A 72,089-nucleotide genomic window follows, 5' to 3' on the forward strand; every position below is an offset into this window, starting at 1 on the left:
TGGATGATTTGTCCGCTATTCCAAATCGTTGAAACATGAACATCTCATGTGACAATGTGGGTGTAACACTAGTGCACACCAATCTATTGTAAAGAGTCACAATGAGCTAAGAACTTCCTAATGACTTCACAATGTCCATAATTAAGTAGAGAGAGATCACTTACTCATTTTGAGATCATAAAGCCAATAGCAATTCTCCTTCTTGCTTCTTGTCCACAACCAAAAATTGACATTTGACCCAGACATGGCGTGAGGGGCTATGAGACCAAGCTAGAGAATATAAAATAAAGATATTACAATATATTACTTTTAATGTTGCATAAAAGAATGCTAGGGAAGCATTTTGACCATCTTGTGAATGAGGTCGTGGAGACATAAGTGATAAAGTTGCAATAGCTGACGGAGAGTCAACAGAGGACGTCTCGCGTAGCAAGGTCTGCCGAGGTCTTAACCAGCCTCGATTTGATTTAAATGGTGAGATTCCGGTACGGTGGATGAGAGACCAAGGAAGTAGCCTATGAGTGAAGCGCTAGGTGACCTGTGAAGGAGCCTAGAGGTACTGACCGTACGGTGCTCAGGCTCCGGGTCACCGAAGATACCCACATGTGTGTCGAGGAAGAAAATGGAACAAGGAGTTAGAGTTGTTTTCTGAACTCGGGCATGGATCTGGCTGATTGTCCTTGTTGGTCCTCAACGGATAAGTCCACGGCTCTTTTATATGGATCTATTGGTTGATCTTACTGATCTTCAATGGAGAGTCCATCTGGATTTTTATAAGTGAATATATTTCCAGGTACTATGAGCTAGGAACTATTGAAAAGGCCCCTGAGTGAACAGGTGGTGAGCATTCTGGTTGCCAACAATGATGCCATGGGTACACCGATATCACACACCCCACAGTTAAGGGAAGCCCACACCACGTTCTAGGCTAAAGAAGAAGGGTAAACTTAGTAGATCCTAAAGCTTAAGGAAACACTTGTTGCTTTGTAGGAAAAGGTGGCTAGCTTACAGGCAGAAAAAGAACAGATGAATAAAGCACACACAGAGAAGCTCGGGGACCTTAATGAGGTTATCAGCACCAAGACACAAGACATCGATCAAATGTTGGTAAGCCACCAACAAGCGCTTGCACATGTGAACCAACAACTCCACAGCACCCAAGTCTTGGCACACAAGAGTGCCTGCAGTAGGTCAGCAAGGCTCAAGCTTAATCCACAACCCATAGCATAGCCAAAGATGAAGCCGAAAGATGATACACGGAGCTAGCGCGATAACTCGGGAGTTCCATGAGGTATCTATCTCAACAACGACAACTACTCTAGGATCCAAGAACTGGAGCGAAGGCTTTCAGTGCAGCAACAACCTCAAAGGGATGATCAACCCAATGAATTGCGCAACAACTTATCAAGCGAGCTTTGGAGATAGGTTTGTTTGGCAAGTGACTCCTAGGGCACCTCCTCAGACTCTCACTTTATTTTTATCTACACTAACCCTCTCTCTTCTTCAATACAAAATTAACCTAACTGATGACCTCAGTTTAGGAGACCTAACACTTATCCATCAGAATACGGAAAGAGATGCAGATACCACCTTAGTAATGGGAATCCTTAGAGGGAATCTAGTACTTACTAACCCAACTGACATTTCTTCCCATTACACCTAATAGTGCTTAACCTTCGTACTTGGTGTCGGGTATCGGCCATCCTAGCTGACAGCGTCGATAAACTTAACCTGTTTCGACCAGATGACATACCATTAACATCGGCCAACTACAAAGTTGTTGCATGTAGCTACCAATGGGTAATAAGATAAGGGTGGATTGAAGTTTATAACACTCATCAACATCTAAATATCTCTGAATCAACATTATATCATCCATATGGTATTATAAAATCGTATAGAAACAACCATAAACACACCTAGAGGCAATGCTCGCCACTGTGGTTAATAATTTAAACTAACAAGCCCACCCAACCACCACCTAATTCAGGACAAGGACAAGAAGAAACACTCCGATCCTCAATGTATCTTACTTACCTTGTGTTTTCTTCCATCTCCACTAAGCTACTAAATCCCTTTCCTAATGTATCTCCTGCTAATAAAACTGAGGCTGATTGTATCTTCTCATGCTACCTTTTACTCTAGTTCTTATTCCCACTAACCATCTAGCCCCCGAGGAGTTTTCAATAACAACTATATCTCCACCACGGCAGCTCGATGAGGTACATGATCTTCCCCCTCAAGATGACATACAAGCTTTTTCTGATACAAATTTAAGTCTTTGTCAGCTGCCTGCAGAGTACGAGAGCTTCATTCAGGCAGGCAATCCCCTCTTGAAGCCTAAACTCATCTTTAAGAGCATGCGGTAGTAAGTTAGGATGAAGTCCTAAGTGATGTACTTCATGGATATATTATGAGAGTAGTCATTCTAATAGCATTAGTCCTCTTATGAGCCTAAAGTGCCTGGCCGACCACAATTTAAGTGAGTGTGAATACTTATGGCCATGCATATAAGTGAATTTCTCTCATAACACAACGGACTCTCCTATTGTGCAATAGAGTCTTACTCATGCTAATCTCTCTCTCTAATGCATGCTAGTGAGTATGTGTGAGTGCTAGGAGGTGAAAGGAGGGACAAGTACCCGTATTACTGCAACGCCATGGTGTGACAATGCTCGTGGGAGGCACGATGGAATTGCTTCTCAAGGAGTTGTAGAGCTTGGAGACCTCGAGGGTTACGAGCTCGGCCATTGGAAATATCCTCATGACAATTGCGGTTCACCAGGTAATCTCTTGTTTTGGATGTGTTTCAAGGGGGGTTAGGGTGAGCCATAACATTTTTTGCACCGCTACCAGGGAACCATCCCTTGGCTTTTTCCATTGTTTTTCTCTAATCTACACATTACCCATTGCCCATTCTCTTGATTCATGGTTTCCCATGAAAAAGATGTGGATTTGATGGTGATTTGGTGTAGAATAGCTCTTTTTTTGGAGTTTTATAAAGAATGTTTTTGTTTAATTTTTAGCTTAATTTATTGTTAATAATGTGGTTTTTAATGTTCCTAGGACTTGCACATAGAGTGTATTAGGTTTATTTTACATCCATTGCATCAAACAATGCAATAGAATGTAGTTTTTAGTGGTTGTTATCTCTCTTTAGAGTTAAACATAGAGTTAAAATCATTAATTTTAGCTTAAATAGTGTGTTTTTTGTTGGAATTGTATGCATTAGAGTGTTATCAAGCATTAGGAGTAGCTTAATCCTTGAAAAAAATTCTCAAAACCCTAAAAAAAATCTTGAAATTGACCAATCTCTCTTAATGGATTGGTCTTTGTCATTAAGGATGATTAATCCACTTCTTGAGCTGAAAATTTGAGAAAGTGTATTTTTGGGGGTCTAATTTGGACATGTAAGTAGTTGAAATTAGTGTTTTTGAGTGTTTTGAGAGCATCTAGATGCATCAAAACACCTAATTACATCAATTTCTTCATCAAATTGAAGAATTTAACTCTCTTTTGCTTAATTTTACCTTAAAAGAAGAGACCAAAATTAAGAGCCTAATTAATCTCTAATTATATACTAATTTACACATTAGTTGATACACATAGCTTAGTAATTCCTTACTCTATCCCATGATGTGCTCAATTGTGTGAATTAATTAAGGATTAGTGGTTAATTAGAGTCTTTGATTAGTGTAAAAGAGGGAAAGATTAGTGGGAGGCTATGTATCCCTAAGGATCCTGCTTTAAAGAAACTAAACCTCCATGAAGCTCATGATAGTCCTACTCTGCAGGACACCCAGGCTATGCAAAAACATTAAATGCCGTAAGAAGGAGCTTTCATTGGGCAAGCTTGAAAAATGATGTCCTTCGGTACTTGAAGCAATGTCTCTCATGCCAAAGGATCAAAGCTGAAAGGGTCAAGATGCCTAGGAAACTTCAACCTTTCGATATTCCCCAAATGAAGTGGGAGTGCATTAGTATGGATTTTGTCACAAGTCTCCCAACTATTCAATGAGGATATGACTCCATTTTGGTAGTAGTGGACTTACTTACCAAAGTAGCTCACCTTATACCAGCAAAGAAGACCTTCAAGGCTTCTGATGTTGCTTTCATCAAGGAAGTCCTTAAACTTCATGGTCTCCCAAAAAGGATAGTAATCGAGATTCTGACTTCACTTCAAAGTTCTGGCAGTCCTTATTTCAAGCCCTGGGAACTTAACTTTGCTTTAGCACAGCTTATCATCCAGAGATTGATGGCCAGACTGAGAGAGTCAATCAAGTAATTGAAGACATTCTCAGAGCATATTGTGGACGGGAACCAAGAAGGTGGATTCAATACCTTCCTGTGGTAGAATTTGCCTACAATGCATCTTATCATCAGAGCATAGGAATGTCACCATTCAAAGCACTCTATGGGCAAGAATGCTTGTCTCCTCTAAATTTCTCTGATCCGACCGTACGAGTTGAGGCATCTAGGAAAATGCTCGAAGAGATGGAAGAACAAACCAAGGCAATCCAAAAGGATATTAAAGTTGCCCAAGATCGACAAAAGCATTATGCTGACACCAAGAGGTCTGAAAGGATCTTCAAGGAAGGAGACAAAGTTCTTCTACGAGTGCGACCCAAACGAAGTTCTCTGTCACTTGGGAAATATAAGAAGCTCAACCCTAGGTATTGTGGTCCCTATACAGTTATCAAGTGTCTAGGTAAAAGTGCCTATAAACTCCAACTCCGAGCCCATATCAAAGTCCACAATGTATTTCATGTAAGTTTGTTAAAACCTTATGTACCCAGTCTCGATCATATTCTTGATGATGGACAAGTTGTAATCCCTACTCACAAGGAGTCCTTGAATTACAGCCCAGTAGCATCATAGATTCTAGGGAAAGGCAACTCCGAAATAGAGCTCTTGTAGAACATCTAGTACAGTGGAAAGATTACCCTGAAGAGGATGCAACTTGGGAAGATGAAGCTACACTCCTAAAGGATTATCCCCAATTCATGATGACGAGATGAGGACATCTCGATTTCTTTAAGCGGGGAAGGATGTAACATACCCATCTTCACTAATAAAGAAATGTCCATGTAATAGATAAATTTATGAGTCTTTAAGGAGGGAAGGATGTAACATACCCATCTTCACTAATAAAGAAATGTCCATGTAATAGATAAATTTATGAGTTTTTATGGTATAAAAATCAATGAGTTTATTAAATGAGTCATTTCTACCTAGAATCTTCAAATTTTGAGCCCAAATTTGGAATTTGCATGAGATTTTACCCTAATATAGTATTTTATAGCATCCAAAATGGACACCGGATCAAGCTTATATGCAAATTTCAGTCATTTTTAGTTAAAAAGCGATGACCTTTAAACCTTAATAAATGCACGACCGGGCGTTCGATTGACGAACGGTTTACACCTCAACGACCAGGAGAACCTCTCAGACAAAAAAAAAGCCCCCCGGGGCGGTCTAATTTTGGTCTTGGTGCTCAAAGAGGGTACGATACATACGGTTGCTTCATTGGTGTGACATCTAAGTAAGCTTCGGGTAGAATCCGCCGAGTAGGTTCAAAGGGTGTTACTTGCATTAACACCTTGAACATGAGCTTTGGTTTGAGTAGCGGATTCTCGGCTCTTATTAAACCTTCGTACTCTTCAGCAAACAAGGACTCAAGAATAGAATCATCAATAAATGGCTCAATTGTATCTTGTGGTAGAGTGTAACTAACCTTTTGAGTTGGCCGTGGTGGAGATGGGTTAGGTGCTGGCAACTCCTCAGGGGCGAGAGTATTAGTGGGAAATTCTAAGAGTTGAGAAAGAAGAGTAGAAAATAGACAGTCGACTTGAGATTTGTCAGTAGTAGACGGAGCACTTGGATATGGATTAAGTAATTTACTTGCAACATTTAAATATACAAGGTAAGTAGGATTTAGTGATGAACCTAATGCTTCTTCTTTACCTTCTCCTGAACATAAAGTCTTGTAGCTTAGTGATATATCCTCCAGAGATATGTTAGGATACTCAATATGTGTTTTATCAAAATTATAAAGTACAGTGGTTAACATGGCTTCTAGATGTTTGTGGATATTTTGATATAGTTTGAGAATACCAAAAGGATGATATAATGAGGACTCACATAGATTTAAATGCTGGTGAGTATTATATACCTCTAACCACCCATGGCTTATGATCCATTGATAACTTTGAGCTACAACCTTGTAGTTGGCCGGTGTTTCAGGAATATTATCAGGAACAAGCAGGTCTAATTTATCAACACTGTTGTCCCAGGATGTCGGAGTTTTGTAGCACCCGACAGCAACTACTAAGGTTGGGCAAAATGGGGTGCAAAGGATAAAAGTAAATATCTTCAAGATCAGTTAGTATTAAGTCCCCCTAAAAATTTCCCATGATGATGGTATGATCAGCATCACGTTTTGTGTTTTGTTTAATAAGTGTTAGTTCTCCTAGGCTCAGGTCATTAGACAGGTTTATATCATATTGAAGTAAAGAGAGGGTTAGTGTAGACAAAAAGAGAGTCAGAGTTTAAGGAGGGGCCCGAGGAATTACTAGCAATGAACCTATCTCCGAGGCTCGCTCAAGGAGTAGTCGCATCTCGTCACAGTTGGTTCTTATCGTTGGTTGCATTCTTGGATGGCTAGCTGGCATTCCAACTCTTGTATTTGCGAGTCCTTGGTGGTGAGAAGGTCAAAAATAGCAGTTTATCTTAGCATCCGTGCAGCATCTAGCTCTTCAAAACACCTTGTTGCTTCTTCTTGTGCTCGTTTGGCTACAACCTCCCTTTCCTGAGCCTCTGTAGTCTTGTAAAGGCTTTCTGCAATCAAATTTTGACTTTCTTGGAGCTGCTGTGTTATTTGCATCATAGCTTCTTGGTGTGAAGCCATCATTTTTTGCATTTCGGACTTATTGGTGTGCTGATGGTCTCATTGAGTGCTCTAATTTTTTTTTGCATTTGCTTTGTTGCTCTGTTACCTTTCTTTTTTGTAGTTGGAGCCCTTTTTGTTCTGCTTCCTTCAGAGTTAAAGATAGTGAATGTAGTTATCCTTGTAGCTCTTCTTCCTTGGCTTGGGATGTGTGCTTTAGCTCCTGTAGTTGTTGAGCATGGATAGCTGCTTGTTCCTTGTTATGTGTAACTTCCTTTTGAAGTTGCTCCTTGGCTTTTTCTAGCCACACTTTCAAATTTGTATTCTCTTTGATCTTTTTCACAATGGTTTGGCTCAGAACAAGATTGTTGTTTTCTAGTGCTTGGTATCTGGCTTCTTGCTCCTCGGCCGCCGTTAAGCTTTTTAGGACAACATCCTTGTGGATTGCTTCTATTGGTGTTAGGTGCTCTTGCAATGTCTGAACTTGATTGGTAGCCTCTTGAACCTGTTTTCATAACATTGCATTTCGGTCATGAAGCATGTGGGTTGTAAGGAGATGGCATCGCCATACATGTTTCTCTTTCCCAAAGGGAAGCACTTGTTGTTGCGGCCCCTTCTAGTTCAATGTGTGGCAAGAGCAAGAGTTCTTCCAGTCCTTCCACAGTCTCTTTAAAGAATCTGTCATAATCCAAATTATGGACGAAGGATGTCTTTGGTATCTCCTCCTCATCCTCCAGACATTGCCTTTTATTGGGACTTGGTGTATCTTCAACCCTTGGTCGTTTTCTTGTATCCAGTGGCTCTTCTGTGAGTCGCAATAGGAGTGATGTGGCTTCTTCGTGTCCTTGGGGCTCTGCTTTTGGCAACACTTCCGGTTCAGACTCTTTCTGCAGCCAAGCAGGTGTATCTGACATTGTTGAATTGTTGAGGGAAAACCATTATCTTTAGGGATGATTTTAGGTTGTCTTAATGACACCAAAGTGTCTATTGTCATGATGTTATGACTAGCTTGAGGGCTGTTCAATGTGTGTTTGCACTTAACATCATTGTCCCCATAGGGAAATCTAACCATACCATGATAGAATCCTCAAGTGGAACCATGGAAGTTTCAGTTTTTGTTTCAGCTTTAGTTTTAGTTTCAGTTTCATATTCCCATTCACTTTCATTCTCTTCTTGGCGCTCAGCTTTTTCAAGAGTGCCCAATGTGTACAATGGCACACTTGATCCTTTGACAACTTTAATGGAGGTCTGTTTGGAAACCTGTGAATCCTTACAGTCCTGTTCTATGTAGCTCTTGATATTTTGGTATAAGTCATGGTGGCTAGCCGCCGTTAAAGGTGCAAGGGCTAAAGCGATGCTAGTCTCACTACAGAGAAGAGCACTCCTCCAATTGAGGATTGGAGAGACTGCTTTAATTTTGTAAGGGATTCTACAAATTTCTCACATGCGTTTTCAACTGCATCATTCATGTAATCTTCCCCCTGATGACTCTTCTTGGCTTGATGGGTTCATTTCTGTAGAGAGTACATGTCTTCCTCTTGAAAGGGGGGGGTGCAAAACCCGATGACACGCTTGTTGTCGACATGGCAAATGGTATTGGGAGTTGCATTTGGGCCATGGATCTCAACGGCTTGAAGATTTCAACCATTAGGTTCAGTTTGAGTGTGGGCCCACATAATCCCTCTATCGCGTTGCCATATGTTAATGTTTCCAATTACTCCTTAGTGAGCAAGTGCACGTGTTTTTTTTTTAACTTTTTAGGTTTTCTTACAATTCGTTTACAACCCCAGGAGGCCTGGCACACTCTTCTCTAGGTCAAACAAGGGTTTGTTTGCCTTAATTTTCTTAGACACTAAGCGCATATGTGAAAAAAGTGCGTGCCATTGGTGTCCCAGATGGAAGCCGAGGTCTCAAAAGTGCATGTGAACGCCCTTAGGATGAACTTTCTTAGAAAAAGTACATGCTATTAGCATCCCAGATAGAAGAGGAGGTCTCAAAACCTATTTTCCATCACTATCTCAAGATGAGATTGTTTTTCGGAAAGATTTTTCATGTTTCGCAACCCGTTTTTAAATGTGTTTTAAAAGGAATTTGGAAAAACTCTGTATGAGAGTGTTGTAGTATTTTTGGAGTACATCAACTTTGTCTCTCTGATTTTTTGTGTGTGATTGTAGCCTAATACAGTACGCAAACATTTTTGGGATGTTTTGAGCAATTTTTATTGCTTTAACGTCCGTTTTTTCCTCGATTTCTAGGTTAAATTTTGAGGCTGTTGGTCAGAGGCCAAAACAAAGGATTTTTTCCTCAAACACACGAGACTAATTTCAAAGAGCTTGATGTAGGCTTTCTGTTGATGAGCACTAGAATGCGTTAAGCCTCACAGTTTAGGAGATATGAGTCTCCAAACATGGCTATTTTTGGCTATTTTTTAGACCTTTTTTTAGATATGAGTCTCCAAACATGGCTATTTTTTAAGACCTTTTTTTTGGCCCATGGACCCTTTTCACACAAACGTGAAAGTGCAAAGATATTTCACGCCATGAAACGCATCTCACGGACTAAATTAAACTCATGCGCAAGCTTGTTTCACGCCGTGAAACATAGGGTTTCACAACAAAAAAGTGAATGGGTGTTTCATGATTTATTTATTTTTTACCCACGAACCCTTTTCACGGATGTGAAAGTGCAAAGAACTTTCACGTTGTGAAACGCATCTCATGGTTTTAATTAAATTTAATTAATTAATTTGTTTTCACGCGCATGCATGTTTCACGCTAAGAAACACAAGGTTTCGCAAAAACGTGAAATGGGTGTTTCACGAAAAAAAAATTCGCGCGCAAGTCTGTTTCACGAATGCAAAACAGGTGTTTCACGAAAACGTGAAATGGATGTTTCACGGATTTTTTTTTAAACGCAGGCTTGTCTCACGCCGTGCAACAGGGGTTTCACGGTACGCGGGGAACTTTCACAATGTGAAAGTCAAGAGTCTCACATCATTAAATAGGGGTGAAATAGGTGTTTCACGAAAACATGAAATGGGTGTTTCACGGATTTTTTTTTTTTTTGCGCAAACCTGTTTCACAACATTGTAAAATAGGGGTTTCACGGATTTTGTTTTTGTGCGGATCTGTTTCATGACGTGAAATATGTTTTTCACGAAAACATGAAATGGGTGTTTCACGAAATTTTTTTTTGAGTCTAGAGGAAAATTTGAGTTTCCTTGTGTGTAGGGAATATTTTTTAAATTTTAAATTAGGGAGATATGGGCATTTTCCTAAAAAGGTAAGTGGGAATAAAAAAAGGTCAACACTTTTATGATGCCCCCTTACACCCTTCAACATAAATGGCTCCCAAAATAGACAAGTTGACAACTCATTGGCATCTTTTCATTCAATGCTCATTAGCCTTAATGAGTTATGGAAAAATTAATCAAAGATTAATCCTTTCACTAATTTTTTTTCTTTTGGACTAATCAAGGGTTCTAATTAACCACTAATCTCACTAACTAATTCACACCATTGAGCACATCATTGGATAGAGCATGAAATTTCTAAGCTATGTGTATCAACTAATGTTTAAATTAATCCATAATTAAATATTAATTAAACTCTTAATTTTAGTCTCTTCTCCTTATACAAAATTAAGCAAAAGAGAGCGAAATTCCTCCAGTTTATGAAGAAATTGATGCAATGAGGTGTTTTGATGCATCTAGATGCTCTCAAAACACTAATTTTGATCTCTTATATGATCGATTTTGATCTCGAAAAACACATCTAGTTTTTCTTGCCTCTTGAACTAGATTAATCACTCCTTAATGACAAAAACAAGTCAATTAAAGAAGATTAGTCGATTTCAAGAGTTTTTTAATGTTTTTGAGAAATTTTTTAAATGATTAAGCTACCCCTAATACTTGCTAACACTCTAATGCATACAAATCAAACAAAAAACACATAAATCAGCAAAAGTTAATGATTCTAACTCTATGTTTAACTCTAAAGAGCGCTAAAAATCACTAAAAATTGCATTCTATTACATTTTTTGATGCAATGGAAGTAAACAAAGCCTAATACACTCTATGTGCAAGCCCCAGGACATTAAAAACCAAATTAACAACAAGAAGAATAATGATTTAAGATAAAAATTAAGCAAAAAACATTCTAAACCCTAAAGAAAAAAGAGAGCTATTCTTCACTAAATCACACACAAATCTCCATAAAAACTACATATTTTTCATGAGAAACCATTAATCAAGACAATGGGCACTAGGTATGCGTAGATTAGAGAGCAAACAGTGGAAAAAGTCAAGGGATGGCTCCCCGACAATGGTGTCAAAATGTTATGGCCCACCCGACCCCTTCGAAACACATCTAACAAGAAGATTACTTGGTGAACCGCAACTGTTGTGAAGATCTTTCCATTGGCTGAGCTCGTAACCCTTGAGGTCTCTAAGCTCCACAACTCCTTTAGAAGTAATCTCACCACGCCTCCCGTGAGCATTGTCACACACCACTGTGTTGCACTACATGTACTCATCCCTCCTCTCACCTCACTTCACTCATACACACTCACTAGCATGGATTAGAGAGAGATTAGCAAGAAGGTTAGGAAGAGCAAGACTCTATTGTGCAATGGGAGAGTCCTTTGTATTATGAGAGATATTCACTTATATACATGGCCCATAAGTGTTCACACTCACTTAAACTATGGCCAACCAGGAACTTTAGGCTCATAAGAGGCCTAATGCTATTACAATGACTACTCTCATAATATATCCATGAAGTACATCACTTGAGACTTCATCCTAACTTGCTACCACATGCTCTTGAAGTGGAAATCACCATACATATACCGTCGGACCATTATGAGCACCCGTCCAACTTGTAGATTTGGACACCATTGCTTCATATCGTGAATATATGACTTTTTGGTGTATCTACCTTGACTCCTTGATGTAAGAAAATGGCAGTATCTCCTATCAACCCTAGAAATGGGTTAACAATGTTTGATGAAAAACTCAAAGAAACACAGAAGTGGGCTCACCTTGCTATGAAAAATTTAGTTGTTTGGGATGGAAACCATAGACTTGTGTCATGGCTTCAATGCATACAAACACGTAAGTTAAATTTACACTTCTTTCTTTGAAATGTTTTCTAATTTGCTTGAAAGCTCTAATATAACTTTCTTCATTTTTTAGGATACATAGAGTGGTTACATTCAAAGGATATGTATCATCAAGTTCAGTGTCGCATCATTTCCTTCACAAAGAAAGAAGAGGCAAAGTTATTAATGAACCTTGCAAATCTCAACATGTATATAAATATTTCGCAAGTTAGACAAGAGGTTCAATTTCTTGTATGTAAGTATTCTCTTTGAAGCTATTAATTGGTTTTTTTTTCATCAGGGTAACTCATGTGCATGTTCCACACACACACACCAGGGCATATTATTTTTCTTATGCAATGTTTCAGCCTTGCAAATCCAGACACTCTGCTACAGAAGCTAACAGAGGATAGTTGCTCGCAATAATAAAAAAGTGGGCAAACTAAATAATTAAAAAATGGTCAAACCAAGTTGGTATAGTGTCCCAATGGCATTATTGTCCCAATTTATTTTTCAGGTAATATTTGTGTGTACCTCTAATATTTGTATCAAAGATATTACCCTTTAGCTCGAATTTTGTTAAAATTTTCCGTCTTAATTTGTAATTACAGGATGACTTCAAGAAGAAGATTCAAACAAAAACAAGAGGATTTCCTAAGGAGGGGAATGCACATAAGATAATGAGGAAGTGTACCAGAATTACTAGAAGAAAATAGAGCTAATTTTCAGGAAAAAGGGGTACACATTCGTAGCCCATCACAAATCCTGCAAATGGAAAATATTTCTTTGATGCTGTATTTAAGTACCAGGATTGGCATGAGAAGCAGTAACAATTCACAATAGAGAAGCTACAACTCATTTCCTGCTCTAGCTTGCCTCCAATGAATAAGTCTAGTCTACTGTGTAAAAAGCACAAGTTGGTTCAAATAAAGTATGAGGGTGTAATGTATAGCTACTTTGTTTGTGTAGAAAGGGCAAGTTGGTTCAAATAATCGCTCAAGGAGAGAATGCCATGAAGTTTGCACGTGTACAATGGGGAGAACTTGCATTCCGTATGTTCTTCAACAAGCATGTGTATTAGCATCACTTAATAACCACATCATTTGATAAAATGGAAGAAGAGAAGCCAATCTTGCAGGAGGTTCACCAGGAAGGAGAATAGTCAGTGCAGAGAACCTTCCACCACACAACCCAACCACAGCAAAAATGGAGTTAGGCATGCCTTCCGTATAATTTTGAACCTAAGGATGGATAAAAGTAATGCCTTCCAAGAAACCATCTAGGAAGCTCGCGAGAACGACTGGTAGTGTCTCACACCATTCCAATCAAGAAGATAGTGCGAAAACTTCTGCAACCCCACACAAGCAAGAGGGAGCGTCAGATTTCAAGCACAATTTGGACCAAGAAAAGGAGTGCCAAGAGCTAGAAGTTGTGCATAGTCCAGGTCCAGAAGCCCAAGATGGTTGGAGAAACAAAACCAAGAAGAACAACCACAACAACAAAACCCCTGGAAAAGGTTCAAGGGAGCCATGGCATCATTAGCCAAAAATTTCCAAGTGTTCTCAAGCGAGAAAGGGGAAGATGCAGATCTGCATGTAAGGGAAAAATGTCCTTGAAAGATTACTTGAGTATATGCAAAGTAAAACATTTCAACACCGCATTTGTGTCTTGTGGCAAAAAGTGATGCGGTCTTCGGTCATAGCATCGGCTCAGCCACACCTCATGTGTACAGCAAGACAAACCATTATAGGTATGCATAGAACATAATACTTCATTCCACGAGCCTGTGCACCAGGTATAGGTATGCTAATAAGACTACTTTGAATTGTCCTATTTTTTACGAGGTGGTGGGTTTTGATGGACATAGTTTCTTTCCCTGAGCTTCGTCATCCTGCATATAAGTGGGTGTTGAGAGTGAGGTCAAGGATAATGGCATATATCCCAAAATCTGAATAGAAGAACTTACCGAAAAAGAGGTATGGAGTTTGTGCCCATGGTGGTTAGATTATGCCAATGAGACGACATACCCCCTCACGAGAAGGCCTTATGGAAAGGTATAGTTCCATGCCTTGCTCCATGTTAATCATTTTTTTGATGTAGTTAGCAAATCTACATCAACCTAAGCAATCTGGAGCTAAGGGATCCAAGCAACCTATAGGCCATGGCAAGAAAGGTGTAACAAGAGCAGGCAGTGGGGAAGCATTTGCCTACAAATGTTGCAAAAGATGCAAGTGTGCAAGACAAAGGTGCAACTAATCTTGGCATGAAAAAAAAGGTGGCAAGTCAACTGTGGAGAGAATTAGTCCCCAAAAAGGAAGAAACTCACAAAAAAAGAGAGGTTGTAAGTGAAGATGAGGAGGATGATGACAAGGCAGAGGAGGACAATCATAGCGATGAGGAGGACAAAGACAATGACACATCTAGTTCAAACATTCCTCCAAGCAGTAATGGTCACTGCTGACATTGTTTTATAGCTGTTTTGTAATCGTTTCCTTTAAAGCACGTGTTTAATTGTGTAACCATATTTTGTTTTTGTATACAAGTGTTTCGAAATATATCATCGAAGCACATGGCTATTTTGGGAACCATCACTAATATAGCCGACAATATAGTTGGGAGAAACATCTCATAATAAGTTCATGAAAACCCCAACTTGTATTTTGAACATAACTATTTCTTGTTCCAATAGGGTTCTGATATTAACTTGGCTCCCAGGCGTTACAATAGGCTAGCAAAGTTTTTTGGGGGCTTGAACAACTCTGGAATATATAGGAAGCTAACCCTCATCTTTGGGAGGATGTTCAATGGTGTGGGGGCAAGATCTAAAACTTGATCGTACATGTCATTGAAAAGCGATACATGCCATTGAAGATGCATGCCGTTGAAGTGATGCATGGTCAAGATCATCCAGTCTTCAATGATTTGCTATGGGAATTTGTAGAGTATCTTCTCATGTCATTGAAAAGCGATACAGAATCTAAAACCTGATCGTACATGTCATTGAAAAGAGTTAATGCCGTTGAAGCGATACATGGTCAAGATCATCCAGTCTTTAGTGTTTTGCTATGGGAATTTGTAGATTATCTTCTCTTTCTCCTTCTTTTCCTTGACAAAGTCTTCCCATGAACGATGCTTGATGGGGATAGAGGATCCTCTGGCATTTAGGTGCTATGCAATACACCGCCCAATGTCTCTATAGGGGATATGCCATTCGTGATGGCCTCGTAGAGTATACTCACCATAGTGCTCTCAGCCTTGCAGGTATGCTCACCCAATGTCACTGTAGGGGATATGCCATTTGGGATGGCCTCGCAACTCCTTCAGGGTATGCTCTCACTTGAGCACTCTCGACCTCCTGTATCCTAGATAATGTGGTTCTTCTCTGATGTATGTCTCATGTTTGCGCGATGAAGTACTTTCTCTGATGTCTCATGTTTGCGCGATGAAGTACTTTCTCTGATGTCTCATGTTTGAGACAGATGATGTACTTTCTCATAATTTTGAGTCCCGGCTTCTTGTTGATAGGATAGAGGAAGTGTGTGTTGGCATGGGGGTGCTTTTTTTGGCGAGCAATTATGGGCAAGCATTTTTGCGAAACTGGCGACGAGCGGTTGAAATCGTAACACATAGGTACCTCTCTCTCTCTCTCTCTCTCTCTCTCTCTCTCTCTCTCTCTCTCTCTCTCTCTCTCGCTATTGACACCAATAAGTGTTCTTGGTTGAAATCGTAACACATAGGACCTCTCTCTCTCTCTCTCTCTCTCTCTCTGGATATTGACACATGTACACACCAACACATTTGACACTTTTGCAAGATATTAATAAAAGTTTCTTCCATACATGAGGCATTAGTGTTTTAGTTGACATCATAACACATAGGATCTCTCTCTCTCTCTCTCTCTCTCTCTCTCTCTCTCTCTCTCTCTCTCTCAGTTTATTGATACATGTACACACTAACACATTGCACACTTTTGTGCAAATTGATGAAAGTCACTTCCATACATGAGACATTGAATACAAAATCCATGGAAAACACCAATAGTTATTCTTGAAATGGCAACACATAGGTACCTCTAACATTACTCTCTCTCTCTCTCTCTCTCTCTCTCTCTCTCTCTCTCTCTCTCTCTCTCTCTTTGAATAAGGAGTCATGTACACACCAACACATTGCACACTTTTGTAAGATATTGATAAAACTCTCTTCCATACATGATATAGTGAATATAAAATCCATGGAAAACATCAATAAGTGTTTGTGGCCCCAACCAATGACATGGCCATCAATAAGTGTTTGTGGCCCCAACCAATGACATGGCCATCTCCATGACTCATATTCCATGGGGCACCAGCACTACTTGAAGTTGCATGATCTTGCTGGTTTGTGTTGGGTCGTGGAGGTCCCCCCCAATTCGGATACTGATATGGGTTGGTCATGTTAGGTTGTGGTATACCATAAGGGTATGGCATCATTGTCGGTGTCATTTCTACTCCCGGTGGTGGTGGTGTGGATGATAAGCAAGCTGTCGGGTTGTATTGGTAGCTCCAGGTGGTGGTGGTGGATATTAAGAAAGTTACCAAGCTGTAGAAGTAGCACCACATGGTACATATGTATCATGTCTTTTGGCAAAACCATTGGGGTTCCTCTAATGAAATTTGAGGTTGCGCGCTTCTTGAATAATTTTCTTGGATTCTTTTCCTTGAAACCACGTGGAACCCAGGTCTATGGGCACATCTTGCAAATGAGCCAACTCTTGATTATAGCACAGCCAATCATTTTCTATGCTTATACAATGTCTGCGAAGCTCCTTACATGCTAGGACACCAGTCAATCAAGGACTAGTTCCCCCTCCATTGTGAAAGTACCAAGGATCCACCTACCAAAATGAAGAAAAACCTAAGATCAATGTCTTACATTGTATCGAATCATTACCAACAAAAAGCGCATAATGTTTCTTATGTACCTTGCAGTCTCAACGGGTTACTCAGCTGCACCTCGTAGTGGATGATTATGTTTCTCCCTAATATGAGTGGCACACTTTCCTTTTAGGTGGAGTGACTTACTCAAAAGTTCAATGTAGTGTGTAAACCCACAGGTCATATAGCTGATGCATCATTACCGTTCACTCTCATATATGTTGGAGGTCGGACGCTTGGTGGGTGTCAAAGAACAAACACCCCAATAATCAACATTATTACCTGCACACTCATGACATACACCTCATTTGTTTGAATAATGATTTAGATATTTCTTTTAATTTCCCAATACTAGAAGAAAAGAAAGTGGTGGCTCATACCTCTTCAAAATCTATCTCGTCAAAGTGGTGGTAACTCTCTTGCAACTCAAGATATAAAAGTGCGTTGTAGAGAAAGATCATATGCTCTTGTTGTCTCCACTACGTCACCAAAATGATCACCGATGCAAGTGGTTACAAAGGTTCTATCCTCTCTTAAGAACTCATTGGCAAGCACACATGCAACCTCAACAAGCTCGTTCTTCCAAATGTTTAAGCGAGGGACTAGCAGAGCGTCCTTATCTATAGGCAATCCTGTTTGGACATAACGGTTTCATAGGCTATGTTCAACTAGCTTTGAAACTGTTTCATGGGATTACCTTCGACATTAACAAGGGCCCTACTCTACAACAAAAGGTAATGGGCATCATACAAAGCGGCCCTGCCACGTACCCTTGATGAGACACTCACAAGTTTATTAACTTGGCCTACGACAACCCACCTTGAGCCTCAATGTAGATTCCTAGGATGAAATTGCCATGATTAAGGAGGGGGTGTGTTAACCACATTAGTCAACATTACTCTGGATGCATCACTTACTCATTTTTTTGTAATTGCACATCACATGATGCGCTTTATGTATTAGATTTTGGGATATCACCAAACTGACGATTTGTGTAATGCCAATTGACTATGTTATGTCGATCTTATGGTATGTGTAAAGGTGATAGCTTATACATACCGTAGAAAGTTAACTTGTTTTAGCTTTTAGTCCCCTAGACATGCAAACATGGTAAATATGAGGCTTGTTAATAAGTCAATTTGGACTAATGAGAATACACATAATCTCATTATAAGTATAATTCAATTTGGACTAATGACAATACACATAATCCCATTAAAAGTTAATGCGAATACACATAATCTCATTATAAGTATAAGTCAATTTGGACTAATGACAATACGAGGACAATACACATAATCCCATTAAAGTTCAATGAGGAAACACAATTTGGACTAATTAGAATACACATAAATCCCATCATCACAATTAGCTTTGTGCTCTATGGTGATAGCTTGCTTGCTTGTGGTGGAAAGTCATTTTGGACTAGTGAGAATACACATAATCCCATTATCACAATTAGCTTTGTGCTCTCGTGGTGATAGCTTGCTTGCTTGTGAAAAGTCATTTTAAGTCATTTTGGACTAGTGAGAATACCCATAATCCCATTATCACAATTACCTTTGTGCTCTTGTGGTGATAGCTTGCTTTCTTGTGGAAAGTCATTTTTGGACTAATGAGAATACCCATAATCCCATTATCAAAATTGAGTTTTGTGCTCTTGTGGGTGATAGATTGCTTGTGGAAAGTTGTTTTTGGACTAATGAGAGTACCTATAATCCCATTATCACAATTGAGTCATTTTTGGACTAATGTGAATACCCATAATCCCATTATAACAATTGAGTCTAGCTTTTGTGCTCTTGTAGTGATAGCTTGCTTGCTTGTTTGTTCTCTTGATGCTTGCTTGCTTGTGGATTGTGTGTGAGTGTATTGAGTGAAGATTGCTTGCTCTCTTCCCATCTCCTCCATTCCTTCCACTCACGGTTGACATTGAGCTCTCCATAGTAGCTTTCTCCCTCCTTACTCCTTGACACTAATGGAGGTATGGAAGCAAGGCATAGTGATGACACTAATGGAGGTATAGAAGAAAGGTTTAGGACCCTTGCGATAGTGTGTGCTCGTCCACAATGGGCACTCAGCGACCCTAGCCCGCGGACAAGTGTGAAAGCCCTCTCAGAGGGAAAGAAGGACATAGAGGAAGAGAGAAGAGGACACTGAGGAAAAGAGAGGGAGAGATATCCCGCAAGACTTTCAATCCTGCCGCTGCAATTTGACCGCTCGGCGCCTGCTCTCTGTGTCTGTGTGTGTCTCTCTCTTTCTTTCTCTCTCTTCCTCTCGCACACACATTCCTGCAATTTGTCTTGTCCTAGTAACCCACATTTCCATGTCTGCCCATCATCATCGTCATTCAGAGCTCAAATTACTTCGTGCATGATGTTTCCTGCAGCGGCGTGCTCTGCCCCGACACAGCCCACAGCAACATAGAGCTCTTCGAATGCGACCACATGGAAATAAGTAACATTAAGGAAGGCTCGCAGCCCTCAGATGCTTCTGCAATGGTCGTTCGGCTCAGCGAGCAGCAGCGAGATGAGCTTGAGCTTCTCTACGCACAGTGTCCACGGCCCACCCCTGCCCACCTGCAAGACTTCATCAAAGATCGCCCCAGCCTTGCACCCTTGGACAAACACTTCCTCAAAGCTTGGTTCCATAATCGCAGGTAAAAAATGGGTGTTTTTTTAAAATTTAAAATTTGGCCTTTTTTCATAGAATCAACAAGCCCTAGGAAATACATAAAAAACATCACCAGGATTAAGTTTGAAGGGTGGCACTAGAATTTCATGTGAGGTACCCCTTCTTTTATACATGTCCTCCTTCAACCATACACTAGGGCCTAGACATGCCCATCAAACCCTACACATTATGGGGCTAGAGTTGAACTACGGCTTAAACCAACACGCGTGCGATTTAAAGGATGCTTTGAAAGTCAAGCTCTTGCTTTTGAGGGGTTAAATCCCTTTGAAGGGCACTGCAGCCTTCAAATGCGTGGTGAATTGGGTGCCAATGCATGGGAGGATATATTGCAGTGAGTGGTTCTACAAAAATTAGCATGATAATGTCCTATACCAACTCCCAAGTGTTGTTCTTCTCGATGGCATCTAGTTCCACCTGCATGGCTTTCCTCCAAGTATCCTGTGCAAGGGCTTCCTTGACGGAAGTGGGCTCTTTGTCCCGCATAATACGAGACATCAAAGCATAGTTTACCTGTAAAAGCTCCGCTAAATGACTTTTGTCACGGACTGTGTGTGATCTTTGAGGTCCGTCCTCTGTGGTCCATTCGGAGGGAAGCTATGTGACACTTGACTCCCGAAGGGTGTCCACTAACCACCTGGGTACTCGAATAGAACGTGGAGCCTCCTAATGCTGCGGGGGCTCAACTCTAGTTGCGGGCTCAACCTCTTGAATTGACTGTGGTTCTAGTTGGAACAATAGACTTGGAATCATCATTAGAATCCTCTGGATCTCCAAGAAGTGGTGGCTCATCAATAGTGGAAACCGGAACATGCTCATCAAAGACCACATCCCTGCTGACAACAATCTCATTCCTCTCTGGATCAAACAACCTGTATTCCTTGGAAAGAGAGTTATATCCCACAAATATAAGCTTTTGGGACTTGGAGTTGAGCTTCTCCCTCTGCTTCTTCGGAATGTGTACATACGCATCGCTCCCAAACACACAGAAATGGGAGACATTACGTTTCCTGCCAAAGCATGCCTCAAGATGCTCGAGCATCGTCCTCGCCATCTCCACCACAGTCTTGTTCTTGCGTTCTACCACTCCATTCTCTGATGGCGAACCTGTATTGGCCAGTTCCCTCTTGATGCCATGATCTGCACAAAATCTCACAAAAGCATTTGAAGAGAATTCACCTCCTTTGTCGGCCGGGAGAGTCTTTACCTGCAATCCAGACTCTTTCTCCACCATCACATGCCACTCCTTGAACCGAGCAAAGGCTTGGTCCTTTTGAGAAAGGAAATAGATCCATGTGAATCTGGAACAATCATCAACAAGTAGCATGAAATATAGAGATCCTCCCAAGGATGGTGTTTGCATAGGTCCACACAAGTCTGTGTTAACCAACACCAACGGTTTCGAAGCCCGCCTGGAAGCCTGCTTTGGAAAGGATTCTTTGTGCTGCTTACCACGTATGCAAGAACTGCAACGTCCTTGCCTGCTGCCAACATCTGGCAAGCCAACCACCATCTGGTCTCGGAAAGCTCGCCGCAGCGCATCCACATTTAAGTGGCCAAACCGAAAGTGCCACAAGTCACCAACCTAAGAACCTGTCAATGAGGAGAGTGCGGAGAGTTTGTAGATACCATTCTCCACACCGCCTTCCCAAACAACCTGGCCAGTCTCACGGTCCTGTAGAGCAACTGAATGCTCCTCAAACTCCACCCGAAAGCCAGTCTTGCATACCTCATGCACTGACAATAGAAGAAAACCAAGTACTGGGACGTAAAGAACACCAGAGGAATGCTTACTCCCCTTGCTGTCGGGAATGATCTCCATCCGGTCCTCAATGTGTATCGGAATTGTGGAATTGTCGCCAATGAAAATGCGACCTGACTGCTGTTTCAAATCCAAAAAGAAGTCACGGGAAGGAGTCATGTGCCTGGAAGCACCACTGTCAACAATCCACTCTCGAGTTGTCATGTGCATCAGCAATGCCATGGACTTTCTCAAGACTAAATCCAGAAGGGGCAAGCAGATAAAGACTATGAACCAGTAGAAGATGGACATGGAGCAGGACTTGGAGCAAAGCATGGATCAGAAGGGCTGTCGGCTGCATGGAGGATGACATCAGCAGTACCAAAGGGCTGTCGGCTGCAGGACAGAAGGTGCTGGCAGCAGGCGCATCCAGAAGACCCAGTCGGCTGCATTTAATTGATTTTATGAACTAGTAACTGGCCGACCAGCAGTCGGCCAGTTTCCCACATGCTCCAAGGCCTATATAAAGGCACACTTGCTCTTTGTTTGAGTCATTCAAACCCACTAGGGGTTGGGATCACTAGAGGTCCCATAGGGGACAGATTTTAGGGTTAGCCACCTTTTTATGAAGGCAGCCAAGGGCTGCAAAGATATGTACCTTTTTGTACCATAGTATATACTGAATTTCCAGCACTTCTCTCTCTCTCTCTACTCTCTCTCTACCTGCGTTTTTGCATCAGATGGTGCGTTTTTGCATCAGAAGGTTTTCAAGAGTGTTTAGGGCTGAAAGAAGACTCCCCAGAGCTTCCGCGTGTTACATTGGTATCAGAGCATCAGGCTCAGCAAAGCTAAATACTGAATCAGTCCCAAATGATGGTGTACAGGTCCAAGGTACAGGAAAGTACACGGATTCAAAGCCCAAGGCGAGGAGCACAGAAGCGGGAAGAACTCCCAGGAGGTTTGTTGGTGGTGTTCCACAGTGCCAGATGGGGATGGCAGTTCCGTGAGCCAGATAGGTTCTCAGGTAACGGTCCCAAGGGAGGTTGATCCTCCAAGGGTGATGTGAGAGTGCCAGACTCAGTTCCAGGAACGAAGACCAAGACGGTGTTCAGAGCCAGGGCAGGAATGGATTGTGGACTAGAGGAAGACCAGATGCATAGATCTTCATCAGAGACAGAGTGGTTTGGAGAACAGACCGGATTTTCAGAGAAAAAGGTTTGCCAGGGATGGAAGATGACAGAGGGACTTCAGGACAGGATTGGGATGATGACAGTCATCCAAGAGCAGGTTGGATTCCCGTCATCAAGTTTAGCAGAGGGGGATGTCATGTGCATCAGCAATGCCATGGACTTTCTCAAGACTAAATCCAGAAGGGGCAAGAAGATAAAGACTATGAACCAGTAGAAGATGGACATGGAGCAGGACTTGGAGCAAAGCATGGATCAGAAGGGCTGTCGGCTGCATGGAGGATGACATCAGTAGTACCAAAGGGTTGTCGGCTGCAGGACAGAAGGTGTTGGCAGCAGGTGCATCCAGAAGACCCAGTCGGCTGCATTTAATTGATTTTATGAACTAGTAACTGGCCGATCAGCAGTCGGCCAGTTTCCCACATGCTCCAAGGCCTATATAAAGGCACACTTGCTCTTTGTTTGAGTCATTCAAACCCACTAGGGGTTGGGATCACTAGAGGTCCCATAGGGGACAGATTTTAGGGTTAGCCACCTTTTTATGAAGGCAGCCAAGGGCTGCAAAGATATGTACCTTTTTGTACCATAGTATATACTGAATTTCCAGCACTTCTCTCTCTCTCTCTCTACTCTCTCTCTACCTGCGGCTTTGCATCAGATGGTGCGTTTTTGCATCAGAAGGTTTTCAAGAGTGTTTAGGGCTGAAAGAAGACTCCCCAGAGCTTCCGCGTGTTACACGAGTATCCTTTGCGGTGAAGCCAACTGCCTCCTCGCTCGAAGAAGATGAAGCATCTGAGTCCGTCATCTCTAAGTGCACAAAGGCTGGAGTCTTTGTAGTTGAAGCTGAAGAATCAACACTCTTCCCTGTCCGCTTAGAACACTTCCTCCAATAGTGGCCTTTCTCGCCACAATCATTGCAGGTCCTCTTGGCCTTCAGTTTCTCTCGGTCTGTGTTAGGCTTCTTCTTAGAAGACTTCGCCGATGAAGCCTTCCCTTTGCCCTTGTTGTTGTTATTTCGGCCTTTCGACCGTTGGCCAGTTAAGGCCTTCGAACCTCCGCTCTGTGGAGGGTTTGTGAATCTTTCCTCCTGGTCCAAGACCATGGGCACAAGCTCCTCCCATGTGATGGTGTTGAGCCTGCCACCACTGGTAATCAAAGAAGAGTAGAATGCTGAGTATTGAGAGGGCAAGTGCGACATCAACGTGATGGCTATATCCTCCGATGATATCTCTTTCCCAGCCTGAAGAACTTCCTGTTGAAGAGCTTGCAGCTTGTTAATGTGCTCCCACATGGTCGATGACTTTACAGGAGTTATCACCTGCATCTGTACTTCCAAGGAAATCCTCTTCATGGGCGATACCCTGTTATAGAGAGAAGCCAAATGCTGCCATATACCTCTGGCCAGCGTCATATGCTTGATATGATTGATTACCTGCGGTGTACAGTTGAGGAAAATGAAAGAACGGACCCTGACATTGACACGATCCCACAACTGTGCCTGTGCCTCGCGTTCCTTCCGAATCGAGGGTAACTCCCCTTCCTCTAACTTTGGCCGTGAAACCCCAACAACAATGAAATCAGCAAGGTCGTAAGACGCCAAAACAGATTCCATCATTACTTTCCATATGCCGTAGTTGTTCCTGTCCAACTGACGGTCCATTGGGAACGTGGGGAGTGTCGGGATCTTCACATGCTTCTCAGCCATCTCAAGTAAATCTGCCATTGTGGGGATGTAACTGAAAAGGGTGGGTGGGTGGGAAAAAAAAGAACTTAAACCTGCAAGTGGCTGTCCAGCAAATCAGCCCGCCTTCCTCTTGCTTCTCCTCTTCCCGAACAATCCAAAACACTCCACCAATCAGCAACAAAACAGCCCCCCTCTTGCTCACACAGTTCCCAAGATCTATCAAGAGCCTAGAGCTCTGATAACATGTCAGAATATGCAGCGGAGATGAAGACAAAATCTGAGAACACAAGAGCAAGTGCACTACAGAAAAATACAGCAATAGAGAAGGAGAGAGAGAAGCGTGTAACTCTGCTATATATATACCGGTGACTGAATACAATGAGTGGGGGGCCAAGGGGCCATTTTATATGGCCCCACATAAGCAGTCGGCCTGTAGAAAAGACAGTCGACAGCACACGACTTGCTCCAGCTCCAGTCGGCTAAGTCCTGTCAGTCGGCCAACATCTGGATCAAGTCGGCCAGCTATAGAGGACGACCTGGGCACAGCAGACTCAGTCGGCCACCATTTGGATCAGTCAGGAGCCTCAGAACAACCTCCCACACGTGGTAAAAATAGGGAGAAATATGGAGAGTGGGGAAAGATGAGAAAACACCTAAAGCGGGCGGGCACACCCACAACAGAGGCCCTGGTGTAAATATACAGACAGGAGATGACTGCTAACATACATGCCATTCCAACAATATCAACTGTTTCAACACCTCTAGGCCTGTCCCCTTGGTTATGGTTGTAACGACACTTTACACTAAGGATTTTTTGGAAAATGTGTATCGACAACCTATATGCATGCAGTAGGGGCCTTTTGTGCCTTCAATGTGCAGATATGGTACAATCTATTCTTGCTGTACTAATTCTTTCTATTTGCTACTTCCCTTAGTGCTAGGCTTCATTATGGCTGAGTCTGCCTTGTATCTCCGGAGGCTTGACAGAAATTCAATACGAAGGGCTTTGTGTGAATATATGCTCTTATGTGTGTGTGGAGTGCGTGTGTGAGAGCATATCTTGATACAGAGTGCTACACCCACTATTGGGCACTGATGATGTTAGTGGGGATGTTGTAGTATCTAGTCCATACTATGCATAATGGAGTTGATAGTTATATATTCTTGTGGGTTGACTGCAATGAGTATATAACCTGCACGTTCCTAAAAGGTGAATTTGGGTATACAATCTATTCTTTCTGTGTCATGCACCAAGGGGTATACCCCCTTCTTTTTGTGTTGTGCTTAAAGGGTGATTGAACTGGTAGGCTTTGAAGAATGTGAGCATGAGATTGGAGGTGAAGGCCAGCACAGGCAATTTTGTGGCTCACCTGTCCCTGATTTTGCAGGTTAAAGGACAAAAGGGATGAGCAGCTCTCCCCTTTGATTCACAAGAATACAGAGCTTAAGGCTGAGCAGCAGTCTCTTCTTCTTCGGAACAGCCAACTGCGCAGCCAGACCTTGCTGCTCAACCTTGAGAATCAGCGGTTAAAAGAACAGTTGGAGATGCAGTTGCAGAAAATACAGTCAGCTGCCTCTTCATCAGCATCTTCATTAGCACTAGAGGAAAATTCAAGTGATTCTGATATTGAAGAGGTATGCTGTGTGCTTGTTCACTTTGACATAATGCAGCAGCTTTCTTAGATCACAACTTAGGTTCCCATCTAATTTTGGAAGAAAAAATTGATATGTTATTCTTTTGTTTTATATGGCTGGTGGGGACAATCCGTAGCCTCTAGCATGCGGCTTAGAAACTGGCTTAAGCAAGGTAAAAGCTGTTTTTGTACATCATTTTGTTTCCAAGAATTATAGCTTGATCATGAGAGTGGTATGAGTGGTGGTATTGCCATGCCCAAAACTAAGTGTTCTTATTTTGGCTCTCCTGGGAAGTGTAGGTCAAGCTTGGCTGGACTAGTGATGATTCATGATAGCATTTCATAGCCTGGCATGGCAGCAGTCCTGTGAATCTCTACAAGCTTGACTATCTTCGTCAGAATGCAAGTACATTCACGTACATTCGGGCTCTTTTGCACTATCACTACCATTTAGTCTGGAACATTTCTGTCTGGAGATTTTTTCTTTTTCTTAAAATTGCGGAGAAGGAAGCAGATGATATGGTGCAGGTCACATATAACTCACATCACCCTTGTAATGTGTAGGGGTGATCTCAAAGTGTTTTAGCTCATCAGAACTTCTGCATTAAGTTGAGAGGAGAAAGCTGGCACAGCACTGATGTTACCCATGAGCAGGTGGCTTGTGTGCACTTGGTTTCTGTCTTTGAATAAAACCAGCGCAAGCTGGATCATTGGGATGATAAATTGAAATGTGTAGTGAGCAATTGACCTTGCATGCACAAGGAAATTGGCTATGTAACTCGTGTGTGTGTGTGTGTGTGTGTGTGTGTGTGTGTGTTGAGAGAGAGAGAGAGAGCTCATATACAGGTTAGAATGCTGGGGATTAGCTAGTGATCAAAGGAGAGTTAGGCTATTCAGAGAGAGAGAGAGAGAGAGAGAGAGAGAGGATTCATAGGCAGGTTAAATGCCTTGAGTTAGCTTATAACTTAAAGGAGTTGGGTTACCAAAGGCCAGTAAAGGTTAGCACAACTAGGCCAGTCCTGTTTTTTGCCGTACCCTTTGAATCCCCACTAAAAGTATGAAAAATAAAGGTCTTATGCTATTTTCATGGTAGCAAGCCCCTTTCCTTCATCATCGCTCAGCCTCCAATGAGATTGACAGAATCTTCATGATTTGTCTTTTCTGACAGCCTAAACACTTCCTGCTCTCTTCGAACTCTGATGTGTGACCTCTTCGTTGCCCCTCCTCCCCCTGTTACCCTGGGGGGATGGGACTCTAAGCTACTAGCCAACATTGTGTAAGTTTAGTGGCAGGCATCTTATGTGGCTTGTTGATTGCGAGGGTGCCATGGCTGCCAGCTCTGTTGGCCCATGATGGTTGGCAAATGGGTTTTGATTCCGTGAATTGAACTGGTTAGAAAGAGCATTCAAGGTGTTGCATTATTTTTCAATTTATGTGAGATGGAATATTATGTCATATCCAAGATGTAGACAATCCTAAGGTTTCATGGGATACATTGGTGAAGTTGCAAATACTCAACCAATGAATATGTAGTTGAAACAAAAGATACATAGTGTGACACCAAACAATAGGAATATAAATGACTGTGCAGGAGATAAAAGGATGTGTAGATGCACTTGCATCTGTTGGGGCACCTACAGAAGATGATGATTTGGTTGCTATTACATTGGATGGATGGGCAAAGATTATAAGGCATTTGAAACCTCTATCGAGGTTAGAGGTTATGATTCTCCATATTTTGATGAGTTGGTCTTTTTGCTTATTATGGAGGAAATGAATCTTGGATTTGATACATCATCTAGTACCAATGGGCATGTAAGGGACCATGCATTTTATATTCAGAGAGGTGCTAGAGGCAAGGGGAGATCTAGTTCGAGAGGACGTATAGGTGGAGATGGTTGGCATGATAGGTCATTGCAACAACAAGATGCATAGCCATCATTTGGTGCACGTGGTGATAGGTTTTTTTCCTCATGCTAGAGAGAGATCTAGATCTCAAGGTAGAGGTCGTTGGCAACCACAACAGTAGCATATGCAGTAGAGTACAACATGGTAACTATGCATTATCCAACAATGAGAGACATACAAATCATTTGTTTACTATGAAGCATGTGATGAGCACTATGATGTCACATAAAGTAAGGGATGAAACATGGTATATGGATTCACGTGCATGACATGCCATGGAGAGTGGTTTGATAACATGATGCTTGAACAAACTTAGGGATATGTTGGTACGAGTGATGACGTAATATCCTATTACACATGTTGGTAGTGTATCGATGGTGGCAGAGTGAAAGCCATGTTTGAGGTGTTGTGTGTGCTATCTATTACAAAGAGTTTGGCATCTGTTGGGGACAAATGGTAGAACAAGGACTATAGGTGAGATTCAATGAGCACAGATACTTTGGGACTTTAGGCATGGCTGTAAATTGATTGTCAAAGGTCAAAAAGAAGGGAGATTATTTAAGTTAGATGCAAGCATACTAGAGTTGAAGTCAATCGTGTTTTCTCATAGTCATGGGATATTGCGGAACATTGATATTTGGCACAAGAGGAATGTACATGTGAATATACAAAAGTTGAAATCTATGCAGATAAAAGGCATTGTGTTGGTAGTTTGCCAAGATTCAAATATGATGGCCCATGGGAATACACATGTATGTGATGCATGTCAGTTTCGAAAACAAGCAAGATTGTCATTTTCTAGAGATGGTCAAATGAGTAAGAGACTACTTGAGATTGTGTATAGTGATATTTGGGATCTTACTCAAACACAATCAATAAATGGAAGCATGTACTACATTAAATTTATTGATGATTTCAATAGGATGACATAGATTTACTTCTTGAAAGAGAAGAGTGAAGCATTGGGCACGTTTAAAGAGTTCAAAGCACTTGTGGAAAAGCAATATGGTCACTGGAGCAAATGTTTGAGGACAGATGGTGGTGGTGAGTATACCTCAAATGCATTTGATGGGTTCTTAAGAGAACATGGTATTAGACGGTAGCTCACATGTAGGTATATCCCTCAACAAAATGGGATTGCTGAGAGAGAATAGAGTGATAGTGGCAAGAGAATTAATAAATGAGAAGAGTATGTCATTATATTATTAGGCAAATGTATGTGCTACAATAGTGTACATCTTGAATAAGACACCTACAACTGTCATACACATGAGAGTACTCTTGAGATGAGGATGAGAGGTTTTAGGTCCAACATTGGTCATCTACTAAAAGTTTTTGGATGTATTGCTTATGTACATGTGCTAGATGAGAAGAGGAGGAAGTTGGATCCAAAAGGTGAAAAATGTGTGTTCATTGGGTATGCACAAGATAGGAAAGCATACAAATGTTACAACCGTGACAAAGTAGGTTCTCATTATTAGTAAAGATGTGATATTTGATGAGATGGCTAGTTGGTATAAGAAAAGTGAGAGTGTCATAATTGATGACATTGATGCCAATGAGGATGCACACTTACTATTGGAGGAGTCTACTAGTATGTCTGGGCTACATGAGACATCTAGTAGTGACAATGTGAGTCCATGGTCAGAGAGATTGAGACATGAGATGAGCACTGAGAGTAGTGCGTTGTACGAAGGTTGAAGGCATTAGCATTAGGAATGCAGGTTATGACTCATCTAGTATAGAGAGCCTGATGACGAGTTGGAAATCCTAGTGATAACTCTAGGTGCAAGGTATGATAGGTATGTACCACCACATAAAGCTCAAGGAGCTCATAGATCCACAACATTGAGGAGTCACAAAGGGTGAGATATCCAATACAGAGATTCACACACAATGGGCATGCTATGCATTATGAACATATAACATCTATGGTTAAGCATGTAGAGCCTTCTTGTTTTGATGAGACTATTGGCAAAGAAGCATGTGATAAAGCTATGGATGCCTTGGTACATAATAATACATGGAATTTGATTGAGTTACCAAAAGGAAAGAAAGTGATTGGATGTAATTTGGTTTACAAAGTCAAATTCAAGTCAGATGGATCCATGGAAAGGTATAAGGCAAGGCTGGTCGCTACTAAAGGTTATGCACAATCACATGGACTTGATTATGATGAGACATTTAGCCCAATGGCTAAAATGGTTATAGTAAGATCTATGATTTCATTGGCTACATCTAAAGCTTGGGAATTGCATCACATGATGTCAAGAATGCATTCTTGAATGGAGACTTGCAAGAAGTGTTTATGGAACAACAAGAAAGTTATGTACACCTAAACTTTCCCACATATGTATGCAGATTGAAGAAAGCATTATATGGCTTGAAGCAAGCACCACGAGCATGGAGTGACAAGATTAGCAAGTACCTCAAAAGCATTGGTTTTTATATTAGAAATTCATATTCTTCACTATATGTTCAGAAGTTAGATAATCATATGGTCGTGATTGTCATTTATGTGGATGACTTGATAGTTAGGTGAATGTGGGAATGACATTGCTAATGTGAAGGTATCATTAAGTAGCTAGTTTGACATAGAAGATCTGGGAGAGCTGAGATTCTTTCTTGACATTGAGGTTCTCAGGACATCACATGGTATTTGGTTGGTGCAAACGCAATATCCCTTGGATATGTTGGTAAAGTATGGCATGGTTAGATTCAAGCCTATGGCGACACCATTGGAGTAGAACATAAAGCTAAGGGATGATCATGGTGATGAGTTGGATGATGTACTATGTACAGGAAGATGGTCAATAGCTTGATTTACTTGACCATTACCAGACTGAATTTATGTTATGCAGTGGGACTAGTTAGTTAGTTTATGTAGAGTCCCATCAAGCCATAGCCTAGACACACGCAATAACATTACATCTACCTCGAGGAAAGAACTAGGTATACAAGTTTTGGACCAATGTCGTCTTACAAAAGACTGGGAGTATGACACGACGACAAAAACCCTTGTGGATTTAGGCACCACTCAAATCTACGGTGTTAGTTATTAGGAAGAGATTGTTCAATTAGTTTCTAGGGACAACGGAGGAGGAACACTTGTTGCAGGAGGTCATGTATGATTGAATCCATAGGATCATCGAACATGAAAGGATCCGAAGACCTATGATGCAAGTCAGGATATCTAAAGTAAGAGCGCCCACAATGAGAGAAATGATAACAAACCCTTTGAACCTAGCGGATCCTGGTTTTATAGTATCACCCAGCTATAACATGGATCCACCCACATCTTCTGTCCCACAAGCCCATGTAGGGACTCAAGAGCATGCTAGCATGAGATTCAGATCCTTAGATCCTATAGTTGTCCCTACCCAAGACATTGGTTGATCGAGTGGTAATTGACACATCATTATTACCCCTAAGTCACAAGCCCATCGCCGTGGTAGAAACCACACCACTTTCCACGTAGTCCTCCCTGCGGGTGGTTGGCACATCTACTACAGCCATTCTGAGAGAATGATTAACTTCACATCCACCATTTCTCACATCTCATTCTACTGTACCCCCATGACACATCCATTTCCTAGAGGGAGTGATACCGATTGTACTTAATGCCCACATGGCTGTAGCACCTATTTGTCACATCTCATTCTAATGCACCCATGACACATCCATTTCCTAGAGTGAGTGTGCTACCAACTCCTGTTGTGAGATCAACTGCACTTAATGCCCACATGACTGTCGCACCAGTAGGACACACACCTTATGTTGCACATCGAGCTCCACCTAGATTTAGACCAATGTATCCTCATGTAGTGCCGCATGTTACACCTACACCTATTGCACTTGTTGTGCCAGCTCTTGCTCTGCCCATAGACCCAGTTGATTTTGCACAAGCTTTGGGAAGAGCAATAGAGCTGCTGTTTTAGCATAGTGCCTATTATAAGGGATGGAGGTCGACATAGCTATGGAGAGGCTACCCAAATAGCCAAGATAACTCAGAGATTCATTGGAAATGGTGATCCTAGGAGACATCTAGAGGTATTTGATGGATTGCTGATAGATTCATCCATTGGCTTAAATGTGAAGCGATCTATAATGGCTTAGTCATTAGAGGGATCACTACATGGGATGAAGTCACAACAAACGCCATCCAATTATCCAATGAGAATATAATCCAATGCTCAAGGGAGCCAAAGCATCGGATTCTAAATCTATTACTTCTAGAGTCACTAGACATAGCACTTCTACTATCAAATCCATTGCTAAAGGTAATAATTTAGCGGAGATGAATTTCACAGACTTTATGAAAACACTCTAGGAGGGGAGGAAGGCAAAGAAAAGCTCCTAAAAATGTACATATGTACCAAGGAGAGAGCTTCAATGGTACTCAATCTCCTGACAAAGGCATTTGATTAGTGAGAGTGCCATAAGGCATGCTATAATGGGAATTATAATTTTTGTGGATGTTATGGTCATGAGGTTTCACATTGCCACATGTGTTTACAATCCCTTGCTAATGCTTCTAGAACTCAGTAGTTGTCTTTAACACCTCCATCACAACCACAAACCATAATTCCTATTGTAACACCTCAACTCAATGCTAAGCAAATGGTGCACAACAACCTCTTGCAAAGAGGATTTGCAATGCATAAAATGTGTTGTTACCTCCACCAATTTTGGGACCTCAACCTCCACCTCGTAGGATTACACCATTGAACCAAATAGGTTTCTAGGAGTCTTTTAAGTGTCTAGAATAGAAAGTTGACTTGGACAGTGCATCACAAGTTGCTGAGGACTCCACAAAGCTTTATCTAGACTACTATGTAGTGGATGCAAGAGGTAGAGTCAAACTAGTATACCATCTAGTCGAGGTAGGAAGAGGTCGAGACATCAACAAATACACTATGCCTCTTCAATGCTATCATTGCCAGGGATCACACCGAGTCTCTAAGTGTCCCATTAGAAACCAACCAGTGGTATTCATCATTGGATCAAAGATTGTCCAATGAAAGTTGTAGTTGTAAATTAGTAGAATGGTCCTACCTTCACACCTCCCAACATGATTGGAGTGGGCGGTCAAACTCAGAGATCAATTTTGAGAAACTCTAACCCACCTATTAATGTAATAATGAGACTCATGGCTCAAAACACACCTGTTGTGGAAAAGAAAATAGAAAACTAGGTTACCTCAATAGCAGGATCCAAAAAGAAGAGGCGCCACAAGAAAGAAATTTATAAAAGGAGGCCACATTGAGAAAATGGAATGGGTGAACTTGGGAACACATGACGAACAAATCTACATGAATGATATTGATGAGGATTCTAATCTAGTGGTACATACAAGCTAGTTTTGAGCAAACCAGATACACTCAAACAAAAACCAAGGAGAGACCAAAAAGGAAAGGAAGCAAGCCATCAAGAAACCAAACAAAGAGAAACTTGGTTTATACCTTGACCTTGTAAGAGAATTGGAACAACCTAATGAGCTTAGTGATATGGCCACACATACTCAAGAGGAGTTAGAACCAAGACCAAAACAAGTAAACATGTGTGACACTATTAATCCAAACAACCTAAAGCCTGTCTTGTAACCCACAAACCATTGGATATACCTAGTGTCATCCTTGAGGTCAATGAGAACTCACCTGTCCCAAGCATGGATTCTAAACTCTTTAGGATAATGAGTATGAGAACCCTGAACCCATTCAAGAGGTGGAGATTTCAAACCTCATAGAGTAGAGGGATGACAGATAACATCCCTCAGTTGTTGATGAATTTCATGGCTTTAAAAACTGAGACCACAGTCACTATGTCTGTGTGGAGACCTTGAATGCTTTACTACATTGAAAGCTCTTCTTAATGGGGAACTTAATGTTGGGCTACCGCCCTTTGCAGACATGCATAGATGACATCCTTCTTATGAGACGCCAGAGCCTTAAATGGATGAGAAAAACCCCAAGTCTATGAGATCCAAATACCATTGAACAAACTAGGACAATACTTTGAGAGTGACGAGACGAATATAACTCTCTCTGTCAAGGGAATTATAGTAAATATGGGAATCCTAGATCAGGAGTGAGTTTAATCACCAAGAAGTGTTGGGAAAAGATGGGTAAACCTCATCTTAAAGTGTCTGACATTGTTGTCTCAAGATGGGAGATGGAACAATTTCCAAACCTATTAGGATGTTATGAGATCTTATAAAATCAAGGTGTTGAAACATCGGGTGAAGCATACCTTTATCTTGATGGATTTCTCTAAAGAACCCAAATCTTATGAGATGGTCCTAGGAGGCCCATTTATGTGTGAAGCTAAAATGATACATGATTGGGCAAGGAACCATATCTACTTGTAGTTTGATGATTCAATCCTTAAAGTAAGCCTTGTGACTTTTCATGTTTTGGCAATCAATTGGATACTACCATCAATTTCGTTCCATTACAACATTGCTTCACATGCAAGAAGGACATTGATATGAGCCAGGGACCATCCCAATCGAAGGTCATAGATGAAGGTGATTATTTAAACTCGATTCAAATGATGGCCACCATAGATACTTGGACAAGTAAGGATCAACATGGGTAACATTGGATGGCAAGGAACTTTCCAAAGTTGTACCATTGTGCGAATGATGAGTGCCATGTATTCAAACAATGAGGAAATTAGGAAGCATAGTGAGATTGAATCCACATGGGAAAAAGACTCTGATTTTCACACTTCTAACTCTTACACCTCTAGTGTGAGGAGTTTGGAAAAATGACACAGAAACATAGCAAATATGAGTGAGTGGAACTGAACCAAGAAGAATTGAGACAAGTGAAACAGAAACAAAATTAGATGAAGGATCTTCTCATCACTAAAGCAAAAGAATACTAAAGAAACAAAACAAACAAAACAAACAAAAGCCTTATAAGATAAACATACACAAGAGGTTGCAAGAAAGAACAACCACAACCCAATGGCTATAGTAAATTGGTGCTATAGAAGTTCATCAAAAGTTTATTGACAAGTGGGGAGAAGAGTTACAAAAAAGTTATGTGTTATAGAACACCCCCAACTGATTTAGCCTAGGTGGAAGTCTCTTGCCAACCCAAACTTAGTCATTTGGCCCGAAGAAACTAAAACCATGTGTTAGCCCAAAAGGAACGAGAGGCTAAGGCTAAGGTTGTCAAAGTAGTTGAGAAAGAGAAAGAACAAGAACCCGACTTACACTCGGTACACCAGAGCATTACAAGTCATACACCATAGGGGATCGTAAGTTAGTGTTTGGTAATGCAAAACGAGGACCTATGAGTGAGGAGAGCAGAGTCTATGATGGACTTGCTGAAGTCGAGGAGGTAGACTTGGAAAAATTTGGTGAAGATTCTAAGCTAGTATACATTTCTAAAGACCTCACCAAAAAAGAGAAGGTTGAGCTCGTTGCTCTTCTCAAGGAGTTTAGGGATTGATTTGTGTGGACATACCATGACATGAAAGGAGTTATCATAGAGGTGGTACAACACACCATCACCATGGTACCCAATGCTAAACTAGTCCAATAGCGACCCTATCCGATGAATCCCAAATATGCAAGCATTGTGAAAGAGGAGATTGACAAGCTTATTGAGTGTGGATTCATCTATGAGATTAAACACTCAGAATGGGTCTCACCCATTGTAATTGTGTCCAAGAAAAATGAAAAACTTCAAGTATGTGTCGATCTCAAGAAAGTGAATGCTTCCACATGCAGGGATCACTACCCCTTGCCATATTTAGAACATGCACTTGAAAGGTGGTACGCAAGGAGGCTTACAACATTTTGGATGGGTACTCAGGCTACAATCAGACTTTTATTGCACCTGAGCACCAAAGCAACATTTTGGATGGGTACTCAGGCTACATTTTGGATGGGTACTCAGGCTACAATCAGACTTTTATTGCACCTGAGCACCAAAGCAAAATAGCTTTTGACAAAAACATGGTGTGCATGCTTATTGAGTTATGCCATTCAGCCTAACCAATGTACCAACCACATTCCAAAGACTTATGAATACCGCATTTAAGGACTTCTTAAAGAAAGTTTCTTGAAGATTTCTGCATTAATTCATCTTGGAAAGAGCACCTAGTGTGTCTAAAAAGGGTGTTTGAAAGCATTATATGGTAGTGATGTGTGTGAACACACTTTGGACTGCCGACACACTTTTTTCCTCTCTAGGAGGTTTTTTCCTCCTGCATATGTACACCCTCTTATCTACTCATTTTGGGGTGTGTACTTATCTTTTGTATCTGGCACACATTTGTTCATTCTAATCTAGTGAGTTTGTGTGCTCTCAAGATTCTCTATCTTGTGTGTGTGCATTGTTGTAACCCTAACCCTAATTACAACAATTGGTATCAGAGCTAGCTTCCTTGACACTTGATCTAGTAGTCTGCCTCCCTTCTCACACGACCCTGTTTTTCTGTCTTCGATTGAGATACCCTCTTAGGAGAAGAAGATATATACTGTAGTGTGATGTATACAAAGTATAAATTTTTTTTAGGGTCCGCGGCACGATTCGGGCACACGTTTTGGGCACCGCAAGGTTTCTGCAGATGTTTTGGAGAGGCATCATTTCGATTGTTTATGCTCAATTTTGGGTGTTTAGGCTGTGCACAGCGGCAAAGACTTGGTATGCAGCATCATCTACACTGTCTTCAACAACACATCGACCATCATACTTTCACCAGTAACACTCTATTCTCTACTCTGTTATTTTTCATACACTTTGCAGGTGATTCAGTCAGTTAGTAGCCATCCAGGGTTGCATTCATTAAATACTGAGTACTTGCATTGTGTTGAAAGATTTTACATTTGGTAGACAGACATGGCTGGCAGTAGTGATGTATTCAACATGTTGTCTGCTGCTGCTGCTGAGGATAAACTTGATGGAACTAGCTACCCATTGTGGTCCTATATGATAAGGCATGTATTGGTTGCTCTAAAGGTCTTTGCAGTGGTAGTGAAACTCGTCCAACTACTAGTGCAACCAGGTGCTGCAGGTACATTTGAAGTAGAATCTAATACAGATGTGCTTCCTCCACATGCACCACCAGTATCTCCCGTTGCTGCTTAAACGAGATGGGATGGAAGAGATGCATATGCACATGTATTACTTGCACTTTCAATGAAGAGAAGCATTATTCCTCATATTCGGTCATGTAAGACTTCAAAACAAGCATGGGATGCACTTGCTGCATTATACCAGGTGCACAATGAAGTATGTGTTGCATATTTGCGTAAACAGTTGGAGTCCGAGCACATAAATGGAGACTCAATGGACAACTTCTTAACCAAGATCAAAGATTTTAAGGAGCAGCTTGCTAGTGTGGATGAGATATATCCTGACAGTATATTGGTGCCCACAGTTCTTAAGTATTGTCAGATTCTTATTAGAGTTTTGCCTCTACCCTTAGACTCATTGATGAAGGGAAATCCAAATGCCCTTACATTTGATGAGCTGGTTTCAATACTCTTGCAAAAGAAGAGAAGTCTAGGGGTAAAACAGATCTGTTATGCGAGTTGGTGACCAAGCTTTTGTTACCAATCAGAAAGGCAAAGCTTCTTCGCATGGTGGCTATAAGCCAAAACCAGAATCCTCAGGTAAGGATGTAGAGAAAGAAGGTGATAAGCCTAAAACGAAGGGCAAGTGTCACTATTGCAGGAAACTAGGGCACTACATAAACGAGTGCAAGAAAAGGATAGAGAAGGAGAAAAAGAAAGAATCGGGCATGGCTGTGGGACGGATGCATCTGTACCAAGTATAGAGAAGAAGGAATCTGCAAGTTTTGCTCAAGATGATTGGGCATGGACTATACATTGCAGTTATGCATGATGTATGTATGTAAGTGGGAAAATCGGATGTTTGGTACTTTGACAGTGGTGCTAGTAAGCACATTACTTCACAAAAGAATTTGTTCTCATCTTTGGAATCTGTGCAGGAACCAGCACATGTGCAAATAGTTCCTCATATCCTGCCAAAGGAGTTAGTAGAGTTGTGCTCACTGCTGTTACAAATGTGGGCACATTTACTCTTTCTAAAGTTTTATATGTGCTAGGCATTAAGAAGAACTTGCTGTCAGTTGTTTCAGCCTTAGCCTTGTCAGGCGGCTTGACGGTGAAATTTGTGGATGACAGATGTATAGTTCAGGATAGAAATGATGATTATTCTATCATTGCCTCAGGTACCTTGTTTCATGGCCTATACAAGATGGATGCATTTGAGAAGTTGCAGCATGATGCTTGCTCAGTCTCTACGACTCGTGTTATGAGTGATGCAGAATTATGGCATGCACGATTTGGCCATCTGAATTATGGCAATTTGTTACACCTTCAAAGGCATGATATGATGTCTGAGTTGCCAATCCCTACTAGACATGTATGTGAGGGGTGTATTCTTGGTAAAATGCATCGGGCATCATTTCCAAAGGATGGATCTATGAGAGCTGTTAAGAAATTACAGCTTATACATAGTGATGTATGTGGTCCTATGAGGACACCATCTATTGGGAGATATCTCTACTTTGTCACATTTATTGCTGAGATTACTCCAGATATAGATGGACGTATCGATTAAAGTAGAAGTCGGAGGTTTTTATGTGCTGTAGGCACTTCGTATCTATGGTTGAAAATGCATGTGAATGTAAAGTTGACACCCTTCGCTTAGATCGAGGGGGTGAGTATATGTCCAAGGAATTTCATGCATATATGGTTGAAAAAGGCATAAGCTATCAATATACAGTGCCATGCGCACCTCAGCAAAATGGTGTGGCTGAGAGGAAGAATAGGTCTCTCATGGAGATGGCACGATGTATGGTGAAAGCCCAAGATTTACCTCATGGTTTTTAGTTAGAGGCAACTATGTGCACAAACTATGTGTTAAACAAATGCCCTCTGTTCATACTAGGCCACATAAGTTTTGATGTTGATACTTTTCTTTTTGTGATGTCATCCCCATAGTGGCCTCCACATCCTTCTTCATGGCAAGATTTCAAGCATTCCCGAATCTCATCTTGACACAAAACCCTTCTCAAAACATCATCTTTTCCTTTATGATAAAGTAAATCACCAATCAAAACATACCTCATAGCTCTTCTGACAATTGCCCTCCTTTTTAAGACATGCAATCCTCTTCTTGCAAAACCTATCATCAGAAGGACTTGATCTTCCTCTCATAAAGATATTCTCTTCCTTAATACAATGGTTCTTGGATTATCATAGCATGTACATCTTTGGTGGACCTGCTCTGCTAACTCATATGCTCTTATGTTGTCTTCCTTGGATACATGCCAAATTTGAAAGGCTTGGAAACAATTAAGGAGCTTTCTCACCTTAAAAAACCAGCTTTTCATCTCATCTTTATTTACCTTCCAAGTACCTTGTACCTGCCTTGTGATAAGCAAAGAATCACCCTTTATATCCAGTCTCTTAATCTTCCTTTGTCTACATTCCTCAAGACCCAAACTAAGGCTATAATACTTAGCCTCATTGTTGTTTTTTATCTATATTTCTTGGTTGCCAGACCATAGTTCTTGACCCTGCTTGCTAACAAAAACAAACCCAACACCACCTTTACCAACAAAGAATAGAGTTCCATCTATATCCTGTAGTTCTTCATGCATCCTATGATCAGGAACCACTTGCTTTTCAATATCCTTAATGGGTTTGGGTTTAACCTAAACCTCCTTATAGGTTAGCATGTTTGCCATATGAGCCCTCGCACTATCTTCCTTGATAAAACTCATGTCAAACTTCTATAATGTCATAATCCGTTTTTGTACTTCTGGGTTGTCACCAGGATACTTCATCACATGAGGTGAGAACAACAAAAGGTCTATAGATCAAATAGGGCTTTAACCTTTTTGTGGCATACACAAGTATTAAAACCAACAACTCAACCTCATGCCAAGCTTTTTCTATCTCACCCATTGCCTTGTTGATATAAAAAACAAGTGTCATATAAGATTGCTTTGCTCCTTTCTACATCAGCATTGCTTCTATTGCATGTCTTCCAACACTAAGGCTCAGATAGAAAGGCTAGCTCCAATCTGGGGAATCATTGTTGGAAGAGTAGACATCATATCTTTGAGACTCTCAAAAGAATCCTCCTCTACCTGACTCCACTTAAGTGGGTCTTGCTGACTAGCTTTTTGCAAAGGGTAGACATATTCAGCAAGCATACATAAAGATATGGATAATACCTGAGCTTTTGAACAAATCTCATTAGCTTCTTGCTCGGGGGGTGCACTACTAAGAAACCCTATGTATCATGTGCATTCAAGGGGTGTTAAAAAACTCCTTACCTATTAATTTTTCATGACTAAAATGACCCCTTTTTCTTTATGGATTTATACGTTTTTTTTTTAAAATTGATTAAAAAATCCCATTTGTAAATGTATTTCTATAAATTTACCTTAAAATTTTAAATTAAAAAACCCCTTCATTTGAACTCACGTGCTATACTTACATATTTTTAGGTGAACCCCCCCGAGGCTCCTTGGTTAATCTAGGGATTTCCCTTTGGAGTAAGCTCTCTTACCTTTGAAGGGTCTAGGGCTATACTATTCTCACTCACCTCATGTCCTAAGAGAACTACCCTAGCCCTTGCTATCTTACACTTTGCTGGGTTGAGTTGGGCTCCATGATCATCAAGATATTTAAAGACAATGTCAAGCCTCTCTACATGTATCAACCTATAAACAGAGAAATCATCCATAAATATTCTAAAAAAGGTTCCATGGTATGGGGCAAGGATTTTATCCACCTAGCTTTGAAAACTAACAAAGGCATTGAGAGAAATCCCCAAAAGGCATCACTATACTCCCCAACGAGTAATAAAGCTGGTCTTTTTTTGATCCTCTAGAGCTATTCTAATATGATAATATCCACTAAAACCATCACAGACTGAATACCTCTCATGCCCAGCCACTTGATATAAAATTTCATCCTGAAAAGGAAGAGGGTAATGATGTATCTTTGTTAAGCAGCATTTCAATGGTTTGTAATCCACACAGGCTCTCCATTTATTACCCTTTTTAGGCACAATAACTATAGGGGACATCCACTTTGCATCATCAAATTGGATATATGAAATTAGCCTGTAGCAACTTAGTGACTTCTGTCTCCAAAATCTGCCTTTGTATTGTCCCTAATATCCTTAATTTCTGGGCTATTGGCTTAGCTCCCTCCTTCAATTTGATCTTGTGAACAACACTGGGATGTTCCCCTCATTTGAGTATAGTCTTTAGTAAAAAGCTTGGGGTACCTTTCAGGTAAACCCCCATACTCCTATCTTTCCTCATTGGTCAAATCATCTGCAAGCATCTCCATCAGCTCAGCCTTTGGGATATTGGGTTTCTCAACTTGAGCACAAACCGACTTCATCATATGGTTAGCTATCTGCATTCCACAAATATTTGCTTCCAGTTCTTCCAACAAACTCTGATTCATTCCTAATTCCCCCATCAGTTTCATTAGAGGACCTAGTAGAATAATCATCATAACTGTCAAAAGAAGAATCTTCTCCTCTCTCTGTTTCCAACTTTTCCCCAATCTCCATAATATTTCTTGTTTTTAAATCATATCTTTTTCTCCTTTCTTTGGGCTTGTCAACAAATAAATCAATACATCCTCTATACCAATCCTGTTTAGATCTCATTGCAATAAGCCCACGGTCTTCCCAAAATGATGGGATATGCCCCAACCCTTGCTGGCATGACATGCATATAAATTACTACCTTTTGTCCAAGTGCATTCATCTCCATACCCTCAATCACACCAAGACACTTAACTTTTGAAATGTTGGCCATCTTGACACTAAAAATAGATATACGTGCCACTTACAAACCTAAATCATGTATAGCCTCCTCAGTCATGACACACACTTGAGCTCCATCATCTATATAAACCTTGCTTACTTTCTTGTGTTGAATCCAGACATCAACTATAAGCAAAATATTAGATACTCTACTCAGTTGAACAACATTAGCCTAAGGTGTTTTAAAGTCGATCCATCTCTGACACTTGCAAGCATATACCACTATCGTCTTATGCTAGAGTTCAATTGTAAAAGCTGACCATATGTGATATCTGCTTTCTTGTGCTTCACATTTGACATAAGATTGTAAGGAGATTCCCCCTCACCCAACTGAAAATCATCTATACCAATCTTTCTCCTTTCAGCCCTAGCTCTTCCTTGCTTGCTGGACTCTGGCTTCTCCATGGCTGACTTCCCTTTTTCTCTTTTCTTCTTGGCCCTTGTTTCCTTATCATAGCACCTTCGGATTCTGATCTTTGCATCCTAGTTCTTTTATTAGCCATCATGTCAGCTTCCTCAATGGTCTCAAGCATGTGTACATTCCCCAAAGGGCCTTGGAGTTGCATATGCCCTTGTACTAGTCCCTAGTTTCCATTATTTACTTCCCTATTGCTGAATCCTCTATTACCTTCCGGCCTCTGAATGATCGGGTATACACCTCCTGGCTTTATCCTTGGTTGAGGACATTGTGGAGCTATATGTTCCCTCTCCCCATAGTTGTAGCACTAGATGTGCTCCATCCGATTTCTTTGTGGTCTGTCTCACTGCGGTCTTCGGACCTGGTTCTTATGACCTACATGAAAAAATTTAGATTCCCAATTTGATCAATCAACCTTTGAATCTCCTGATGTAGACCATCGTGACCTGTGTCTGACTCAACAGCCCTTGGAATCTCGACGCGATAGTGTTATATGCACATTATGTGTTCAAACCCACATTAGGCTTGTGAGCATGGGAGCATGGGAACAAGCTCTAGTGGAGCATGGGTTAGGACTAACCTTAAGGGTTAAGGTTAGGGTCAGGCATCCAAGGGTCACACATGGGAGATGGAGAGTCAAGAGTCACTTGAGGGCCCTCCTATATAATAGGGGCATGAAGCACACTCAAGGGGGGGCTTAGGCTATGGTCTCTTGATGTTATCTTGAGGCTAAGGCTATGTTATCTTGAGGCTAGGTTATGATATGATGTCCTCTTGTATAGAGGATTATATCTACTCACCTACCATTTCACACTATAGCTACATGCTGATGGATTGGAGTTATACCTCTTGATGGTATGGGACATTAAGGTAAAGGTATGATGTACTTCATTATAATTCATGTGTGCATCCCTTGGGCGGGGGTGGTCGGGTGGATGAGTTTATGCCTGATTTATGCATGCTTATGTTGCATAATAATTATCTAGAGAGATCTTAGGGTTTTAACAGTGGTATGAGAGCAATCTCTAGTTAATTGTTGTTATTTTTTTTCTTATTGTAATTTTTTATATTTTTTGAAGTAAATTTTAATATTTACTAAATAAGAATGTTATTTTGTTGATTTGTGTTGATGATTTGCAGGTGGATCGTTGATATGGTGGTTGGAACGTGTGTTTCTTCTATTCAATGGACGAATCAATGTTGTGGGAGAATTTTGTGAGTTCACAATGCTATTTTCTCTATTTTTTGTGGTTTAAAATAAGCATTAATGGAATTTGTTTTTCAAAAATACCACATATTTTATGGTGGATATTTTTGGTAGAATGGATTCCCTGAATTTCTATAATTTTTAAGATTTTTTTCTAATTTTTTAGAAAATTTTAAAGCATTTTTATGGTTTAAAATTGCCTCTCAAATCCAAGTTTTTCTCCTATTTCTTCTCTCCCGCGTGTGAACGCCTCTTATTAGGCACAAATTGATTAAAATTTAATCATAATTAAACTTTAATTATGATTAAGGTAATCTTAATTAAGTCTTAATCCTCTTTGATTAATGATTTTAATAGAGAAGAGAGAAGAGATTATAGGGTGGAGAGAGTTGATTTCTTTGGAGAAAAGGGGAGGAGAGAGGAGACGATTCTATCCTCTCCATTTTGCATTTGTGCACACCGAGGGGGGGGGGGGGGTGGCTGCGCTGGGCAAAAAATCGCCACCCCCCTTATTTGTTTTTTTAATAACTATGAAGGTTATATTTAAAAAGCTTTCTTTAAAGCTTATTTTTTAAATAAAAAAAGAGATGTCTTTTTTATAAAAAGCTTTTCAATGCTTTCTAAAAAAAAAGCTTGGAAAAAAGCTCAAAAAAGAGAGGAGAAAATACAAAATTTGAAAAAAAAGTCTTTGGATTTTTATAAAATTTTCTCTTGGAGTCTCTTAGCTTTCTGCATTCCCGGGAAACCTTTTGGCTTTTTGAATTCTGGAAAATCTTTTGACCTTTCACATTTCGTTTTTTTTTTAGTCTTCATTTTCTTGAAACTGTTGGCTTTCTGTATTCCGGGAAAACCATTGGGGTTCCGAAATTTTTTGACCGTTCATATTCTTAATGCGCTCGGGGTAAATTAAAAATTTAAAAAAATTAGACAAAGGTTATTTTAATTTTTTGAAAAATTTGGGGTTGGTGTTTGGCATGTGGTGTGTCCATTCGGGCGCCCGTGTGACCATTCAAATTCCTTTAAAAATATATTTTTTACCCAGAAAGTTAAAAAATCCATTTAAATTATAAATTTTCATTGGATTTGAGAATTGTCAGGTGGAATTGGAAATTTCGTGAATGATGGGATTCTCAGGAAAAATTAGGAATTTTCTAGAAATTATTTTTAAAAATCCTATAAATTAGTATTTTTAAAATATCAATGGTATTTTGGCAGATGTAATTGCTAAATTTTTTTTGGAAAAATATAGGTTTGGAATGCCATAAGATAGGTTTGGTGGAATTCAAAATTATCGTATTTTGAGGCCCTATAAAATTAGGAAAAATTAGAAAAAAAATCATGATAATTCTTTTTCTCGAGAATTTAATATTTTTGAGGGTTATTTAATGTTAAAGTATGTTTTCTAGTGCTGACATTAGATAGATACGGGTTATTCGCATATTATTAATACGATTGTACCTCGTATTAGTAGTTATTTTTATTTGGATTAATTCTAAATGATGTTTTCATGATTTTTTGCCATTGTTTAGTCATTCTTTTTGGACATGTTCCTTAATTTCTAAATGATGTTTTCATGATTTTTTGCCATTGTTTAGCCATTCTTTTTGGACATGTTCCTTAATTTCTTTTGATGGCTATAATTTACGTTCAAAGGTGTTTCACCTTTGACACTTTTCCATGATACTTTATTTTGCACTTGTTTAAGTGTGTTTTGTGCTTAATTTCTTAAGCCTAAGACAAATTCTATCATGGGTTAGTTGATCGGTTTGTTTTGGTGGATTTTATTGGATGTTTTCCAAGCTTTTTTTGGACTCATCAGGTTCTACCTAGATCACTTGTGGCTAGGGGTTTTTTAATGAGTGCTACACACATGTGTTTTCACTTGCTTACTTTGGAGTTTTTCTTGAACGACATCATGTTCATATACTTCGGATTGATGAGTTGGCCACCAATTTTAATGCTTCTTTTGGCATGATTAATGACCATTAGATGGCATGCATTAATTTTTATGATCAACTATGGTTGTTATGGATTCGAGGAGCCTCTATGCTTTTATCCATGGTTTTATAAGGATCTTTTGATCTTTTGGATAATATCATATGCTTTGAAGGTAGCATTTTCTAGATGAGTTATTTTTCTACCCTAGCTTTATTGTGTTTATTGGGTAGTTATCATTAGAAAGGCGCCAATAATTCAAATTCTTTTCTAATGATGTACTCGGAAAGAGTTATTCCTTGATGTAGTCTCAGGTATATAGAGACATGTTTTAGTATGTGAAAGTCTAGGATAAGGCCATCTGATTCCTTTTATACAGGATTTTATTCATATTTCCTGGATGGCATACTAGGGAGTTTCAAATTGTTAAGGTATGTATGGGCGGTATCATGGTGGTATGGGACGCTAGCGATCCCTCACATATATTATCTTATGGGATAATTTGGGCTCAGGATTGTTGCTTTGCTTACATCACTTGGCATGTTGACCTCAACATTCAAAGACAATCTCATTTTTTGAATTCACTAGAAGTTATAGTGTAGGCATTCTCTCTAGATAAACTTCTTTTATCTATAGCCTACATGTATTGATGAGTGTAATCTCATCGACATATTCACTTGTTGAAATCTCTTTCTTTAGAGTTCAACAAGTTTATGTTGTTGTGTTCGGATTAAGGAAATTTGGATTTTTCCTTTGTTGGCATTTCTTTCTCTAGTTCCGTACTTTAGGTGATTTATACAGTCAACCTGATGGTTTACGGATGGACATATGTGACTCATCGAGACTTTGATGACTCTCTATGTTGATATGGGTAACTCGGCACGTTGATAATTCCATGAGCAGATGTGGGGTACATTGGGCCGCCGATGGATACCTGGTTCCCGCTGTTATAATGCCATGTTTTCCTAATTTATTCCGAATGGTTTTCAATGAGGAAACTACTTTGAGTATGAATTCCTCTGATCATTCGCAGTCTGATTGGAAAACAGAGCGTATGAATCATATTGTAGAGGATATGTTGTGCATATGTCTCTGAAAAGCATCAATGATGGAATTTGCCTAGAATAGTTTTAAACATACGGCTATTGGTTTAAGTCTGTTCATGCTTATGTATGGGTATCAACCTAGGGTACCTATTGATGTCGGTCTTAAGGACATCGAGCTTGATGCATCGAGGGATTTCTTGCGTAATATGCAGGAAATGCTGACTGAAGCTTGGGATTCTATCAGGGGTGCTCGAGATAGGGCACGGTTCTATGCTGATAGAGGATGCTCAACTTGGTCTTTTGAACCAAGAGCGTTGGTTTATTTAAGAGTTCCGAAAGATTCTCAGACTTTGTCAAAAGGAAAATTCTAGAATTTATCTCCTAGATATTGTGGTCCATTTTGATTTATACGTCAAATTGGCACGGTTGCGTATGAACTTAAACTACCTCCACATGTTAGAGTTCATCCAGTCTTTTATATCAATAGATTGAAAGGGAAACTGGGAGGTGAGGATAACACAATTACTCCTCAAGAACTCATTGAAGTCAAAGAATTATCCTATGTTCCACATGAACCTAATAAGGTACTTGAATTCAGGGAAATGAAACTTTGTAGTTGACTAATCCCTCAGGTTAAAATTAGGTGGAAAGATAGGGAAATAGAGGATTTGACTTGGGAGTCGGTGGAGATTGTTCAGTGCAGTTCTCCTTCTTTTCATTGCAAGAGTGCAATGTTTTGAGAGAGGAGGGGAAGTATGTTATATGCACATTACATGTGCATATACTAGGAGGCTAACCCACATTAGGCTTGTGATCATGGGAGCATGGGAACAAGCTCTAGTGGAGCATGGGTTAGGACTAACCTTAAGGGTTAAGGTTAGGGTCAGGCATCCAAGGGTCACACATGGGAGATGGAGAGTCAAGAGTCACTTAAGGGCCCTCCTATATAATAGGGGCATGGGGCACACTCAAGGAGGGCTTAGGTTATGGTCTCTTGATGTTATCTTGAGGCTAAGGTTATGTTATCTTGAGGCTAGGTTATGATATGATGTCCTCTAAAGGATTATATCTACTCACCTACCATTTCACCCTACAGCTACATGCTGATGGATTGGAGTTATACCTCTTGATGGTATGGGACATCAAGGTAAAGGTATGATGTACTTCATTATAATTCATGTGTGCATCCCTTGGGCGGCTCGGGGGTGGTCGAGTGGATGAGTTTATGCCTGATTTATGCATGTTTATGCATAACAATTATCTAGAGAGATCTTAGGGTTTTAACAGACAGCCCCTTTGTACATGGACATCAACAGACAAATGCTTTGCTGCCATATATATAGGCAGTGATGTGTGTGAACACACTTAGGACCGTCGAGGCACTTTTTCCCTCTTTAGGAGGTTTTTTCCCCCGGCTTGTATGTACGCCCATCATTCTAGGGCTAACTTATCTTTTGTACATTGACACAATCTAATATACTTTGTGTTGTGTGCATTCTTGCTTATTCTTCTCCAAGCTTTGTGTGCTTTCCTGCAACCCTAATTCCAACAATTGGTATCAGAGCAGGCATCGGCTCCCAGGGCTACGTCGCCAGCACCCTCCGACTCATGTTCTCCGATTGAGGTGAGCTTTCACGAGCGCTTGCAGAGGTCCCTATACTCTACAAATAAGCCCATCGTGCTATGCGTTCTCAGAAATCGCATCTGAGGTCGTTTCGGGCTCCGTTTTTGCATTGCAAGTTCTGCACAGGTGTTTTCGTCATTTTCTGCAGAAATTTCGATAGTGCAGTTTTCTGCAAAACAGGCATATGTATTCTATTGTGGACCGTGCTACATAGCACGAGTTGTTCTCTATTCAGTCTTTGATTCATTACAGTTAGCTTTTGCATCAGTTTCAGTTAGTGGCCATGACTGATAACAGCAATGATGTATTTCGCATGTTGTCTGCTGATGAGACAAACTGGATGGAGACAGCAACTACCCACTTTGGGCATACATGATGCAGCATGTTTTGGTTGCAAAAGGAGTGTGGAACATTGTGCAGGGTATGGATGTACATCCAGGTTATGTGGATGTAGGATCTGTTGAGGATGTTGCAGGTTCTTGCAGCTCTACTGTTTGCTGCTGTTTTACCCACTGCTGAACAAGCTCGTTGGGATGGTAAAGATGCACAGGCTCATGCCTTGATTGCACTTTCTGTCAAATGTAACATCGCCCCACATATTCGTTCAGCTAAAACAGCAAAACAAGCTTGGGATATTCTAGCTGGTTTGTATGTAGGTCGTATTCTAACGAGGCAAAAATCTCTCACCTGCGTCGTAAAGAGCTAGAATCGAAGATTATGCAGGAAGATGATGACATGAATGTTTTTCTTGCTGAGATTAAAGATCTCAAGGAACAGTTGATTTCTACAGGTGAGATTATTCCTGATCATTCTCTTATGAAGACTGCTCTTTATGCTTTACCTGAGTCATATCAGACTTTTGCTTCCACATGGAGACTTGTCACTGAGGACAGACCTGATGTTGTCAAGTATGATACTTTAGTCAATAAACTCTTGCAAGAAGCGCAATCCAGACAAAACAGGGCTAGGCAGCGTGTAGTTGATCAGGCATTTGTTGCTGCCCCAGCAGAGAAGAAGTGGTAAGGCAGTCCCTTCCACTGTTTCTTCTCCTATTAGTAGGTCTGCAACTTCTTCTCCTTCCACAAGTAGCAACAATAAGTCTAATAAGGCTCTTGATAAAGGCAAGAAAAAGATCAGGTGTAACTATTGTAAGGCAACTGATCATGTCATTAAGAATTGCCCTAAGTTAAAGGCTAAAGAGGCAAAGAAGAAAGAGTCAAATGCAGCCACAATAGCGGATGCTTCTACAAATGCAGATTCTGTAAATGTTGTGCAGGATACAGAATGGGCCTTTAGCGTGTATTGCCAGTTTGATCCATCTATACATGATGCATGTTTGGCAGTTTCTGTTGACTCTGATGTATGGTATTTTGACAGTGGTGCTACAAAGCACATTACCTCGCATCGTGATATGTTCACTTGTCTTGAGGCTGTCCCTAATGGGAATATTATCACATGTGCCAATAATGCTTCTTACCCAGTGAAGGGCATTGGTAAGATTATGCTTACTGCTACAAATGGTAGCACTTTCACACTTTCAGATGCTTTGTATGTGCCAGGGATAAAGAAGAATCTATTGTCTGTCTCTGCGCTTGCTAGACTTGGACTTGTCATCAAATTTGTGGATGACAGATGTACTGTTCATGATTTGACTTCTGGTGATACGATTATTGTATCTGGCACCTTTTTTCGTGGGCTGTATAGGCTTAATTCTTATGACAAGAGTGTGGAAAATTCAGCAAATGCAGTTTCTGATGAAAAGGCAGTTCTAGATGCAAAACTATGGCATGCTCGTTTTGGTCATCTGAACTTTGCTAGTTTGCTGCGTTTGTAGAAATTTGATATGGTTGCTTTATTGCCCCCTCTTGAGGCATTGAAACATGTTTGTGAAGGCTGTATTTTGGGCAAAATGCAGCGTTCTGCATTTCCAAAGGACGGTTTTGTGCAGGCCACTTGCAAATTGCAACTTGTACATAGTGATGTATGTGGGCCTATGCAAACTTCGTCATTTGGTAAACACTTGTACTTCATGACTTTCATTGATGATTACTCAAGGCATGCATGGATATAACACTGAAGGCAAAGTCCGAAGTGTTTTTGTGCTTCAAACAGTTTTTTACTTATGGTTGAAAATATATCCAATTGTACTGTGGGCACCCTCCGTTCTGATCGAGGGGGGGAGTACATGTCTAAAGAGTTTGATGCATTTCTGGCTAGTCGTGGGATAAAACACCAATGTACAGTGCCGTATACCCCTCAGCAACAAAATGGTGTTGCTGAGAGAAAAAACAGGTCACTTATGGAGATGGCACGATGTATGGTCAAGATCCAAGCTTTGCCACATGCGTTTTGGCTTGAGGCTGTCATATGTGCTGCATATGTACTCCCACTAAGGCCTTGCAGTCTGTTACTCCATACAAAGCTTGGCATGGCAGGAAGCCTTCTATTGGTCACTTGCGTGTCTTTGGTTGCTTGGCCTATGCTTTAGTGCCTGTGCAACAATGCAGAACATTGGATGATAAGGCTGTCAAATGCATTTTTGTTGGTTACAGTGCTGAGAGCAAGGGTTACATATTGTATCATCCACAGTCAAAGCGTATCTTGATTAGTCGAGATGTTGTTTTTGTGGAAGATGCTATGCAGCCTTTGTTATCATGTACCAAAGAGATAGGTGTGAGCTCACGGGATGTATTTGATACGTTGTTGCCTCTATTTATAGGTGGGAATTCAAATGTAAGTCCTAATGAGGCAAATACGCCTATGCAGATTTCAAACGACATCATAGATCAGCCTATTTCTGATGCAGATTTTACAGGATGTAATTTCTGAGGATAGGGCTGAAAATGAGCAGGCTAGAGGTATGCCTAAATGGCTGGTGCAAACCTTGCGTGATAGTAAAATTGATGCACCTATGTTTAGTCGTACTTGTTCAGGTTTTTAGCATGCCTCTTATGCATCAGATTGTTATGCTCTGGCTATGTCTAGTATGTGTGAAGAGGAAGAACCTCTTTCATTTGATGAGGCACAAAAATAAAAAAATTGGTTGGCTGCAATGCAAAGTGAATATGATGCTATAATGAAGAATGGTACATGGTCTTTGTGTGATTTGCCTATTGGTAAAAAGGCCATTGGATGTAAGTGGATTTTTAAGTTGAAACGAAAGCCAGATGGCAGTGTTGATCGCTATAAGGCTAGACTTGTTGCAAAGGGTTATGCTCAAGAAAAGGGCATTGATTTTGATGAGACCTTTGCTCCCACTTGTTGTATGACTACCATTCGTAGCATTTGTGCATTGGCAGCTCATAATGGTTGGAATGTACATCAGTTGGACATAAAGACTGCGTTCTTGAATGGAGATTTGCATGACGAGGTGTATGTATCGCAGCCTCGTGGTTTTGTTCAAAGAGGGCAAGAAAACAAAGTGTGCAGGTTGAAAAAGGCTTTATATGGTTTAAAGCAAGCTCCACGAGCTTGGTATGAAAAGATACATGCATATTTGACTGCACATGGTTTTCAGAATAGTCCAACAGAAAGCACTTTGTATGTTAAATGTGTGAATGAGGTACATCTAATCATTGCTCTCTATGTCGATGACATGCTGCTCACAGGACCAAATGAGAGTCATTGCTGATTTTAAGGCTGATTTGAATGCCTCTTTTGAGATGTCAGATTTGGGGCATTTGCATCATTATTTGGAGATACAATTTAAGCAGTGTGATGGAGGTATTGCTTTGTGTCAGACAAAGTATATTGAGACATTGTTGCAGAGATTTGGCCTTGAAGACTGCAAGCCTATTGCTACTCCAATGGAGATAGGTTTGAAGTTGAGTCTTCATGATGCTGGAGATCACTTTGATGTCACACTCTATCAAATAGCTGTTGGTTGTCTCATTTATGTATGCATTACGAGGCCGGACATTCAGTTTGTAGTCTCACAGGTGAGCAGGTTTATGCATAGCCCAGGGTCTCAGCATTGGAAGGCAGTTAAATGCATCTTTCGCTACTTGAGTGGCACCATACGTCTTGGGTTGTTTTATCCCAATGGGGGATCGTTGCCGCCAGATTTACATGCTTTTTCGGACTCAGATTGGGCTGGTGGACACACAAGAGTGTCCACAAGTGGTTTTTGTTTCATGCTCGGTAGCTCATGCATATCTTGGTTGAGCAAGAAGCAACCTACTGTGGCCACTTCTAGTTGTGAAGCTGAGTACAGGGCAACTTTCACAGCTACGGTTGAGTGTGTGTGGCTCAGACGGCTTATGGTGGCTGACCTGGGTGTTGGACAGGAGTCTGCCACCTCTATCTACACTGACAATCAGAGTGCATTGGCAGTTTTACGAGAAACCCAGTTTTTCATGCTCGCACAAAGCACATTGAGGTGCATTATCACTATCTCAGGGAGAGACTCTCAGCAGGAGAGATCAGCTTGGCCTATGTGCCAACATAGGACAACCTCGCCGATCTTTTCACAAAGGCGCTTCCTTGTGTGAGAAGTTCGAAGCTTTCCGCAAAGCTTTGGGCTTGCTTCCCTTTGTGGACTAATCTACTTTGGGCATGGCACTCCCCTATACATGAGTGCTAGCTCTCGTTCACACCATCACTCCCAGGGGAGATTTGTTGTCATATATATAGGCAGTGATGTGTGTGAACACACTTAGGACTGTCGGGGCACTTTTTCCCTCTTTAGGAGGTTTTTCCCCCCGGCTTGTATGTACGCCCATCATTCTAGGGCTAACTTATCTTTTGTACATTGACACAATCTAATATACTTTGTGTTGTGTGCATTCTTGCTTCTTCTTCTCCAAGCTTTGTGTGCTTTCCTGCAACCCTAATTCCAACATGCTTAACCATATGTCCACAAGTATCATGGTTGTACCTAGATGACAAACCAGTCTCCCTTTCTTTCTGAGCTAGCTCTTGTTTCCACACCTTTTTCTTCCATTGTTCCAATGCCAGCCTCACTTAGCATAGGTATTAGGGTATTCGACTTCCACCTTATCCATAATAACCCATGTAACAGTCTTATAAATCTATCCTTGTTTAAGAAATTAGGTGGTATTTAATTTTTCCCTAATACCCTCATAATTTTCCTCCAGACTCCTTCAAACTTGTTTACAAAAGCAATGATCTCTTCTTCTTCCCCTTGGTACAGTCTATTGAGTTACTTTCAAAGGTCCTTGGGATTTTTGGTCCTCCCGTACTTTCTTCTTAATGCATTTCTCAAGTGCTTCAAATTACCCCTCTTCTCCTCTGTTAACACATCTTCATACCATTCCATGGCCGCCCCTTCCAGAAGTAATCATATCATTCAAGCTTTATATGCATCATCATCCCTATTGTTTATCAAGGCTGCCAACTCAAAACTCCTCAAGAACTCAGTGACATCTTCTCCTTTCTCACCTCTGAAAACATTGTATGCAAAATCAACCCACCATTGGTCCTGAAATGATATGCAAGTGGTTTACAACCTATCTATCCTTAAGAGTAAGAACCTTTTGATCCTCAGTGGGGCACCAAAGCATGTGAGTTTTTTGGTGATGGCCTCTATAACACCACCAAAAGGCACACAAGAAGAAAATGTAAGGAATCAGAATTGGGGGGACGCTAAGATCCGAGCTCCAAAAGCACTAATAAACTCAGCTGCTATCCTCAATCCTTCCGCCATGATACCTTCGGACACCTATTATATACACAACTCAATTCAACTCGAATGACTCCTTCAGACTCCTCCCTACTATTAAGTTCTAATTGTGAGGGAAAAAGAGATCAAAGGACTGAATATACAAGAGATCAGAGCAAATCACACAGCATGCAATGGGGATGTATATATAAATGATGAAATCCACTACAGGAGCTCTATGTGAGACTCCAAGGGAGCAGAGAGAGGTGCTGTCCCAAAAGCGCAGATAACAGTACCGTAGTAAGCCTGATGTAAGCGTCGATATATGCCTGATGTAAGGCTAATGTAACTGCTGAAATACTCCTTATGAAGAAACGCTAAAGCTAGCCTGATGGTGTGCTGAAGACAAATGCAAAAGTATACGTGATGGTGAAGACCCTGAGATCAGCCCTGAATTAGGCGATGACAAAACACAAAACCTTCCCTTGATGTAGACAATGGAGAAACGCAGTAGACAGCCCTGATGTAGGCGATGAGTCCAGAAGAAGAGATGGCAGGTTGCACCAGTTGTAGGTGACCTACACCAGCAATAGAGGAGGCAGCTTGCACTTGTCGTAAGGCGGCCTGATGGTGACTCAGAAGTTGGCGACTAGTAGAGGAGGTGCTCTCTTGCATGTTGCTGAATGAAGATGCACTTCATATATATAGGAAGGGAGGGTCAGCCACCACCAGTAGAGGCTGTCGGTGGCCAACAGGATAAAGGTAAAATCAAAATGACCAAATAATCCTTTTTGGGTTGGGTAAAATACCGTTTTGGGTATATTTCACACACCCCCTCAGACCAAAAAGGGATCATGAGAGAAGATGAGGGGGAAAAAACTTTGGTTGTCGAAGATGAGGACCATGTGATTTGAGACCAGAGTAGAGGCTTCTGAGTTTGGGAGGTACTAGAATAATGCCACAATGCAAGAGGTTTTCACATGCATGAATGCCCATTTTTGGGTTTTCATTTTCACACATGCACCCCAAACACAAAAACAGAATACTATGCATAGGGAATGCAAGATGTAATAAATTCAATGCAGTGGGTTTTCACATGAGCCGTGCCCTCATGGGGTTTTCACTGACTCATGTGCCCGATACAATGATGATAAAAATGTGAAAGGAGAGGAAGATCCCCTCTCAATGTGCGGAGGATGATGGTGGTGGACCGATGCCGATCCGATCGCGAAGACGCTCGAGGATGGGGTGGTTGACGGACTTTGTAAGGATGTGTGCATGGTTGTCCACCGTAGGAATAATTTACTAGAGTTGGATGGTACCAAGATTAACCTATTCCTTGGTAAAATGAAAATGGACACCCACATGCTTGGTGTACGGTTTAAAAAAAAAGGATTACCAGCAAGGGCAATCACACTCTGATTGTCGACAAAGATGATAGAAGCGGTGTCAATGGGGACACACATCTCCGTAAGAAGCTGATGAAGATACATAGCCTCAGTGGTGGCATCATAGAGGTCCCAGTATTTGGCTTCAGAGCGGAAGAACCTACAATGGTATCTTGCTTTTTTTGCTAGACCAAGAGAAAGGGGAAGATCCAAGGGAGTACAAATAACAACCACTATGAGAACATCGGGAATCAAAATCACCAGCCCAGTCGGAGTTCGTGTAACCACGCAGAGACGATTGTAGTGAAGTCCATACAAATAGGTACTTGCTAGAAAGCAAACAACCCTCATTGTTTGCTGAACTCCAATGTGGCCCCTTAGGAGCATTGAAGTATTGACTTAAAATGGATGTGAAATAGGAGATATCAGGACAAGAATTTGTGAGCCAGATAAGTTTCCCATCCACTTGGTGGTAGGCTCACTCTTCATGTGGAGGTGAGTCCACTTCCTTTGATAGTTTGACGGTGGGATCCAATGGAGTAGCCATAGGGATAGCACCATCAGGAAAGTAGGAAGTAATGAGTTGGAGAGAGTACTTCTGTTGAGACACAAAAATACCATCAAGATGTTGGACCACCTCCATGCCAAGGAAATATGAGAGAAAAGTTCGTCTAAGGTGTGCCATGATATCAGCCAATTTGGCTTGATGTGAACCAAAAATAATGAGGTCATCGACATACAGCACTAGGTAGTAAACCATCCCTTGATCAGTGTGAATATAGATATTGGGGTCACAGTGAGATGGTTGAAAACCTTGGCTGCGAAAAAATTTGTCGATGTGCGATGATACCACGCTTGGGGGGCTTGCTTAAACCTATACAAAGCTTTATGCAAGCGAAAGACTTTGTCCTCAAACCCGGGGACCGGGAAGCCCGCGGAGGTTGTGGTCAACATAGACCTCCTCTTCAAGAATGCCATTTAAAAAGGCACTCTTACCATCCATTTGATAGACTGGCCATTTGTGGGATGAGCAGCCAGATTGAGTAAAAGACAGTTTGTCATCATTCAAGAAGTGGGTGAAAAGGTCTCGTCGAAATCAATGCCTTCTTTCTAGCGAAAGACTTGCATAACAAGCCGGGCTTTGTATTTGTCCAAGGTACCATCGACTTTAAATTTGGTGTAGAAGATCCATTTGGTTCCAATGACCTTCTTATGTGAAGAGGGCGATCCACAAGGGACCACGTGCTATTACGGTCAATGCTTTTGTATTCAAGTAGCCTATTTCCAAGATGGAAGTTTGATAGCATCTTTCCACGATGTTGGCTCATCATGCACCACATAGTCTACGAAAAAGATAGAGGCAGATGAGGCACGAGGAGTGAGTCTGGTGGACCGACAAGGACCATCCAAAGGGGTATCATGGGGAAGCATGCCAGAATCACGCATGGTTTGTTGATACCAGCGAGGTAAAGGGTCCCTGGGTGGCTATCGGGAAGAGGAAGCATCCTCCAAGAGGCAAAGTTGTAGGCGACTGATGGGGTTCATGTGGCACAGTCTGAGATTCTTGCTCAGTTGGTATGGGCAGCGGAAGGCAAAGTAAATCTCACTCATCGAAGATAACGTCTCGATGAATGAAGACTTTGTTTGACCTTGGATCAAAAACTTTGTAAGCCTCTGATTCAAAAGAGTAGCCCACAAAAATGAGCAACTAACTCCTTGGATCAAGCTTTCCCCTTGTTTCATTCGGAGTGTGAGTGTATGCACAACACCCAAAGATACGAAAAATGGGAAATGGTTGGCTTTTCACCAAAAATGCCTCAAACAGAGTCCTGTGGGGAACAACGACCATGGGGAAATGGTTCAGAAGGTACACCGCAGTGTTGATCGATTCTGACCAAAGGCATTCAGGTAGCTCAGCTACAAAAAGCATGGAGCGTGCCATATCCATCACAGTTCGGTTCTTGCACTCGACCAGTCCATTTTGTGAGGGAGAGTTGGTGGAGGTGAGTTGGTGTTGAATGCCTTGGTCTTGTAAGAACTTAGTAAATTGATGGGAGATAAATTCACCACCATTTTCACCACGAGCAATCCTAATTGAGACACCCATTTGATTAGTGACTATCCGAACCCATGTGGAAAAGTATTGGAAAGCATCGGATTTATGCTTTAGCAAATATACCCACATGTACCTTGAATAATCATCAATAATTAGCATGTAGTAGAGAGATCCATTCAAGGAAGGTTGGCCACTCAAGTTGAAATGAATCAACTTGAGGATTCCCAGAGCACGATGAGTAGCATGTTGTGGGAATGGGGAGCGATGCTGCTTACCCATTTGATAGGGCTAGTAGACATCCTTTGCCAGTTTGAGGCTGGGTATGCCTTTAACTAATTGGTCTCGAGATAACTCGTAGAGTGTGTCATAGGGTAGATGACCATAACAAAAGTGCCATAGTCATTCAATGTTGGATGGAGCTTGGGTCACATAAGCATGAACCCGATGAAACTTTGAACCATCAAAAGATGGCTCAGTTAAAAAAGTAGACATCTAGTACAAACCATCCTTCTGAGGCTTGACCTCTGGCAACAACAAGACCGGTAGTCTCATCAATCCCTCGATAACTTGTTTGTTGAAGTAAACTCCACGATCGAGTTGGGTTAGCTGGGATTCAGAAAGTAAGTTGAGACCTAAATTAGGGACAAGATAGACATTGTCCAAGGTAGCCTAGTTGGGGGGCTAGTGTTAGTGTCAAATAGGACGGTGCAATAGATTTGATGGGGATCATTATGTTGTTGCCACATCGAACTTCTCCCTTAGTAGGATGCAGAGAGATGAAAATGTCAGCATTGCGTGCCATATGGTGAGTAGCTCCACTATCAACTATCCAAGTGACTGGATGACCACAAGGACGAGTTGGATGGGACTCAATGATGGGCACAGAAGGATTGTCAGGTAACTGATAGATCTAAATGAAGGCAGAGGATTTCCCCCGCAGATGGCCTCGTCTACGCCTTTGTTTCTTCTTCCTTCTAGAGGAGTGGCCAAAGTCAACCTTAAATGTGACCTGAGTGATATTGGCCGAGGGGCTGGGATGGAGTGTAAGGGAAGACCAGTTAGACATCTCTTCCAAGTGGTGAAAGAAACTGATTGGGAGGGTGGGGCTTAAGCAACCTGACCAGTGGATCGCCACTGACGGACAAGTCAAACCATTGCTAGGTCCTTGGTGGGGAGCCCTGCAGAGTAGGTGCTGGAATATTACCCCCTCTTGATCTCCAATTTGGGCAATTACCTTGGTTGTTTTGGTGGGTGGAGGTAGCGGTGTTGCCTCTATTTTCCTTAGCTTTAAAAACACACTCATCATCAAAATGTCTAGGCATTTGGCAATAAGTACAAAATCTATTCTTTTTGGGAATATTTTGCCATTGGGAATGGGTGTTGAGGCAGGGTTTTTGGAATCAGTATTGTTGCCGGGAGGTTTTCCTTGATTACCCGAGTTGATGTTCCCCTTCCCTTGCTGTCCTTTTTGATTAGAGGTGGTATTGGACACAAGGGACCCCTCTTGAGTGGAGGAGGAAGAGGATGACTTCTTGGGATGAAATTGGTCATGCAATCGAGCGAAGTGCAAGAGTTGGCACTCACACTCATATAGGTTAGGCATAGGTTCTAAACTAATGGTCTGTGTGACAAAAGTAAAGAAACTAGGTAGCAACTTGTTTAGTAAAGTGATAACCTAGTCTTCCTGTGACTTGGCAGAACCAGTGGGGCAGCATACTCGGCGCTAAGGCACCAATATTCAGCAAGTTTGATGGTTAGGTCATCCCCTTCTTTGATAGAGAAAAATTGAATTTGATGCTCGAGATCAATGCGACGTGTGCAATCACGTGCGACATATCTCTCTGCAAGGTGTGCCCATCTGTTAGAGACATAGGGGAACTGTTGGAGTTAAGAATGAAACTCTGGCAGAAGGCCTTGCATGAGCTCCACTATAGCAGTGGCATTTCTAGCTTCCCAATGGTTGATGACTTCAGGAGGTGCTAGGGAAGGGTGGGGTTTTTGTTCAAATCCCTTTACTAGGTTCCAAGAACCTTGGGAAGTAAAAACATGTTCCATAAGATTAGCCAAGGTGGTATAATTAGACCCGTTAAAATGAGTCTTTTCTGTGAAAGGATTTCTAGACATAGAAACATGAAAGGAAGATGGTGGGGGAGTCCAGGATGGCTAGTGCCCATATCCAGTGTGTAAGGTTTAAGGAGGAAAACCAAAATCCACTATAGGGCCAGGCATAGGTGTAGGACCTTTCGAGGGTACTCCATAAGATGGAATATAAGTTTGGGCACTCAGCATAGGTGGAATACCTGGTTGAGGCACGATTCCTTGAGAGGGCACATAATTAGGAAAAACATTAGTGCCAGAGATGGTTTGGTAAACCACCTAATACCCATGAATGTTGGGTGTGGCACTGCAGTGCTAGAGGAAATAGTGCTGAGAGATACCTGGGATGGGTAGAACCCATACACAGGACCCAAAGGAGGTGCAGACAGTGATGACTGCACGCCAACACTAGTAGGAAAAGCCATGGGTTGGTGGGAGGGTTTTGTGCTTGATGTTGAGCAGTATTCCATAACACATTAGGAGCAGGAACAGAAAGTGAACTAGAGGAGAAAACAATGTTACCTCCTTGAACACTAGAAGTCTAAGAGTGAATTTTACTCCTAGACCCTCCTGTGTTTGGGTTCACAAAATGCCAGAGATCGAGGGTAGTTGATGGTACCGTTTGTTGAACATGTGCTACAGAAGAAGATACCCATGTAGAGTTAGGAATATACGTACTAAAAGGCACATACGAACTTGACGCGGTCATTGAGCGACAGGGTTGATGATGATGGATCTCCGAATGACCAAGGAGGTATGTGTCCTTCTTGAGAAAAAGTCCCATACTGAAGTTCAGTTTGTTAGCTAGAATGAGAAGCAGGGCTCTCCAGATGATGAGGCTGAATACCTGGGTCTAATACTAGCACACTAGCTGTGGGCATGTATCCTCCTCTGGAAGTAATGGGTGGTGATGAGCTCAGAGAAGAAAAACCATATGCCAAGAGTGTAGAGGGCGAGTAGGTAAAAATAGGTTGGCTGGCTCCCCAATGAAAGACCTCAAACAGGGTTCTTCAGTGAATGAGGAGTCCCATCCTCCATGTGATCTATATCTGAATAAGGAGAATAAATATCTGGTAAGAAAGGCTGATCCTCTAGAATCATGGGTAGACGATCCATGTTGTGTTCTCTCAAGGTCTTCAATCCTTTTGCTCATGATAGCTCTGATGCCATGTGAGGGGGGCAAAAGATACCAAAGGACCTAATATACAAGAGATTAGAACAAATCACACAGCATGCAATGAGGATGTATATATAAATGATGAAATCCAATAGAGGAGCTCTATGTGAGACTTCGAAGGAGCAGAGAGGGTTGTTGTCCCAAAAGCGCAAATAACAGTATGTCGTAGTAAGCCTGATGTAAGCGCTGATATATGTCTGATGTAAGGCTGATGTAAACGTTGAAATACTCCTTATGAAGAAACACTGAAGTTAGCCTGATGGTGTGCTAAAGACAAACGTAGAAGTATAACTGATGGTGAAAATGCTGAGATCACCCTGAAGTAGGCGATGACAAAATGCAGAACACTCCCTGATGTAGGTGATATATAGGAGATGACAAAATGCAGAACACTCCCTGATGTAGGCGACGAGTCCAGCAGAAGAGATGGCAGGTTGCACCAGTCGTAGTAGTGACCTACACCAATAGCAGAGAAAGCAACTTGCATGTGGCCTAATGGTGACTCAGAAGTTGGTGACCAGCAGAGGAGGTGCTCTCTTGCATATTGCTGAATGAAGATGTGCTTCATATATATAGGAAGGGAGGGTGCTGGTTGGCCAATCGATAAAGGTAAAATCAATATGACCAAATAACCCTTTTTGGTTTGGGTAAAATATCGATCTTCAGCCTATATGCCCTAGCTGACTTCCTCTGACAACCAATTGACCAAAATCTTTCCTAGCTGACCTCCTCTAATGACCAGCTGACCAAGAATCAATTAAAAATGATATAAGGGACCTTAGCCTAAGGGTCTAGATTTTTAGAAATTTTTGGATTATGGTCCAATTTATTTAGTAGTTAAAAATTAAGAGATATTACAAAAAAAATGAGATATTTTGAAGGAATGATGAATTTTTGACACCTTGGTAAGGAGAGGGGGACCTATGAGGTAGGCGCCTCCTTCACATGTGTGGGAGGGTTTTTAATTCAAAACAATTGAGATATTTTTATCTCTCCTCCCTCCTGGATCAAACTGGATCAAAATGGGAGCTAAACTGGTCCAAATCTTATCGAAATTCAGTCAAACTGAAGCTGGAAAAGTCTAGAACCTAGTTGGACTCAGTTAGTGGCCTCCCTCACCTATAAATAGGTCCTCATTCTTTTGTATTCTCATCTGTGCGCTATACCATGCTAGCATTACATTAAAATAATCATATTTTCTATTATTCCTAAAAAATCTACTTTTGGTGGAGAGATTGGAGCTCTCAACAACTCTTGGAGCTTTCTTCTCAACTCACTAGACCAATTGATTGGTTTGGGGCTTCACTTTTAGATAAAGAAGCAAGCTAAACCTAGAGGTAAGAAGAAATTTCATGGTTTTTGTTGATAATATTCTCAAATGATTTCACTTCTCAACTCCTCTCAATCTTGAGAAGTTTCTAATTAGTTGTTTTTAATGCAAATCAAGCTTTCTCTAAGAACTTTAATGATTAATCACAAAAAAGTTAATCTTTATGCTTATTTTGAATGCTTTTTATGTATTTCTCTCTCCCAAAAGAATAGTCATTCCTATGGCTAATTCTTTAGAAAAAGAATGCTTCTCATTGATAAATTCTTAATTCAAATCCAAAATCTAAGCTTGTTAAAAGCTAGAGGTTAAGAAAATGGTATTTTTACGCTTTTATGTTAATAAAATTATGGTAAATTTATGATTTAATTCCATAATTTGGATTTAAGTTTAAGGATAGTTCTTCTATCATAATTGTATTACAAAGTCTTATTCTTTTCAAGAAAAATAAGAAATTATCTGTAATAGCAGCGAGGCTATAGCAAAAGTTTTAGAAATTAATACATATCTTATTTTTATGCATAATGCTAAAAGAGGACTTCCTACCATATTTTAGGATGAGACATCCTATGCTAAAAGAATGCATAAATAAGAGGAATTTTTGGTAATTTTATTTTTATGCAAAAAGAGGAACTCCCATGATAATGGAGATCCATGTAATTAAATGGAAAAAAAGAAATTTTGGTATATTAAAATAATAGATATTTTTATTTAATTTTAAGAGAAATTTTAGATAAATTTATTTTTTTGCATGAGAAATTTTAAATGATAAAAGAGGAATTCCCATGACATTTGGAATTCAATCATTTAAATGGTAAAAGTGGAATTCTTGGCATAATTAAAATAATGGATATTTTTATTTAATTTAAAGAGGAATTTTAGATTAATTTGTTTTATGATAAAAGAGGAATTCCCATGACATTTGGAACTCAATCATTTAAATGCAAAAAGAGAAATTTTAAGCATATTCAAAAATGGATATTTGTATTTAATTAAAAGAAGAATTTTTGTGGTATTTAAGTAGAGAAAGGTTTAAATTAAATGTTGGTGTACAAAAGAGGAATTCTCACCATAATTCCACCTAGAGAATTAGGGTTGATAAATTAAATTGGTAGAAGAATATCTTTAGATATTTTATGTGGATAAATCACCAAATTGATATTTACCCAAAATTAGATTAAATGGAAGAAGAGTATTTTCATAAAAATCTGATATTCTCATATAAAACCATTTCTTAATCTATTATGGTTAGAATGAAATTCATAAAATTGGAATTTTCTTTTGGTTAGAAGTTTAGTAGATGTTTATCTGAAGAAAATCCTTGGAATCAAAGTTAAAAATAAACCGAATGATTTTGTGGTTAGACCACAACTGTGAGAGGGACGGCTAGTAAACTACTTGTCCATCTCTCAATCTGAATCAAGCAAAAACTTCATGACCAATTCCAGCTCTTGATACAAAGAATAGACTACCGTTGAATTAACCTAGTTTTCCTTTGACCGAAATCACCAAGAATGTAGTTGGAAATTCAGTCAAATGATGGGTAGATTACCCTGATGAGAGATCAATGATTCTCATTATGAAAATATGGATTAAGGAAAAAGGGTTTTGTGGAACCAATGTGAAACCAAGAATTCTACTTGCATAGAACCTCTATTTTCTTTTAAAGGACTGTTTTACGCCAGAATACTGGAGGAAGCATTTGGTATGTGTTTAACTAAGGAGAGACTCGTTGTTGCAACAGCTAGCGGGGAGTTGTCGAGGGATGTCGCTTCGCGGCAAAGCCTGCTGAGGTCTTGACCAGCCTCAGTATGGTTAAAATGGTGCGCTTCCGGTACCATGGGCGAGGACCGACGAAGCGGTCCATGAGTGAAGTGCTAGGACACTTAAGTAGGATCCTAGAGGGTTCTGACCAGGTGATGCATGGGCTCGCGGCTGTTGCCAGGACACTGATGCGTACATCGAGAAGATTCGGATGAACTGAAAATAATGACTTTTGTAAACTGAATTTTGATATTGGATCTCGTTGTTGTTGACCATCTGGTCTTTCACGAAGAGTCCGGATGATATATTTTGTAAAACAATGGACTCAATATTTTGGAGGATTATGATCAGTAATACTATGATTTTGATTGAAAGATTTGTTTTAAGTATTGTTGAAATTAGAGCAATGTGATAAGATATGGTGGGTTAAATGCTAGAATCAACATCATTAACAAGTGATTAGCAAATAATTAAGATGTGATTAGTGAGTAATTAGCAAATAATTAAGATGTGATTAATGAGTAATTAACAAATAGCTTAATGTAGGCATGGATAATCAAAAACCAACAAATTCTCATTAGGCCAATGCCTCAATTTATAGAGTTTACATCAAAGCATCTAATCCCACTGATTTCTCCTTGATTCACTCCACCTCTTTTGCTTGATTCTCTCCACCTCTCCCAGAATATCTCCACACCTCTCCCAGTAGATTCTTTCACAGGTTCTTTCACATTTACACATTCTCTTTTACAGCCTCTTACCAAGGGCTTGTTTCTGCACACACCCTATTCACTTGTATATTTCAACACCTCCCCTCAAGTGAATACTCCTAGAACACCTAGACCCTATACCAAGTTTCCCTCTTACTTGATAGTCCATCACCAGTGTCTAGCACACCTCCCCTCAAGTTAAGTTAGCACACCTGGACCCTGTACCAAGTTTCTCTCTTACTTAATAGCCCGCGACCAGTGCCTCAAGTCCCTAAACTCATAGTCCTTGACACTCTCTCTCTCTCTATGTGTTGGGGCAGGTTACATTGGGTTGTGGGGTTTCTCTCTCTCTCTCTCTCTCTCAGAGATTTTCACATGGCTCCTCACTCTTTGGAGCCTCACATCTTCTCTTGTCTTCAATCTTCTTGTCGTGTGGTAGCTTCTCTCCTCGTGTCCATGTCTTCCTTCAGCTTTTCTTCTTGGTGTGGATCTTCCTCTTGGAAAGAGATGTTCTTCTTCTTTCATGGTTGGGGCCATGAGCTTGTCCATCAGGTCTTCTTGCTCCATGTGAGCAACATGTTTAAATGTTTTGTTGACAGTTCTTTTGGGCTTTTGATGTTTATCTTGTATCATTATGCAATGCAAACCCAAATCTATGCGGGAGGTCTTACCTCTTGCCTTATTCTGGACAAGGGCATCCCATTTTTACACTGATGTAATGTGCCCAATACATAATGCGTATAGCATTCATTCTTATGCACATTCCCAAATGCAACTCTGGCTTTCTGTGAATAATCTTGAATTTGAGTGAGATTTGCAAGCATTAACCAAAGGGTTAAATGCAAAATGATGATTACCACAAATTTATCAGCATATTTTTATCTTGTATCATTATGCAATGCAAACCCAAATCTATGCGGGAGGTCTTACCTCTTGCCTTATTCTAGACAAGGGCATCCCATTTTTACACTGATGTAATGTGCCCAATACGTAATGCGTATAGCATTCATTCTTATGCACATTCCCAAATGCAACTTTGGCTGTGAATAATCTTGAATTTGAGTGAGTTTTACAGGCATTAACCAAAGGGTTAAATGCAAAATGATGATTACCACAAATTTATCAGCATATTTTTACCCCAAAAATTACATTAAATCAAGGGTAACCAATTTGTACGGAATGGTTGGAGTATCAAACTAACTCCGATTTGCAATCTGAAGTTATAGGGATCTGTATCAAATACCTAATAGTTAATTTGAACCCTCAATTACACCAAAATATAGTGATTAGAACTGATTAATCACTGATTAGTAAATTAATCCACTGTATTGTGTGTAAAAAATAGAGTATGCGGGGAGCCCAGATTTGAGGCCTTAGAGTTCAAATGAGCTCAAATGCTTTCAAGGCCATCAATAGCAACGAGTCTAGTAGAGGATTAAGCCAAGAAACACAAGATTTGATCAAATATTGAAAGCTTAATCTCTACTTTACCAAAGTCACCTACAGATTTGATGAAGAGCTTGGATCTCACTATAGACTTGATCAAATTGAATTTTGACTTCACCAGCTTGTAGAGCATGCTTGAAAACCCCCGGAGCTATGAGAAATTAGAGCAATTTGATTTCATGAAGTAGAAAATGCAAATTTCCTCCAAAAAAATGGTGCCTGCTAAAATCGCGATTTCTCCTGCATCCGGCGGCGGCGATTTGCGCTTCTGATTCGATTGGCTGGAGCACAAGGGTGTTGGCTATCTATGGCTAGAAGCAATGGGGCTAATTTTGAGTGTGCAAGGAGAGGGAGCTCCTCCACTGGTTGGGGGTACAGAGGCTTGTTGAAAAATAACTAAAAATTTGATTATTTTTTAATTATCTAATCCTAATTAACTAGATAATGGGCTCATAAACTTGATGGATTCTAGGCATGGCTCTGATACCATGTTGAAATTAGAGCAATGTGATGAGCTATGGTGGATCAAATGCTAGAATCAACATAAGCGATTAGTAAATAATTAAGACGTGATTAGTGAGTAATTAACAAATAACTTAATGTAGGCATGGATAATCAAAAACCAGCATATTCTCATTAGGCCAATGCCTCAATTTATAGAGTTTACATCAAAGCATCTAATCCCATTGATTTCTCCTTGATTCACTCCACCTCTTTTGCTTGATTCTCTCCACCTCTCCCAGAATATCTCCACACCTCCCAGAATATCTCCACACTTCCTAAATCTTCTCATGCTACCCTTTATTCTCTCCCAGTAGATTCTTCTCACCTTTTCACATTTACACATTCTCTTTTACAGCCTCTAACCAAGGGCTTGTTCCCACACACACCCTATTCACTTGTATATTTCAACATGTATGTGGTATGCCTACCTTAAATTTCACTTGAAGCGCCGGTTAGGGGACCTGGGAACTCTTTTCCTTGGTATGCGGGCAAAACATAACCAAAAATTTATAAAGGAGTCCCACCAATACAGTGGTTGTGGGCCGGTTGGGGGTAGTTAGGCTAGATTGGGGGATGCCTGCGATACAAATAAGTTATGATTAGTTACATCTAAGAAGACCCTTGTTCTGTGAGAAGTAGTCAGCGGCTGTGCCTCGTTGGTTAAAGGAGGAAAAACGCGGTGATTCTATGGACCAAGTGCAAGTCTCTTCTTTTATCTGACCATGTGACTTTCGGGTTCGGTCAGATCAGTTTGGATAGTTAAGACTTTGACTCGTTAGATCAATTCTCCCATTAGATGATTTTCTTGGTGAAATCGCCCGTGCCTTCTAGGCGAGGGAAGTTTTTTCGGGTTCGATTTCAGAGGAACCGCCGGGCTAGTCTCTTGTCTGGATATCCGTGGTGGGCGAGGCCCCGAGTGTGGATCCCTGCCCCACGACGCGAGAGGCTGATGTTGCTTTTGCCGTGCTAGCGCCCTCGGAGGGTGCATAGCGGAGGGGGCGGGGTCTCACAAGCTGGTATCAGAGATTTGTTGAAAGCTAATAAGGACAAATGAATTCTTATAATAAAAAAATTATAATAAAAACTCAAAAAGAGCATTTACATATTGTATTTTCATTCCTTAAGCTTCATTAATGAGATTTTTAATCAAAGAGTTTGGTTTTATAGATGGAAGTTTCACACTTATATCTGGTGTTCTCGATCTCACCCTCACAAGATATCACTGCTTTCGCCTTCGAGCATCTCATCTCTTCCGCTACAATTCAAACGAGCCAAGCTAGACTCGCAGGCCATTTGGAGGATTTATATTTCCCAGACCTAGCGGAGAGATGGTAGCACAAGTGGTTTGTAGGGCAGTATGTCCACGCCTCTTGCGACCAGCGTGTGATGCTGAGGCAAAATATCTCATTCATTGGCCATGATTCTGATAAGGCTAAAAGTGATACATGGTGTTATTTTATATCACACTACGCCTCATGATTTCAGACTTTCTTGCCATATCTATAGACTTCTTAGTTTACCATAACTTCGCTGCTGCTGCTATTATAGATAATTTTCAATTTAGAAAAGAATAAGACTGTGTAATACAATTATGATAGAAGAACTATCCTTCAACTTAAATCCAAATTATGGAATTAAATCATAAATTTACCATAATTTTATTAACATAAAAGCATAAAAATACTATTTTCTTAACCTCTAGCTTAACAAGCTTAGAGTTTGGTTTTGAATTAAGAATTTATCAATGAGAAGCATTCTTTTTCTAAAGAATTAGCCATAGGAATGACTATTCTTTTGGGAGAGAGAGAGAGATACATAAAAAGCATTCAAAATAAGCAGAAAGATTAACTTTTTTGTGATTAATCATTAAAGTTCTTAGAGAAAGCTTGATTTGCATTAAAAACAACTAATTAGAAACTTCTCAAAGCTTGAGAGGGGTTAAGAAGTGAAATCATTTGAGAATATTAACAAAAACCATGAAATTCCTTCTTACCTCTAGGTTTGGCTTGCTTCTTTATCTAGAAATGAAGCCCCCAACCAATCAATTGGTTCAGTGAGTTGAGAAGAAATTTCCAAGAGTTGTTGAAGAGAGAGAGAAGCCTCAATAGTAGAGGATTTTTAAGGGATAATAGAAAATATGATTATTTTAATGTAATACTAGCATGGTATAGCTCACAGATGAGAATACAAAAGAATGAGGGTCTATTTATAGGTGAGGGAGGCCACTAACTGAGTCCAACTGGGTTCTAGAATTTTCCAGCTTCAGTTTGACTAAATTTGGATAAGATTTGGACCAGTTTAGCTCCCATTTTGATCCAGTTTGATCCAGGAGAGAGGAGAGATAAAAATATCTCAATTTTTTTTGAATTAAAAACCCTCCCACACATGTGAAGGAGGCGCCTACCTCAAAGGTCCCCCTCTCCTTACCAAGGTGTCAAAAATTCATCAGTAATGTCTCTTAAATTTTAACTAATAAACCTTGTATAACTCTTCATCTTATGTGAGCATTTACTCATTTTTGGGTATTTTCTTTGATTCATTGTGGATTTATCTCATCCCAAAACTTGGATTAACCCTATTGGTCCATAGGAACCTTAATTGGACCATAATCTAGAAATTTTTGAAAATCTAGACCCTTAGGCTAAGGTCCCTTATATCATTTTTAATTGATTCCTAATGCACCTTGGAGAATTTATTTTGAAATTATGTTTCAAGGAAATATATTTTAGATATTAGGATAATTTTTATATCTAAAAGTATCTCAATATTGAATTACCTCTCTCTAGAATTTTTCTTCTCTCTAGGCAAAAATAAGAAAAAATAATATTTTCTTGCATTCTGAAATAGGGAATGATTACAGGGGATTGAAGTAAAAGCTTATTCATTATTGAGGAGTAGGAATCTTACATCCTCTCCCGCTTGAAAAATGCGAGATGTCCTCATCTTGCAAAGTGGGGAAAATCTTTTGCCAACTCTTCTTCTTTCTCCCAAGTGGCGTCTTCTAGAGGGAAGAACTTCCACGACTAAAAACTCTCTGAGGACTCTGTTCATGAGAATCTTCTCCTGAACGTCAAGGATTTCTTCAAGTTAGAGTACCATTTGGCCTTGAGTCGGAGAAATCAATTGTTCATCATCAAGCATGTGACTCGGGCTGTGTACATATTTCTTAAGCAAACTGACGTGGAATACATTATGTACCTTGAGATGGGGAGGCAGAATAAGTTTACAAGCTAGATCGACCACTTTCTTTATAAAAGCATATGGTCCACAGTATCTGGGAGAGAGCTTCTTGTACTTCCCTAAAGATAAGGAACTTCTTTTTGGTCATACTCGAATGAAGACCATATCTGATTCTTCAAACTATCTCTCTGATCTCTTTTTATCTGCATACTACTTTTGCCTATCTTGGGCTGACTTAATATCTTTACGGATTGATTGCATTTGCTGGTCCATGTCATCAAGCATTTGTCTCTAGACATCTCGACTCTGATCAATGGGTCGTCACACCAAGTCAATGGTGTAAGGCAATCTTGTCCATACAAAGCATTGAAAGGACTCATCCCAATGCTTCGATGATAAAAAGCATTCTAAGAAAATTCAACCAGATTGCAAAAATGGCTTAACCACATCTTGGGTTCCCTGCCACCACAGCATGACCGAAGGATATCTTCTATTACTTGGTTCACTCTTTCAGTCTGGCAATTTGTTTCGGGGCGATAGGCTGTACTGAGATCCAACAAAGTTTCTACTGCTTCAAAGAATGCAGTCCAAAATTTTGATGTGAACTTGGGATCTCTGTCACTTACTATCCTCTTGGTGGGTAAGCCATGCAATCTGAAGATCTCTTTAAGGAAAACTCTGGAGTTCCTAAGAAGAAAGAACTTCAAGGGAAAGGTCTTCCTTCATTCCTGAAACTTCCTGATTCCAGATTATTCTGGTTGGGACCTTGGTGTCTCTTTGGAGAGGCGAAAGGTTGGAAGAACTTCCCGGTGTCTAGAATCTCTTAAAGGATGAGGGAGCTAGCTTTGGCGGGACTTTAACAATGAAGGCTTTGGCAAAGTCCTTTGCCATTCTTACAGCTTCTGTTATGGAAACTGGCTTGGCATTCTTGACCAGGGTGTCTAAAGGTTCGTTCATTCCCCGAATGAACCTGGCCATAAGTTGCTCTTCGTCTAGCAGTGTGGTGAGTACTTGAGGAGAAGAGCAAATGCTTGATGATATTCTTCAATGGTTTTGCTCCCCTGGTTTAGCTCTAAGAATTCATTCATCTTGGTTTCTAAAAATCCCGGGGGACAAAATCTCTTCCTTAGATAGGCTTTAAGATCATTCCAGGACTGGGTATTCCTATCTAGATGGTTGGTATCGCAATAGTTTCTCCATGCCACCCTGGTTGTTTCCACAATTTTCAGCCTAGCAAGAGCCATTTTCAGCCTAGCAAGAGCCATTTTGCTCCTCTCGTTGTATCCGGTGACATCAAAATATTCCTCCATGGCTTCAACCCACTTCTCCACAGCCTCGCCCAAGTTCTCCCCTTCACCTTTGAAGGGTCTTGGGGCTGAGTTCTGTGAAGAGCCTTGCGAACGTCAGAGTCAAGCTCTTCTTCATTTAGAGAGAGAGGGTCTGGTTATCGGCCACCACGGTTCCCTCGCCTCATGATTCTGCCAAAAATGATACATTATTAAATTTTTATTTTGATTTCGTCCACGAGATCCTAAGACTTAAGAGGTTTGAAAATAATGTCTTAAACAAGATAAATGATCTTATTGGAGATCTATGACATATGTCCGAGTAACAGATTTTTCTTCATCAATTCATCATATAATAAACAATCACTTACACAATAGGAAATTTTTCCACAAAACATTTCTTTATTTATATAAAGGTTGCAATATGTACATAGAGCATCTTGGCTCCAGAAGTCAAAATCTCCTCGGGAGATGCATAAGACGGCGATACTGGGCTATAGACATGCCCCGATACAAATGTTCCCTTACGGCCAAGGGAGCTACAATCTTCTCCTTTTTAGGAATAAAGCGACTAAGAAGTCTGTAGATATGGCAGGAAAATCTGAAATTGCGAGGCGTAGGGTGATATAAAATAACACCATGTTCACTTTTAGCCTCATCAGAATCATGGCCAATGAGATATTTTACCTCAGCATCACACGCTGGTCGTAAAAGAGGTGTGGATATACTGCCCTGCAAACCACTTGTGTTGCCGTCTCTTCACTGGGTTTTGGAAATATAAATCCTCGAAATGGCCTGCGAGTCTGGCTCAGCTCGTTCCAGCTGAGCGAAAGAGATGAGAAGGTAAAAGCAGTCATATCTTGTGGACTGGGTGAGATCGGGAACACCAGATAAGTGTGGAACTTCCATCTATAAAACCAAATTCTTTGATTAAAAATCTCATTAATGAAGCTTAAGGAATGAAAATACAATGCGTAAATGCTCTTTCTGAGTATTTATTTTTAGCTTTCATACCAGCTGTGACACCCTGCCCCCTTCGCAACGCCCCCTCTGAGGGTGCTCACGACGGAAGCAGCGCCAGCCTCTCGCGCGAGGCAGGGATCCACACTCGGGGCCTTGCCCAGATATTTGAACAATAGACTAGCCCAGCGGTTCCTTTGAAATCAAACCCAAAAAAACTTCCCTTACCCAAAAGGCACGGGCGATTCCACCAGGAAAATCATCTAATGGGAGAATTGATCTAATGATTCAAAGTCTTAACTATCCAAACTGATCCGACCAAACCCAAAAGTCACATGGTTAGATCAAAGAAGAGACTTGCACTTGGTCCATAGAATCACCGCTTTTTTTCTCCTTTAATGAGGCACAGCCCGCTGATTCCTTCCCACAGAACAAGGGTCTTCCTAGGACTTAATCGAACTAACGTAACTAATCGTAACTTATTTGTATCCCAAGAATCCCATGATCCAACCTAACCCCAATTGGTCCATAGGTCCAACCACTGTATTGGTGGGATTCCTTTATAAAAATTTTGGTTATGTTTTGCCCGGGTATACCAAGGAAAAGAGTTCCCAGGCCCCCTAGCTGGTGCTTCAAGCGAAATTTAAGGTAGGCATACTACGTACACACCCAATATGAAATTGCCATTATAACAGATTCAGTTGTCTTTAAAACAATCTTTCAATGAAAATCATAGTATTACTGATCATAATCCTC

The 72,089-nt window shown here is 40.7% G+C and overlaps 1 protein-coding gene across 1 annotated transcript; it reads left to right on the forward strand.

Moving 5' to 3' along the window:
* Positions 1-19,032: 19,032 nt before the first annotated feature.
* LOC147634131 (homeobox-leucine zipper protein REVOLUTA-like) lies at positions 19,033-26,559 on the forward strand. The gene is made up of 4 exons (XM_086805265.1): positions 19,033-19,558; positions 25,591-25,837; positions 25,974-26,009; positions 26,137-26,559. Exons 1-4 carry the CDS (start codon positions 19,347-19,349, stop codon positions 26,167-26,169), a joined length of 528 nt encoding a protein of 175 aa, XP_086661391.1. The 5' UTR covers positions 19,033-19,346; the 3' UTR covers positions 26,170-26,559.
* Positions 26,560-72,089: the final 45,530 nt, after the last annotated feature.

The sequence above is a fragment of the Cibotium barometz genome, chromosome 11 (assembly GCF_041138505.1).
Source record: "Cibotium barometz isolate CiBa-2024 chromosome 11, ASM4113850v1, whole genome shotgun sequence".
In the NCBI taxonomy this organism is placed as follows: Eukaryota; Viridiplantae; Streptophyta; class Polypodiopsida; order Cyatheales; family Cibotiaceae; genus Cibotium; species Cibotium barometz.

Bases quoted from the DNA above. Each gene is read 5' to 3' on its own strand.
- LOC147634131 (XM_086805265.1), top strand. From the start codon at position 19,347: ATGGAAATAAGTAACATTAAGGAAGGCTCGCAGCCCTCAGATGCTTCT. The intron at 19,559-25,590 runs GTAAAAAATGGG...CTGATTTTGCAG, and splicing joins GCTTGGTTCCATAATCGCAG to GTTAAAGGACAAAAGGGATG. The intron at 26,010-26,136 runs GTAAAAGCTGTT...TGGGAAGTGTAG, and splicing joins TAGAAACTGGCTTAAGCAAG to GTCAAGCTTGGCTGGACTAG.